The sequence below is a fragment of the Pelophylax lessonae genome, assembly GCF_965119305.1.
Source record: "Pelophylax lessonae genome assembly, chromosome: 7".
NCBI classification, from domain to species: Eukaryota; Metazoa; Chordata; class Amphibia; order Anura; family Ranidae; genus Pelophylax; species Pelophylax lessonae.
Window position 1 is genome coordinate 93,792,040 of NC_138774.1, and position 72,089 is coordinate 93,864,128.

Here is a 72,089-nt window from a genome sequence, read left to right on the forward strand (position 1 = left end):
TGGTTATGTTTAGCCTTGTTGTGAATTATATCTCTTGCTGGGTTTTTCCCACCCCTCATATTGCACTGCTTTTTGGGAAATTCCAATGGTCTAACCACTCCATTTTGGCTGTATGTTTAGGGTCGTTGTCCTGCTGGAAGGTAGGCAGACTCTTAACAGATTTTCTTCTAAGATTGCTCTGTATTTGGCTCCATCCATTTTCCCATCAACTCTGACCAGCTTTCCCGTCCCTGCTGAAGAAAAGCATCTCCCAACATGATGCTACTGAGAAGAGGAGGATCCAGACTGCCCTGTGCAAAACCAACTGCGCAGAGGAGGTAAGTATAACATGTGTTTTTTTTTTTAAATAACAAAGAATTTTTGTAAAATCTTACTGTAAAATTCCTTTCTCTGAGTCCTCCGACAGTCGCCGCCCACTCATACAGTCTTCACCAATGGGTATTGACTTCATCTCCACAGGAGTAACTAGGCATAAGACTTGTTAAACAAAGCATTTACATAGACACCTATGGGGGCTGTCCCACTGGTCCAATAGCCCCCTGCAATCAGCCATCCCAACTCAGTTTGGTAGCAAGCAGTTAAGTCTATAAGAACCCCAATAGAGGGGCAGGGGCGGGGACTGTCGGAGGACTCAGAGAAAGGAATTTTACGGTAAGATTTTACAAAAATTCAGTTTTCTCTTGTATCCTTCGACAGTCGCCGCCCACTCATACAGTCTTCACCAATGGGATGTCCCAAAGCAGTGTAGACATGAGGGGTGGGAAATGCAACCGTCAGAAAGGCAACGCAGTACCCACAGCAGAGAAAGGAACCTTACATGAACAGCAAGGTAACCCTCTGGGTAACAAAAAAAGGCTCAACAGGAGCAACAACCCAGGAAAGCAAATAACCAAGGGGATAAACAACCCCAACAGCCAGGGACCCGCAATAAAACCAGGGTCCCCTTACGGTACTGCCGCACAGAGAACTTTGCGGTCAAAGGAGGCATCAGCTGATGCCAGAACATCAATATTGTAGAATTTAGAAAAGCTGTGCACTGACGACTAAGTCGCAGCCTTACACACCTGGGCCATCGAAGCCTGATGCCGGAAAGCCCATGACTCACTTACCGCTCTGGTATAGTGTGCCTAGACAGGGAAGGGTGGTACCCGTTCCTTCATAGAAACGGCCTGTACTATCGTCTGTCTGATCCATTTTTAAATGGTTGCCGCAGACGCAGCCATACCCTTCCGCGGTCCCTCAGGAAGGACAAAGAGAGAATCTGATTTCCGAAAGGATTCAGTCGACGACGGGTAAACCCTGATCGCCCTGACAACATCCAAGGAATGCAAAGCAACCTCCTTAGGATTCGCACAGAGCGAAGGCAGAACAATGTCCTCATTAAGGTGAAAATCAGAAACCACCTTTGGAAGAAAGGACGGGTTAGGTTGCAAGACCACCTTATCCCTTTGAACCACCAGGTAAGGGGAGTGGCAAGACAAAGCCGCCAACTCTGACACTCTGCGAGCAGAAGTGATCGCCACAAGAAAGGCAACCTTTTTAGACAGCAGAGTCAACGAGATTTCCCTGATGTTTTCAAACGAGGAACGTTGTAACACGGACAGAACCAAGTTCAAGTCCCATGGAGGTAAGGGCTCCCTTCGAGGAGGGGCCAAATGACGCACACCTTGAATGAAGGTGCGAATCAAAGGATCAGACGACACGGGGCACTGAAAATGGACAGCCAGTGCAGATACCTGGCCCTTAATTGTGGCCAACGCAAGGCGCTGGTCCACACCAGACTGAAGGAAAGCCAACACTCTCGCCACCGAGTATGAACGACGAGAGAAGCCCCTGGACTCACACCAGGCAAAATAAGCTTTCCATGTACGGTAATAAATCTTACCAGACGAGGCTCTTCTAGCCTTGAGCAAGGTAGGAATGACCTCTGAGGAGAGACCCGTCTCTCAGGACCTGGTTTTCAACAGCCATGCCGTTCAAGCCAGCGACTGTAAAGCAGGATGGAAGATCGGTCCCTGGGACAGTAGATCTTCCCGCATTGGTAGCCGCCAAGGAGGCTCGACGGCCAGGTGAACGATGTTCGTGTACCAGGACCGGCGTTTCCAGTCCAGCGCCACCAGAATCGCCAATGTTGGTTCTGAGGCCAACCTGTGAAGGAACCTGGACAACAACTGAATCGGAGGAAAGGCATATATCAGATGATACTGATGCCAAGGCACCACCAGCTCATCCGAGGCGTCTGGCAGAGGATCACGCATTCTTGCCACAAACCTTTCCACCTTGTGGTTTAGCCAAGACGCGAACAGATCCACATCCGGGGATCCCCATTTCGCACACAGCATTTGAAATACCTCCGGGTGCAGGGACCATTCCCCCTGGTCCAGGGTCTGGCGGCTCAGATAATCGGCTTGCCAATTCTCTACACCCGGAGTGTGAACTGCCGATATTGCCGGGACAGGAGTCTCAGCCCAAAGACAGAATGCTGGTCCCTTCCTGGGCCGCCCGGGCACTCCTGGTGCACCCTTGGTGATTGATGTAAGCCACCGCAGTGGTATTGTCCGTCTGCACCCGTACAGGGCGGCCCTGAAGACTATCCGACCAATGGAGCAGGCACAGCCTGATCGCTCTCAATTCCAATATGTTTATGGGGAGGGAAGATTCCTCCCAGGCTGGCATCTGTGGTAAGTACTGTCCACAGTAACGGCCGGAAGGATTTTCCGTCCGCCACAGCCGGGGACTGAAGCCACGACAGAAGATCCATTCTGGTTTGGTGACTCAGAGACACTCTCAGATCCAAAGACTGAGGGAGCCTGCCCCATCTGGTCAGAATCTCCGCTTGGAGAGACCTTGTGTGAAACTGTGCAAACGGTATGGCCTCGAAGGCCGACACCATCAACCCCAGGGACCGCATACAGGTCCTGAGTGACGAGGATTTGTTTTCCCTGAGGGCCCTGACCTCGTTATGTAGGGTCCGGAGCTTGTCCTCCGGCAGGAACACCTTCGCTTAAGCAGAGTCCAGAACCATTCCCAAATATGGGAGACGAACCGAAGGAGACAAGGTCGACTTCTGCATGTTGATGGTCCATCCGAACTCCTGAAGCGTCTGAACTGTAGTGGACAGATCGCGCAGCAGGCTCTGGCTGGCACTCGATCTTAACAGGAGATCGTCCAGATACCCCAAGACCGCAATGCCCTGTGCCCGTAATAGGCCCAGAACGGGAGCCAGCACTTTGGTAAACACCCTTGGAGCCGAAGCGAGACCGAAGGGTAACGCCACAAACTGATAATGTTCCTCCGCGATAGCGAATCGGAGGTACCTCTGATGACCCTCGAAAATGGGGATGTGTAGATACGCATCCTTCAGGTCGATAGAGGCCAGGAATTTGCCTGGACTCAGGGAGGCTACCACCGAGCGAATCGATTCCATGCGGAACTTCCGAACGCGTACAAAGCGGTTCAGAATCTTGCCCTCCTTTCTGGGCACAGTGAACAGATTTGAGTAAAACCCCCGAAACCTGTCCCGATGAGGCACCGGGACGATCACCCCCTGGGCGAGGAGATCTTATACCGCCTGATGCAGGTCCTGTAACCGCCCTGGGGTCAAATGAAGATTTGAGGGAAATAATCTGTCCGCCAGCCCCGAAAGGAATTCGATTTTGTAACCTGATCGAATGATTTCCTGAACCCACCTGTCCGGAATTTGGAGCAGCCAAGGTTGGAGGAAACCACGCAAACGTCCCCCCACCCCTGAAACGGGGGAGGGCGCCCCTTCAGGCAGAGGCGGACTGGGCCACCGCACCAGCTTGGCCAGATTTAGGTTTGCCCGTCCAGGGCTTTTTCTGGCCACCCTGGCCCTTGAAGGGCTTCCCCTTGTACTGTGCCTTGAAGGCACGAAAGGACCCCTGGTTTGATTTTAAAGGAGGGGGTCCGCTTACCGCAGAAAAACTTGCCTTTAGGATTCTGGGGCAGCAGAGTGCTCTTGCCCCCAGTGACCCATTTAACCAATTCATCCAGGGATTCCCCAAACAGGCGAGACCCCGCATAGGGGATGTCAGCCACCATTTTTCTTGAAGTCTGGCCAGCCGACCAGCTTTTCAACCATATCAGGCGACGGTTAATCACCGCGACACTGGACAGGCGCGCAGCTAATGGGGCCTCATTCAAGGCCGCATCGCACAAATACATGACTCCTTGATAGATCTGGTCCACCATCGCCACGGTAGTAGGGGGAGCAGAATCAGCCACGAGGGTGCATCTTAGCACCTTGGTCCAATCCGCCACAGCCTGAGCCGCCGTGACAGAGGCGAAAATAGGCTTTAGCAGTGAACCTGCCACCATGTAGGCAAGGCGGGCAAGGGATTCCATCCTCCTATCCGTAGGATCCCTAAACACCGGAGAATCTTCGGTGGGTACCAGAGTGGCCTTGTTTAATCTGGCTACGGTGTGATCCACCTGAGGGGCCACACACCAGCGCGAATCCGTAAGAGATGCAAAGGGATAAAGGAGTTGAAACCTCTTAGGCACCACAAAGGTGCGTTTTACATGACGCCATTGATCATTCACAGTAGCGTGAAACTCAGCGGGGCAAGGGAACACCTGCGCCGCCTTGCGGGTCCTGTGTGTACCAAAAGAGGACACAATGCCCTGAGGATTGGGCTCATCCTCTAAATATAGTGTTTCCTTAATGGCAAGAATTAGCACATCCATAGCTGCACGGTCCTCGGCTGTCCCAGGGGGGGGGGGGGGAATCCTCCACCCCTGCAACCTCCGCCTCCCCCTCAGACAGAGAAGAGTGAGACCCTTCAAGGGGCACGCCACCTACGGCAACCATATCAGATTCAGAATCAGAAGACAAGGAAAAACTAGGCCTTTTTCTGTCAGCACGTTCAGTCATCAGAATATCCACTTTGGACACTAAAGGCGCCACTGCAGCAGAAAAAGTAGACAGAGCAGAAGATTCAGAGGAACCTGAATCCCCCACTAAGGCTGTGGGAAATTTGCTGCCCTGAGATTCCATATTAAAAAGTTTTTTTTTTTTTTTTTGGAAGGTACTGGCCTTTTAAGCGCGCCGCAGCCCACCGCTACAAGACTGTGATAAACAGACCCCTGAGCAGGATAAACTGATAGCCAGAAGTATTTGCACACAAAAAAAGGACAGCAGACAGAGCCCCACAAGTGTTACCACCGCAGCCGATCTCTTCTGAACAGAAGGAGGAAGTGATGTCACCGCAGGAGACTGAACAGAGACTGCAGGCCAAGGAAAAATGGTTGCCTATAGAAAGTATGGGAGGCTTCGGGAAAATGGCAGCCGACATGTGCTCGGAACGAACGTTTTGCCACACACAAGATGGCGCCGCAAGGCGCCAAAACACACCACATACAATGCTGTATAAGCGCCCACAGTGAAGCCAGACATGCTGCCCACACCTAAAATGAAGGACCGGCGGTTTTTAACCCCGCAGCGGTCGCCACACGTGTCTGTACCTCCAAATAGCACCCTAAAGTGACACAGGAGAGGGACCCCCACAAACCCACACAGCGCACAGGCTGTGAGAAAAAACCCCCGCAGGGACCGGGATCAGGGAGCCCAAAAACGCACAGACATGAGGGGATAACAGACACACAGCACTGCCAGCCCCAGACAGAGGCCCCACACAGAATGTACTTACCTGTACTCGATGGTGTGGGGTGCCTCACATCGACTGGAAACCGCCCACCCTCAGATGGCAGGGGTGCCTTCAGCCAAAAAACGCAGGACGCTAGCAGAGCACGGAGAACCGTGGATGAGATGTCCAGGCGAGGTAACCACCTCACAGGCTGCATCCCTGAGGACAGGGATGGGTCGTTTGTGAGGCCAGGGCGAACACATAGCCCTCTAAACGCTCGATGGCAGGCTGGGATTCCATCAGGCCCTCTGTCCTGGAAAACCAGGACGACCAGTCCGACTCCCAGCTTCATCCGAAGATCCGATTAACTAACGCTGACAAAATAAACAGCTAGTAGTGCAAAGAAAAAACACATTTGCAGCAAATAAAATTCATAAAAAAGAAGGGCTGAGACTGTAGCCCCAGCACAGGGAAGCCTATCTTACTCCTTAACTAGGCAGAAGACAAACTGAGTTGGGATGGCTGATTGCAGGGGGGTATTGGACCAGTGGGACAGCCCCCATAGGTGTGTCTACGTAAATGCTTTGTTTTTTTAACAAGTCTTATGCCTAGTTACTCCTGTGGAGATGAAGTCAATACCCATTGGTGAAGACTGTATGAGTGGGCGGCGACTGTCGGAGGATGTACGAGAAAAAAGGCTTTTCGGACAAAAAAAGTCCTTAGGTCAGACATTCTTCTTGCTGAGACTACACTTGTCAAAAAAAACATCTGTTGCAGGTGCAACATTGCTATCACAAAAAGTAAGATCTTGGGTATGAAGTGAAAAAAAAAAAAAAAAAAGCATGTGAACTAGAGATGTCTAACTCAGCAATAGTCTTTAAAACCTCAAATGAGAGGCCATCACTGGAACATTGAAATACGCATCTGAAAGGTCTTTGGGGACTGTCCACTCCCCTTTCCTGTAGATGGAAATGATTCACCCTTTGAAGTTAGTTTAGACATTTCTTTTTTTCAAATATGAAATTTATTCAGGATTTTCAAACAATACATACATTTATCATTTTAGCATAATGGCTATCTCTATTACAATAATTATCGTTACACCTTTTCTTTTATATCTTATTTATCCTATAATCCTGTACTTTTTCCCACTTTTTTCCATTTCCCTCCCCTACCCACCCTAAAACAAAAAAAAAAAAAAAAAAAAAAATTATTTTAATCTAAACCCCTTTGATCCACGGCTGTCGATTAGGAGAACTCGTCTTCACCTCAAATCTATTCCTCCTCCCTTACCTTATAACATATTGTTTCCCTCCTCAGAAACCATAAAATGATTCCATGGATCCCAAATTTTCTTGTATTTCTCCTGTCTATTTTGTGCAGAAGCAATTAACTCTTCCATTCTTCTAATTTCTTCTACTCTATTTATCCATTCTGCTAGTGAGGGTGGTTGTATTTTTTTCCAGTTACCTGGGATGCATGCTTTAGCCGCATTAACCAGGTAGGGAATAACAGAGCTTTCATATCTCCTTACCGGTATGTCTGATAAGTGTAACAAAAAAAATGCCGGGTTTTCTTCTATTTTATATTCCGTAAATTTCTGTATAATATTCCTAACCCCTCTCCAGAATGGTCTTATATCAGAACAGGTCCAGAAGATATGATAAACAGTGCCTATTTCTTTTCTGCATCTCCAACAATTATTTGTTTCACTCGGAAACCAAGCATGCATTTTCTTGGGTGTAATGTACCATCTTGTTATAACCTTATAATTCAGCTCCTGAATCTTCGTACATCTAGCTGTCTTAAAGGCAAGTTTCACTATCCTCTGGACCTGCTCCTCCGACAAATCCCTCTCCAGATCTCTTGCCCACTTTTCCACCCATGGGAGCTGCGGTTGTTCCTCTGGGTTTATTAACATGTCATAGCTAATCGATAGTGTACGCAACATATTTCCTGATTTTACGCAATAATTTTCAAATCTTGTTAATATTCTACCAAAGCTACTCGGGTTTGATATTGAGGCCAGATAATGATGTAATTGGACCGCTTGCCAGAAGGGTATATCAAATGGTCCATTTCTATCAGCCAGTTGATTAACTGTGGGCCATTTGTTTTGTATTAGAAAAGACGAGGCTTGTTCCTGCTTCCTTTCCCTCAATGTTGAAAACTGTCTAGTATCTAGGCCCGGGATGAACTGAGGGTTCCCCAGAATCGGGAACAAAGGTGATTCTTTCCCTGTCAACTTATTATATGTGTTTGATTGTGTACATACTCGAAGTGTGTTTCCAATTATTGGGTGTTGTTTCAGACCTTTAGGCAGTGATTCGTAGCACCACATAGCTCTTTTCAGGTCTACTTCCGTTTGGGCCTGTTCGATTTGTACCCATACTTTGTTTTCCGATTGATGCCACCAATCTAATATTCTGCTCACCTGTGCTGCCTGATAATATATGTAAACGTCAGGAAATGCCAACCCACCCCTCTTCTTTGGTAAGGTTAAAGTTCTACGTGCTATTCTGGGTTTTTTACGGGACCATATATATTTCAGAAATAGGGAATGTGTTGCCTTAAAAAAGGCCCTTGGAATTTTCACCGGTAATGCTCTTATCAGGTAAAGGAATTTTGGTAAGATCGTCATCTTCACCAGATTACATTTACCGAACCAGGAATGGAGACCTCCCTGCCACTGTTCCAATAGCTTCCTAGTCATTTTCAACAAAGGTGGGAAATTTAAGTCATAGGCTTGTGATATTTTTGCCGGTATATATGTCCCTAAATACTTTACTGCTTCCTCTTTCCATTTAAAGCCGAAGTTGCTTTTCAATAGGTTAATTTGGGATACAGGCATCCCCACCCCCATCGCTTCTGATTTCCCATAATTAATTTTTAAATAAGACATGGTCCTAAATTTTTTGAATTCCTGTATCAGGTTCGGCAGCGAAATACCCGGGCTAGACAAAGAAAATAATAGGTCATCTGCGTAAGCCGCTATCTTATATTGTCTCCCCTTTAACTCTACACCTTTAATATCTTGATTTAGTCTGACCCTACACAAGAAAGGCTCTACTGTCAAAGCAAATAACAGGGGCGACAGTGGACACCCCTGTCTTGTACCATTCCTTATTGGGAAAGCATCTGACAGAAGCCCGTTGACTTTCACCCTTGCCGTTGGTTCTGTGTATACTCTAGCTATTCTATCCAACATGACCTCTCCTAATCCGATGTATCCGAGCACCGAAAACAAAAAAGGCCATCCCACCCGATCAAATGCCTTCTCAGCGTCCGTGCTCAGGACTACACAGGGTATTTCTTTTTCCTTCACTACTTGTATTAAGTTCAATATTCTTGTAGTATTGTCTCTTGCTTCCCTCGATCTTATGAAGCCTACCTGGTCAAGCTGAACTATACTTGGGAGGATTCTTGCTAGTCTATTTGCTAAAATTTTAGTATACAGCTTTAGGTCTACATTTAATAAGGATATAGGCCTATAGCTGCTACATTGTGCAGGGTCCTTACCTTCTTTTAATATTAGTGAAATGTGAGCTGTAAGAGTATCCCTGGGCAGGTTACCCTCTACATCTACTGCGTTATACAATTTTTCCATATAGGGACCTAAGATGTGAATCAAAGTCTGGAAATAGCATGTTGTCAGGCCATCAGGTCCGGGTGCCTTCCCTTGTTTCATTGTTTTTAGTGTTTGCTGTATCTCCTCTATAGTGATCCTCGTCTCTAAATACTCTCGATCTTCCTCCTTTAATTTAGGTAATTGCGATTGTGCTAAGTAACTTTCCATATCTTCTTGCCTAGGCGACGTTTCTTTTAAATTGTATAACGCAGAATAGTTGTTTTCAAATTCCTCTAATATTTGTGCTGGCAGTGATTTCTTAATGCCTTTAGCTGTAGTAATGTGGGGTATATATGACCTTGATTTCTGCCTTTGAATGGATCTAGCCAGCGCTTTTCCACATTTGTTACCGGATTCATAGTTTAGCTTATGCCCTTTTTGTATTGCGGCCTTCGCTTTATACTGCAAAAGGTCTGTTATTTGCCTTCTGACTAACTTTAATTCTGCTATTGTTTTATCTGCAATGCTTTGTTTATGCTCTATCTCTAAAATTCTGAGTTTTTCCAAAAGTTGTGACAGCTGTTTATTCCTTTCCCTCTTAATGCGTGACCCATGTTTAATAAAAATGCCTCTAACTACTGTCTTGTGCGTCTCCCATAACGTTCCTATACTACAGCTAGGCCGATCGTTTATCTCGAAAAAGACTTTCATCTCTTCCTCTACTTCTTTTAATATCTCCTCTCTCTGTAGCAAGCTCTCATTTAGCCTCCACACATTCCCCCTCTGAGTAGGGTTTGTTCCTAGGCTATATATTAACGTTATAGGTGCATGATCAGACCACGTAATGCTTTCTATTCCGGTTTCTTTCACCGCCTGAAGCTGGCCATGAGGTATAAAGAAAAAGTCTATTCTGGAATAATTCCTGTGTGGTGTCGAGTAAAATGTGTAATCCTTTTCAGCTGGATGTTGTAGGCGCCAGACCTCAATCAGTTGGGCATCATATAAAGCCTTTAAAATCCTTTTATTCATTCCCCCTGTAAGTGTTGAGGACCCTGATGAAGTATCTATTTTTGGTGACATAGGTACATTAAAGTCCCCACCTATAATTAATTGGCCCTCTGTAAAACTTACCAATTCACCTAAAGTTCTGGATATAAACCTGTCTTGTCGGTTATTCGGAGCATACACCGTTGCCATTGTTACTTGTATATCGCCAATTCGTCCTTTAACAAATAGGAACCTCCCCTCAGGGTCCTGAACACTATCTTGCAGGGTCCATGGGATCTCGTTTGCTATTAGTATAGACACCCCCCGTGACTTCGATTTTGAATACGTGGAATGATATACATATGGGAAGTGTTTATTTTTTAGAAAGGGTAGTTTATCTGTCCTAAAATGTGTCTCCTGTATAAATGCAACACTGGTGCGTAGACGTCTTAACTCTGCTACTAGTATATGTCTTTTCTCTGGTACATTTAGCCCTTTGACGTTATATGAGACAATTTTTAAATCCTCCATCGACAGCCGTGGATAAAAAAAAAAAAAAAAAAAAAACCCCCCTCCCTCTCCCTCAGATGACGTGTAAGAGAGACCGGTCTTACACTAAAGGCCGCTTCTCTCTCCCGTCACCTTGGATAAATATTTTATCCCTATTTCACACGGCACTTTATAGGTGCCACCTGTGTGACTTTCTCCGTGGGTCTATATGCCCCGGAGTGTTTCTCTGCGGGCTCTCTCGCGCCCCCTCCCGCTCAATCTATCTTCAACCTTTCAATTTATGAAGCCCAAGCCGGTTTCCCTTCTCTCTAAGTATAACAACCCCTAACTTCAACATAATGATGCAAAAAAATAGTTACAACGTGGGAGGGGGGGGGGGGGGGAAGAAGAGAAGAGAGGAGAAAGCCAAAAAAAAAAAAAAAAAAATTTCTCTTTGCTCTCTCCTCTTCCTCCCTCTCCCCCCTCCCGGCTATGGTAGGCAGCGGGCGAGGACACTTAAATATATCTTCCCTCACCCCCCGCTCCCACATACTTCCTCCTCCCCCCTTTCTAGGCCCCAACTCCAGAGAGGCAGCAATTCCCTTTCCTCTCTTCCTCCAATTATCTTGTGGATAGGAGATTCTCCTGAACCTCTTCACATTTCCCCCACCCACCTCTCCCCTTCATTAGGGGAGAACAGAGGGTAAAAGGCGGCAGCCGGGGGAGGAGGGGGAGGGACCCCCGAGCAACTGGAGCTCAGCCTAAACCAGCTTTATAGCATCGGTAGACACCATCCCATATTTGAACTTGCTTCTGATTTCCCTCCTCCTCCTCCCCACCTATGCCCCCGCTCAGCCTCTCCCCCAATCCCCTCAAAAAAAAAAAAAAAACCCCACAAGGTAAATATATAGCTATACAGCAATATCTATCAGCGCTCTTGCTCAAGTTGTTTAGAACAGTTGTACTGCAGTTATTTAGAATATATTAATCAAAACAAAACCGAATGTGCTGGATCAAAAAGGGGGAAATAAGAGAAATTTTTATCTTATGTGATCAAGATATAGGGGGAGGTCTAACAAAAGTACCATCCTTAAAGTGCAAAAAAAAAAAAAAAAAAAAAAAAAAAAAGGGGGGGGAAACAATAAAACCAAAAAAACGCAGTTCAAAGGGTATATTATTCCTCAAAACTTTCGGGCGAAAATGAGGGATAAGCGACAGTACTTAGATCACTCAGGGGAATTCCACAGCTTTTACGGTTATTCGGGGTCTACTCCTCTCTCTTCTTGCTGTTGTAGGTACTCCATGCCTCTTTCCCACGGAATTCGGCCTAACCAGTTTATCACCTCTATCGGATCCGTCTCTATGAATCGGAAAAAAGCCCCTCTATCTTGATAGGTTTTAAGGTTAAAATAGCGGCCATTTCTACGGAATGTCACAGAGAAGGGGAACCCCCATCTATATGTACACCCCGCCTTCTTCGCCAGATCCAGCAGGGGTCTTATAATAGCTCTTCTCCGTAGCGTTCCTTTGGATAAATCTGAATATATTTTCACTGGCATTCCTTCCATTAATATATCCCCAATTTCCCACGCTGCTCTCAGTATGGATTCCTTATGCGTATAGCGGTGTATCCTACAAATCACATCTCTTGGTCTCATTAATTCCATTCTTCTAGTGCCGGGGACTCTGTGTATCCTCTCAATTTCAAAGTTTTCAGGGTATTTTTCTTTTAACACTTGTTTAAAAATCCCTGTCGCTATCCCCTCCAATTTTTCACTGCTTACGGTCTCCGGTATCCCCCGTAATCGCAGGTTACTACGGCGACTCCTGTTCTCTATGTCTTCTAATTGCAGTTGTATTTTATCTTCCATTTCTCTCTGGGTGTCATTTTTTGCCTCTAATGCTACTAATCTTTCTTTTATTTGGCTGGTGGTGGCTTCCTGTTCTGCTAAATGAGTTTTCATGTTTTGTAAGTCCTTTTTAACTCCTTGTAGTTCCTGACGCTGTTTTTCCTCCAGCCTGTTTATCATTTTTTCAATGTCTACCTTTGTTGGTAATACTTGTAGCATTTTTTTAAGTTCAGAGATCTGTGTGAAAGACTGTGTAGGGGTACTTGGAGCTGACGACTCTCCTTGTCTAGAACCTGGGCTATTTGCACTATTCTCTGAAGTAGGGGAAGTGAGCAAGGAGTTGGGCTGGTCACCAGCATCTAAGCTTACTGATGCCATTTTTGCCCCTTTAACCGAATTCTGGCTGTTGGTAAAAAATCGACCTATTTCACCTTCCAACTTGCTTGTATTTGTCTTTTCTGTATTTTTCTTTCCTTTCCTCCTCTTAGTGAGGGTCATCCTTTCCTGCCCTTCTCCTGTATCCACCGTATGAGGACCTTTTATTCTCCCGGTATACTATTCACGTAATTCTAGAGAGACAAATTTCTAGCAACTGATACCAGACTCTTTCCGAACTTAGCCTATTTTAGCTCATTCCCCCACTCTTTTAAAGTGTATAGCCCTCGACAACAGGAACACACAGTATATTACTTTCACTTTAGTTCCACATTACACAGACCCCAGTACTCACGAGACCAGATCTCTCCCGAGGATCCACTTTTGTCAGCCGTATTGCTCCTGTCCTCTGTGATCTTACTCCTTTTTACAGTTCTTTACCTAAGGGGCTATTGCTCCCCCTATCCTCTTAATTGTGTAGCTTTTCAGGCGGGGTTACCAGGGTTTTCAGGGGATTCGTGGCTACCAGGCTGTATCTGGGGACCTTGGCCCCGCGGTTCCACTTCCCTCCTCTCAGCCGATAGTATAGTGCCTGGCTGCTCCGGCCGACGAGACCTTCCCGGATCTAATGCCTACCGCTTTGCACTTCGGCTTTCCTTTGCTACCAGGGCAGAGCTGGTGGATGCCGCGAGGCAGGTGGCGGTGCCGTTCCGCGTCTACCGTACTCGCGGGAAGACCCGCCGATCCGTTCTTCCTGTCCCCCGTCCCGCCGCTACTTCCTTTCTCCACCCGCTCCGTGGGACCTCCTTGCGAGGGCGGTTTGTCCGAGGGTTGGTAGTCTGCTATCCCTCCTTAACTGGCTGACTTGGCTTCAGCGTCTCTGGAAGCTCGAGCGGGGAGAGGTGCGCGCCACAGCTGAGAGCCTCGCAGAGCACACTCACATGGCTACTTCCGGGCACGCCCCTAGTTTAGACATTTCAACTCAAGAACTGGCTGGAATTTACCTACACTTTAAGAACCAAGAAGATTGTAAAAATTCTTCCCTTGATCTTCCACTGGAACCAAAATCGTAACCTGCACAGCTTTTAACTCTTAGGCATCATGCTTTTTTTTTTTTCTCCTGAACCTTCTGCCAGACATTTTTGAATAGAAATGTTCCTCAAAGATGACTTGAGAAATTCTATTACTCTCTTCTGATCACAACCATGAGAAGAGGGCTAACCTGCTCCCATTGAACGGGCAAACGTTCTACATTTTCTCGAACTTCATTTCTTATCCTTGTACTCATTTTTGGGGTAATATTTATTTATTTGCCCTCGGAAACAAGTGATATTACCTCATCCAATGGCTTGTCAAACAAACTTCCTCTAAATGTAATCAAGCACAGGGTCTGTTTAGAAACTGCATCTGCTGCCCAATGCCTGAACCAAAGGGCCCTCTTTGCTGGTAGTGATTGAGCAAAAAAGAAAAGAAAGATGTAACATATTCACAGCTGTCACCATAAAATCTTGTAATGCCAATATAATTGAAAACCTGATTATGTTGCCAGTCTAGGTACATAAAGCTCTTGCCACAAAAGAAAGTGTCACAGCTAGCCTACATGCCTAGCCTGCTGTTACGTACAGTATATCTTCTTTAAATCCTGCTTTACCTCCTTTTTACATCAAGTTTTTAAAGGAAATGAAATTATCCAGTCACATGTGAGCCTCAGCAGCGAAGTGTCCACCCCCAGTGGAAAATCCACGTTGCAGAATTCTCCAACTTGGATAGACAACTTTTAACATTTATTCAGCAAGCTTGCCTTCTGATCAACAGATTGCCACCATCCTTTAAAAAATTTCCTGATCGCCCGAATTAATGGGGACAAGGGGAAAAACCTATTTCAGATCAAGGTAGCCATTATGAAACTTCCCTTGCTGTGGTTAAACTTTAACGCAACCACGAAGGTAGATACAATTGAAAAATCAAAGGTCAATAGCTCTGACATCTTCTGGTGATTGCTGATCATCTTTGCCTGATCTGTGTTCCTGGTCAGTAGATAAGGCTGGATCTGCTTGTGCTGGGTCTGATACTACCAATGTTTTAGTGAAAGGAGGATTTGTAGCCATAAATTGCTGCATAATTTCTTCTTCCAATAGGGGAATGTACGAGCATACCTCCTGCCAATATAATTCGTTATTTTGAGAGTGTTCGTAGGGTCTTTGATTTTTCAGGGACAGAAGTTGCACCACCTGCCAAGCATACTACCCTTTTGAGAATGGCAAAGAGGATGGTGATGTGAGCAGAAATGGGAATAGTGATGGTGCTACCTTTTATATCAAGCATCTGTAAGATTAAAACTGTACTGATGTATCTCTGGACTAATGGCTGCAATGTGAGAAGGAAGAGATTTTTCTAGGTGAAAAATCAGAATGTATAGATGCTGAGCTTCTCCCTTTAAACACAAATTGCAAAGAGTCTCTAATGGGCCATGCACACTATACAATTGTATGTTGGAGATGTTCTACAGATAGGGGCACAATGCTACATATATTGTGGCACTGTCCCCAAATCCTGAAGTTATGGGAAAATGTTTTTGTTTTGTACTGCAGGTTGACAGAGACCACAATGACTCCTTCCCCTGAGATAGCTCTGTTATCCTTAAAACCGGGACCTCTCAGGTTGGTTAAATTAGATATCCTACGCTATTTTTTGGATGCTATGAGAAATGTGATCCCTAGATACTGGAGACAATCAGAAGTGCCCTCTCTGATGGAGTGGGCGATAGAGGTGGATAAAATTTAAAGCATTGGAACATTTACTTGCGCAAGAACTTGATGATTTGGAACGTTTTGCGACTACTTGGTCCATGTGGGCTGAGTTTCAGGATTCAGCTGAGTTTGTTAAGTGGGTCACTGATATATCATCATAGCGGAGTGCGTAATGTCTGTGGGTATCTTTTGTGTTTTTTTTTTTTTTCTTTTTGTACTTTTTGTGTTTTTTTTTTATTTATTTATATATTTTTATTTTTTTTTCCCCCTGTTTGGCTGAGAGTGTTTTCATCATGTCATTAAGCCAACTAAGATATTTTGACGTATTTGTAAATCAGGATTAAGTGATATATTCAGAGGAGCATTAAGTTATGGGATTATAATTGAGTTGGTCTTACTATAATATATTAAGGTTTTGTAAGATACAGTACTCTGTGTAGCTATAATGTTTGATAGATATTAAATGTTTGATATCTATATTTCTAACATTAACATGAAATACTTGGTATCATGTTAAGTGGTATTAGGTAAGATGGTTCTGGAGAGAATTTTTGTCTTCCATTTTTCTTGTGTCTACTTGTATTTTCTAATAAAATAAGATTGAAAAGAAAAGAAGAATGTACGAGCATACCTCCTGCCAATATAATTCATTATTTTGAGAGTGTTCGTAGGGTCTTTCATTTTTCAGGGACAGAAGTTGCACCACCTGCCAAGCATACTACCCTTTTGAGAATGGCAAAGAGGATGGTGATGTGAGCAGAAATGGGAATAGTAATGGTGCTACCTTTTTATATCAAGCATCTGTAAGATTAAAACTGTACTGATGTAACTCTGGACTAATGGCTGCAATGTGAGAAGAAAGAGATTTTTCTAGGTGAGAAATCAGAATGTATAGATGCTAAGCTTCTCCCTCTAAACACAAATTGCAAAGAGTCTCTAATGGGCCATACACAATATACAAATTGTCTTTAGATGTTTTTCCTTTAGATTTACCAAAACCATATAATACAAGGTCAAATCGAAACACTTTTAATTTGTATGCAATCAGGCAGGCCCTTGCACTACATAGTTGAAGGTAAATCTAAAGCAAATCTAACCACAATAGTTGTATAGTGTTCATCCAGCTTTAGTATAACACTTTTTTTTTTTTTTGGAAGATAACATGCATTCTTGAATTCAAGAATCTATGAATTCTACATCTCACACCAACATCTTTGGTGCCCAGGCTCACTGGTCTGGCTCATAGCTAAAATACAACAATATAGTCACAATAAGACTTGCCCTGGGGAAAGACCATAGATAAACTTCATACATTTTAAAAAGTAAAATAAGTTTCTATAAAAAGGGATACCTTCAGGCAAAAATTGAGTCTCTAGCTGCAGGCACATGTGCCATGTATCTGCCCAGTTTAAATAGCTGCTAGAAGAGTGCTCAACAATTTTGTTTTTAGGCAAAAGGGCTGCCCCCCAAATACAAGGTGCATGTGCCAGTAAAGCTCAATAGCAAGGAAGAAGTGTCTGCCATTACTTGTTAAGAAATGGGCTTGCTCCTGTTTATCCCCCTTCTGTGCCTGTATAGAACACACCAATTCAACGCCTCTGCCGCCATTGCAAAATTGGGCCAGCAGCATGCGCAGCTTACCTGCCAGCCACTGAATCATATCTCCACACCATTAAACAAGGAGGCACAAGAACAGGTCATTTAGACTCCAAGGTCTTGTTTAGAGAGACGGCAGTCTCTACTGCCCCTCTGAGCAATCCTGGATAGATCGCTTCTCTGAAGGTAGTAGTGCAGCGTAAAGGAGGCTCTCCTGCCTGTTTTTCCCATCTAAAGCTAGATTTTGTATTGGGGTACCGTGCCCAAATGAGAGCCAAGCGTCTGGTTTGCAGTAGGGGGGTGGTCCCATTCATTGAGCTTTTTGAGAGGCGGTACCTTAATTTTGACAGGACAGGCTAAATTTGCATTAGTCATGAAGCAAAGAATTGGGGCTGCAGCAAGTGTGAAATCCCTTCCGGCTACAATTTAGGTGGGGGAGGAACAACTGCATCTTTTTGCTGCCCCCTTGGCTTATGAGTAATTGAGGTCTAGTAAACAAATGCCAGCACTATACGATGCCACTGAATAAAGAGGGTTTACCTCTCACATTGGAACCTTGCACTCCACGAGAGGTTGAACCTGGTGGGGTTTAGCCTACCTGAGATAGATGGAGAGCAGCAATCTTCAGTGATCTGGAGCAAGGACAAAAGAAGAACACAGGTGCGCTCTACCTTCTCTTTTATTATTGATTAGTGATCCCATGGAGGTCAGAAGTGAAGGAGATGATCTGTAGTATGCTCACATGAAGTGGCCATGAAATATATAAATATGTATAAATTCATGCATCTTAATAAATAAATATATTTTGTTGAGTGTGTTTTGGTTATCTTTATTGGTAAAGAATTTACTCAAAGAACCCAGCATGATAGTCATCTTATGTCTTCATTGGTATACAGGTCTGATTATCTGTGGGGGAAAAAAGTTGACTTGTTACTGCACAGTATATCACTACATAGATATTCATAACTTAGCCAAATTATGTATTTATTAAATATATATTTGCATATAGTTCACATAAGTACCTGTCTTGATGTCTTCTAACCCCCTGTACAGCAGCACACAGACTGGAAGAGGTGGGTGGGGAGGGGCAGCAATGGGAGCCAATCATGGCCTATTGATTTGCATAGAGGTGTCACTGTAACTGAGGGAACGTATTTATAGGCAGGTAGAGTCCAGGGGCAACCTCATGTGTGAGATATCGCTGCTTCTTTATTATCCAGTCATGTGGTGTTGAGTATCCTGGATAGGGATGCATTGCTAAACTACTGTATAGTGTAGCCTCCTTGGTGATCTAGGGCCTGCTTTTGCTATCTGGCAGGCATGCCTGGATCCCAAGAATGAACAAAATGTAAACTCATAGGCAGGTAAAACCGCTCACAAATACTGTATGTATTTCAACTTTGTGTTTGGTGCTTGATTTGAATTTAACTTTTGAGCTAAGCAGAAACGTTATCCCAGTTGCTGTTCTGTGATCACGCAAGTTACAAATTGGCCATGATGTAGGATTCACATATTTTCCATCTTAAGACCAGAAATAATTCCCCATAACTGCCAGCTGCAAACTTACATTCCGCCCCTAAAAATCATAAGGCAACTGGAGTCTGCGTTAACCCACAAAGTTCTCTCTGCTTAATGCAGCAGAGAGAGTGTTGTGATTGGATGACCTTTAAAGTCACATGATCTGGCTCCCCTCCTGGGCTTTTTTTTTTTCCATTCTACTTTGAAATTCATTTCTGGCTTCTGACTCCCAGAATCGGTGGAGTGCAGTGGACACACACATTGTTGTGTTTTATAAATGTAAATGTTTTTTTTTTTGTTTTAAGTAGTTTTATGGTTGTGTACACCTTTATTTTCTCAAAAAATGCACAACTATTCTAATGATAAGAGAAGCAAATACATATAGAGCTTTATTTTGGTGGTATTTGATCACCACTGGGTTTTCTTATTACATAAACGAAAAAGACTGAAAAAAAGAATTTTCTACTTTGTGCTATAAAACATCCAAAAAAATTTTTTTTTCCCATAAATTTAGGCCAAAATGTATTCATGTCTTTGGGAAAAACACAACTGCGTTTTTGAAGACACTAGTATAGTTCTGATCATGATCAAGATACAGACAGACACTATACTAGTAACAGCGGTGATCAGCAATTTATAGTATGACTGTGATAGTATGGTGGGTCATCTGGAGCTGACACTGGCTGGGAGGGATGCTAACTGACACTGACATTGCTAGTGACACTAATACAGTACACTGTATTAATGATACTGGCTAAGAAGGAGTTATTTGTGTGCCTAATGAGTGGAATGTATGCTGCTTTTACTCACAGATCTGGCTGATTTTCCTCCCTGAGCCATATCGCTGTCTGTGTACACAGTTCTGTGTGATTGTAAACACAGAATTATGTGCTGTGATTGGCTGCAGCTAATCAGCAGGTATAGAGTCAAAATTATTGGCTGAAACCTGCTGTCAAACTCTTGCTTTGTCCAAGCACAGGTCAGCAGAAGGCGCACACATGCATACCCGGAAACAGGTGGTGACATACAGGTACGTTGCTTAGCCTGTAGCTTTCTCCCACCCACAGTAAATGTACTGTGGGTGGATGGCAAGTGGTTAATAGAGAGCTTAGGTTAATGTTTCTGTCATATAGTGTCTCAAAGCAAGGAGCTCTGCTGTGTTACCACCTTAGATAACCCATAGTGCTCTGAGAATCTTTTGTCGTGTATGAACATTTTTATTTGTAAAACAAAGATTGCATGTAGACTGTAAAAAACAAGAGTTTACATGTGTGAACTTAAAATAATATGAACATTACATTGATCATTATAGGTACTTTTAAAGGGATCCTTTCACAAAGCAAAATGCCTGAACTTCTGGGTTAACTGCTTGTTTAGTTTAGGGCAGTTTTCAAGTACGGAAATACTTATTCCTTGCAGCTTCCCAGTGCACCATATGCAAGTTGGGCTGGGCTTTGTGAATGGTCCCAGAAGACTGGGTAAAAGGGAGGGGGAACTTTGACTCTGAGCAGAAGGGGGGAGTGGGTACCTATCAAAACTAGGTACTCGCTCCCCACTTATGAAGTGAGTGGGGGGGGAGAGGACATAAAGCAGAACCTTCCTTGTGGGGTGAAGGTTTGTTTTACATCTCCATCAAAGCAATTGTTCTTTGCCTCACGTGGTCAATAAGCCTTAGCCGAGGGAAGACAGGGCATAAAGAAATGTCGTCATGCTTTACTAAAAACCACAATACAATGATTTACTGAAAACCTGACTGATTCTCTTTAGGGCATGTTCCAGACACTCACCTCTCTGCAGAATGTTGTCAGTCCCAAAGCTTAATGTTCTGATTTTGTTTGCAAGTTGCTGTTTGAACTGTAATAAATGAGATGGAGATGTAATTATCTGTGTGCCATCCATTTGAAAGAGAGAGAGGTTCTCATTGTGTGGGAGGAGGTGACTCACCTTCGTTATCACAACCTCTGCTGAAAGGTTTGATCCAGCATTAGACACACTCTTGATCTTGAGGCCAAGTTGACGATCTGTTTATGAAATTAGTAAAAAAATGAATATTTATTTACATGTACAGAGCATAGCGCTAGACCATGCAAAGAGAACATTACAAATTTCAATGTGGTTATTCACAACATGTATCCCTTGTCGAAGGGTGGCCATACACACTGAAATCTAATTCTACAATCCCTGTACAATTTTAAGTAAATTTGTCAAACCTTTGTTACATGAGGAGAAACCTATACAATTCAATTAATTTTTATTCAATTCCACAGGCTTTTTTTCCCCTACATAGTTGTTAGTAGATATAGCTATAGCAGTGGTCTCCAACTGTGGTCCAAGGACCAGATGTGGCTCTTTGCTTGCCTTTATCTGGCCCTTGGGGTACTATTCTACCAACTGACACTAATGATTATTTATTTTATTATTATACAGGATTTATATAGCGCCAACAGTTTGCGCAGCGCTTAACAAAATCAGGGCAGACATTACAGTTACACTACAATTTGGAACAAAAGGAATCAGAGGGCCCTGCTCGTTAGAGCTTACAATCTAAAAGGGAGGGTCAATTGATACAAAAGGCAATAGCTGTGGGGGATGAGCTGATGGAGCAAGTGAAACAGCGTTATTAGTTAGTAGCCGGGTAGGCTTCTTTAAAGAGAAGGGTTTTCAGGGATCGTCTAAAGATGGATAGATTAGAGGACAGTCGGACAGATTGGGGTAGAGAGTTCCAAAGAATGGGAGAAGCTCTGGAGAAATCCTGGAAGCGAGCATGGGAAGAGGTGACAAGGGAGCTAGAGAGCAGGAGGTCTTGGGAGGACTGAAGAGAGCGGCTTGGTTGATATTTTGAGATCAGGTTAGTGATGTAGCTGGGGGCAGAGTTGTGGATGGCTTTGTAAACTATTGTTAGCACTTTGAATCTTATTCGTTGGGTGAGTGGAAGCCAATGAAGGGATTGGCAGAGAGGGTTGGAGGACACTGAACGGTTGGTAAGGTTGATAAGTCTTGCAGCAGCATTCATTATGGATTGAAGGGGGGATAATCTATGTAAGGGTAATCCAATGAGGAGGGAGTTGCAATAGTCGAGGCGAGAGATAACCAGGGCGTGAATGAAAAGCTTGGTGGTGTCATTGGCTAAAAGGGGCCATATTCTAGCGATGTTGCGGAGGTTAAGGCGGCATGATTTGGACAGGGATTGGATGTGAGCCTGAAAGGACAGTGCAGAGTCCAGGGTTACCCCTAGCACCCTGGCATGTGTGGAAGGACTAATAGTTGTTCCATTGATCTTGACAGAGAATTCCGGGGAGGGGGGCACGTAGAGGAGGAAATATTATGAGCTCGGTTTTAGATAGATTCAGTTTGAGGAAGTGGTGAGACATCCAGGCTGATATGTCTGTTAGTAGATCAGTGATGCGGGAGGAGACTGATGGGGTGAGCTGAGGGGTAGAGAGGTAGATTTGGGTGTCATCAGCATAGAAATGGTAGTGGAAGCCATGAGAGGCTATTACCTGACCCAGGGAGGAGGTACAGTCAGGTCCATAAATATTGGGACATCAACACAATTATAATCTTTTTGGCTCTATACACCACCACAATGGATTTGAAATGAAACAAACAAGATGTGCTTTAACTGCAGACTTTCAGCTTTAATTTGAGGGTATTTACATCCAAATCAGGTGAAAGGTGTAGGAATTACAACAGTTTGTATATGTGCCTCCCAATTTTTAAGGGACCAAAAGTAATGGGACAATTGGCTGCTCAGCTGTCCCATGACCAGGTGTGATTTATTCCCTCATTTACCATTTACAAGGAGCAGATAAAAGGTCCAGAGTTCATTTCAAGTGTGCTATTTGCATTTGGAATCTGTTGCTGTCAACTTTCAATATGAGATCCAAAGAGTTGTCACTATCAGTGAAGCAAGCCATCATTAGGCTGAAAAAAACAAAACAAACCCATCAGAGAGATAGCAAAAACATTGGGTGTGGCTAAATCAACTGTTTGTAACATCCTTAAAAAGAAAGAATTCACCGGTGAGCTCAGCAACACTAAAAGACCCAGAAGACCATGGAAAACAACTGTGGCGGATGACTGAAGAATTATTTCCCTGGTGAAGAAAACACCCTTCACAACAGTTGGCCAGATCAAGAACACTCTCCAGGAGGTAGGTGTATGTGTGTCAAAGTCAACAATAAAGAGAAGACTTCACCAGAGTGAATACCGAGGGTTCACCTCAATAGGTAAACCATTGGTGAGCCTCAAAAACAGGAAGGGCAGATTAGACTTTGCCAAACAACATCTAAAAAGGCCTTCACAGTTCTGGAACAACATCCTATGGACAAATGAGACCAAGATCAACTTGTACCAGAGTGTTGGGAAGAGAAGAGTATGGAGAAGGAAAGGAACTGCTCTTTATCCAAAGCATACCACCTCATCAGTGAAGCATGGTGGTGGTAGTGTCATGGCGTGGGCATATATGGCTGCCAATGGAACTGGTTCTCTTGTATTTATTGATGATGTGACTGCTGACAAAAGCAGCAGGATGAATTCTGAAGTGTTTCGGGCAATATTATCTGCTCATATTCAGCCAAATGCTTCAGAACTCATTGGACGGCGCTTCACAGTGCAGATGGACAATGACCCGAAGCATACTGCGAAAGCAAGCAAAGAGTTTTTAAAGGGAAAGAAGTGGAATGTTATGCAATGGCCAAGTCAATCACCTGACCTGAATCTGACTGAGCATGCATTTCACTTGCTGAAGACAGAACTGAAGGGAAAATGCCCCAAGAACAAGCAGGAACCAAAGACAGTTGCAGTAGAGGCCTGGCAGAGCATCACCAGGGATGAAACCCAGTATCTGGTGATGTCTATGCGTTCCAGACTTCAGGCTGTAATTGACTGCAAAGGATTTACAACCAAGTATTAAAAAGTGAAAGTTTGATTTATGATTGTTAATTTGTCCCATTACTTTTGGTCCCTTAAAAAGTGGGAGGCACATATACAAACTGTTGTAATTCCTACATCTTTCACCTGATTTGGATATAAATACTCTCAAATTAAAGCTGAAAGTCTGCAGTTAAATCACATCATGTTTGTTTCCTATCAATTCCATTGTGGTGGTGTATAGAGCCAAAAAGATTAGAATTGTGTCGATGTCCCAATATTTATGGACCTGACTGTATAGATTGAGAATAGTAGCGGTCCAAGGACAGAACCTTGGGGGACCCCAACAGTAAGAGGAGTTGCAGAGGAGTAAGTGGAATTGTAAGTGACACTGAAGGTGCGGTGAGATAGGTAAGATTCGAACCAGTGGAGAGCACAGTCACGGAGACCGAGCAAACTAAGTTTTTTGAGAAGGAGGGGGTGGTCAACAGTATCAAAGGCAGCAGAGAGGTCCAAGAGTAAGAGTATTGAGTAGTGACCATTGGTTTTTGCTGTAAGTAAGTCATTTGTAAGTTTTAGGAGAGAAGTTTCTGTGGAGTGTTGCCGGCAAAATCCAGACTGAAGGGGATCAAGAAGGTTATTCTCAATGAGGTGCTTGCTCAGGCGGTTGTAGACTAAACGTTCAAGGAGTTTGGATGGGGTACCATTCCCTCTATTTACACAGTCAATGGGGCACTATTACACCTATGAAAACCAATGCAGGGGCACTGATGCTGGAACATTTTCTATACCTACTAGCCACAGTCCAGCCCCCCAAAAGCCAGAAAGGACAGTAAATTGGCCCTTTGCTTAGAAAGTTTGGAGACCCCTGATTTATATTGAATGCATCAAGTTAAGGATAGTGAGAAGAGACTATAACAAATATATACAATTTTAAATATATACAGTGTATATATATATATATATATATATATATATATATATATATATATACATACACTGATCAGCCTTAACATTATGAACAGTGACAGGTAAAGTGAATAACATTGGCAACTGAAAGTGGGTGGGATATATATTGGGCAGCAAGTTAACATGTTGCCATGAAGTTGATGTGTTCAACGCAGAAAATTTTTCGTAAGGATTTGAGTGACTTTGACAAGGGCCAAATTGCAATGGCTAGGTAACTGGGTCAGAGGAACTCCAAAATTGCAACTCTTGAGGGATGTTCAGAGGTCTTGCGGTGGTCAGGACCTACCAAGAGTGATGCAAGGAAGGAAACCGGGTCATGGGTGACAAAGGCTCATTGATGCACGTGGGAAGTGAAGGCTGGCCTGTATACTCGGATTCAATAGAAGAGCTACCGTAGCCTAAATTGCTGAAAAAAGGTAGTGCTGATTCTGAAAGAAAGGTACACAGAACACAGTGTATCACAGTTTGTTGTGTATGGGGCTGTGTAGCCGCAGGCTGGTCAGGGTGTACTGTACATTCTGACCTGTGTCCACAGCAAAAAGTGCCTACAACGGGCAGCATCAGAACTGGGCTATGGAGCAATGGAAGAAGAAAAACAAATGACACTCAAAATGTTGTACAATAGTGATAGATCTACTTCTGTAACAACTATTTTCAAAAATGCAATATATAGGTGCCAGAAAACGAAAAGGTGCAAAAATAAAAAAAAGTGACAAGTGCTTTTGGTTGGTGAATCCGTTGTTGGTTTAAGACAAAGTGACAAGTGCTGTGATTGAAAAAAAAAAAAATCCAGAGAAAAATATAGCAAAAAAGTATTTTAGACTTCACTCCACTCGTGCTCCCCCCTTTCTTGCTGCACTCACTGGATAACTCTCCCCACCAGGGGAGGTAACAAACATTCACCGTACCAGTGACCTACCAGTGTGTATCCTCGATTTCCAGCCTTTAGAGATGCTGGTCCTTACTACTTGCGGTTAGCGAGTGTGACCCGGAAGTGATGTTTCTAAGGCAACCATTCACGAGGGAGAGGTACAGTACTGCAAACCTATATCACACCACAAAGCTAACATACGCAGTGCCACTACTAGGGGTCACTGTTTCTCTGTTCACTGGGAAGATATCTAAATTAGGTTCTTTCCTCTTCTTTGGATTGGGTTTGAGGTGTTGACTTCAAATTTCAAACTAATCGAACATCTGTGGAATGTGCCGGAAAAACAAGTCCAATCCATGGAGGCCCCACCTCGCAACTTTCAGGACTTAAAGGATCTGCTGCTGACTGCTTAGTTTTAGATACCACAGCATACCTTCAGAGATCTGGTGGCGTCCATGCCTTGACTGGGTGTGGTGGTCATAATTTTATGACTGATTAGGGTATATATATTCTATCTTTAAAGACATATAAGCATAGATCTATGGAAGATCAATCAGTTTATCTGTGTCGTAATACCTGGTATGTTTAGAACCGCCACCTGAACTTCGCACAGTGTTAGCATGTCAGTACGGTTTGGTATGACCAATGTGATGTAACGTCCATAGATTCCCCCACATGGAAATGACCTAGTCTCTCCCGAAGACATTGAAGGTATGACAGCACAGCTGTAAGGCAAGAAAGAAGGACTGATTGCTGCAAAATACAAGCTAAAAAAACGATATTAGAAGTGGAGCAGTCAATGGAATACATGTTATATTTTGCCCCTGCAATCTGATTGGTCGCAACAAGCAGATTTGCTCTTTTAAAACCAGCCATATAAATCACTCCCAGAGGGGACTTCATACAGTATAAATGTCTAAGAAGATTTTATGTTGCCCATTCAGTTGGTTTCCATTTTTCCCATACTGCACTGGAAGTACAAAAAGGGAGGATGTGATTAGTTGTTTGTTTTGCTTTTGTTAATAAAGAAGCATTTTTTTTTATTATAATGTGTAGTATCAGCATTTATTTACTGTATAGTGGCCTCATAAACCTTAAAGTATATCCGCCACAAACTAGTCACAATCTCTGTGCCTTACTTACATTGGGTTATATATTCCATATCCTTGTATGTCTTCCCCAACATGGATCTCGGCCCCCAGCAGCAAGCTTTGTTGCTTGCTTATCTGATTTGTAATCTTAACATTATCGATGAGGTATCCACGTCTCAAGTCCACTGTCCACCATGGCTGGAGCTCATAGGTAGTCTGGCTGCAGGACCCGAACAAAAGGCTAGGATTGGTATTATTATCTATTGCCAGGTAAGCTTCCCCCCAGCCTTGATTGGAGCTGGACTGAAAGGCAAGACCCTGGAGTGCCACATTTGCAACTGGAAAAGAGCATCAATATGAATTCAGCCATTGCTGTCTTTTCATTAAAATCAATTCAGTACATACATACAGTAATTAAATAAATAGTTGTGCATTCTGTTGTGCTTATCCAACATGGTTTCATTACATTTTTGTTCTCTACAAATATGGGCCCTTTGTATGTAATGTTCAGCATCCCCCGGGGCCTACTAAATGCTTCTAGGCTTAAAGAGAATCTGTTCACCAGCGAAGTCGATTGTAATGATTCTTAACCACTTCTGGACCAGAAGATTTTCCCCCTTAACCATTTGCCGACCACCGCACGACTATTTACTGCGGCGTTCAGCCCCTCACAGGCAGAGCGATGTAGTACTACGTCGCTAGCCTGAGAGGGTCTAGGGAGCGATGTCCGCCGGTCACTCGACGATCGTTGGTGCAGAGGGAGAAAAGGCAGGCGGCTAATGTAAACAAGCCGCCTGTCATTCTCCCCTGTGTATGAATGGTGATCATACGGTTCTACTATGTAGGACCGTTTATCACTGTTCATACAGCTCAAGCCACAGCCAATCACAGTTAGAATCACGCCCCTAGGGACACACATAACCCCTCCCTCTCAAAAAAAGTTAAACCCTTCACTGCCAGTGTAATTTTACAGTAACAGTGCATATGTATAGCACTGATTACTGTAGAAATGTCACTGGTAACCCCAAAAGTGTCAAAAATGTCAGTCAAGGGTCCGATCTGTCCGCCGCAATGTCGCAGTACCGCAAAAAAAAAAAAATCGCAGATCACTGCCATTACGCGTTAAAAAAAAAAACAACAAAAATGACAAAAATCTTTCCCTTTGTTAGTAAACGCGATAACTTTTGCGCAAACCAATCAAAATACGCTTTTTGCGATTATTTTTACCAAACATATGTAGCATAAAACAAATTGGCCGAAAATGTTAAAAAATTTTGATTTTTAATTTTTTTTGGGGAATTTCATATAAAAAATGTGAAAAATATTGTTATTTTTGCAAAATTGTCGCACTTTTTTTGTTTATAGCGCATGATCAAAAAATCGTACAGGTGATCAAATACCACCAAAAGAAAGCTCTGTTTGTGGGAAAAAAAGGACGTCAAATTCCTTTGGGTACAGCGTCGCACGACCGCGCAATTGTCCGTTAAAGTCACGCAGTGCCGAATCGCAAAATAGGCCCTGGTCAGGAAGGGGGTAAAATCTTCCGGGGCTTAAGTGGTTAATGACCAGGCCATATTTTGTGATTCAGCACTGCGTTATTTTAGCGGACAATTGCACGGTCGTGCAGTGCTTTACCCAAATTGATGTCCTTTTTTCCCACAAATAGAGCTTTCTTTTGGTGGTATTTGATCACCTGTGCAATTTTTATTTTTTTAAACAAAAAAAAAAAGCGACAATTCTGAAAAAAAATATATATATTTTTGACTTTCTGCTATTTAACATTCTCAAAAAAAATTTAAAAAATCTAAATTTTTTAACATTGTAGGCCAATTTGTGTTCTGCTACATATTTTTGGTAAAAAAAAAATAGCAATAAGCGTATTTTGATTGGTTTGTGCAAAAGTTATCACGTCTACTAACTACGGGAAAGATTTATGTCATTTTTATTGTTTTTTTTTTTTTTTTTTTACTAGTAATGGCGGCGATCTGTGTTTTTTAGCGGGACTGCGACATTGCAGATCGGACCTCTAACGGACACTTTTGGGGGGACCAGTGACATTACTACAGTAATCAGTGCTAAAAATATGCACTGTTACTGTAATAATGACTCTGGCAGGGAAGGGGTTAACCCAGGGGTGATCAAAAGGTTAAATGTGAGCCTAGGGGGTGTTTTCTAACTGTGAGGGGGATGGTCTTGTGACATCAACAACAGAGACCTGTGTTCCTAAATAGGAGGAACACATGAGCTCTGTGTTGATGGCAGAGAGAACAACGGTCTGCTGTGTTTACAACACGAGCAGCAATCGTGGCCACCGGCCTCGTGAATTAGCTTCCTCGCTGGCAAATGGGGGCGTGCGCGCACCCCCAGGATCGCTCCAGGTACGGTTATTTCGTGCTGCCGAGCCAGCCTGCCGCTGTATATCGGCAAGCGGTTAAAGGAATTTTCACTGAGCAGGAAAATGACAGTTGGTGGAACATAGCCATGTCAGGAAATGTCAGATTTATTTTTTTTCACAAAGTAAAAATCATAGAAGGGAACGGAAATGGCTTTTCTGACTAATAAATATTATTAGGTATTTTTTATGTCTGTTGTTAGGCAGGGTCTTTATTTTCAAAAGCTTAAAATTGAGAACAGGTACACTTTGAGAGAACTCTTGTCTGTACTTTTTGTGACTTCAATGGTCCAACATCCTCGCCGGCACCAGCATCTTCTAGACAGCTTCTTCTAGGTGCCAGGCTGCAGCCGTCTTCATTGGCTGGTGTGGGATGACATCACTATTGCACATGAACTGGTATGGAATGACATCGCTATTACACATGCGCTGGTGTGGGATGACATCACTCTTATACATGCGCAAGAGTACAGTCATCCTGGCATACAGGCTCCAGAAGGTACAGTGGGGATCGAAAATTTGGGCACCCCAGGTAAAGATTTGTATTAATGTGCATAAAGAAGCCAAGGAAAGATGGAAAAATCTCCAAAAGGCATCAAATTACAGATTAGACATTCTTATAATATGTCAACAAAAGTTAGATTTTATTTAATCATTGACACTTTCAAAATTACAGAAAACAAAAAAATAGCGTCTGCAAAAGTTTGGGCACCCTGCAGAATTTATAGCATGCACTTTTAAATGCCCAGACTCATCTGACCTTGCCCCAACAATCAGCACCATGGGATCTTCTAAGCATTTGTCTAGAAAACTAAAACTGAAAATAGTTGACGCTCACAAAGCTGGAGAAGGCTATAAGAAGATAGCAAAGCGTTTTCAAATGTCAATATCCTCAGTTTGAAATGTAATTAAGAAATGGCAGTCATCAGGAACAGTGGAAGTTAAAGCAAGATCTGGAAGACCAAGAAAAATACCAGACAGAACAGCTTGCAGGATTGTGAGAAAAACAATTCAAAACCCACGTTTGACTGCACGATCCCTCCAGAAAGATCTGGCAGACACTGGAGTTGTGGTACACTATTCCACTATAAAGAGATACTTGTACAAATATGGTCTTCATGGAAGAGTCATCAGAAGAAAACCTCTTCTACGTCCTCACCACAAAAATCAGCGTTTGAACTTTGCAAACGAACATATAGACAAGCCTGATGCATTCTGGAAACAAGTTCTGTGGACCGATGAGGTTAAAATTGAACTTTTTGGCCAGAATGAGCAAAGGTACGTTTGGAGAAGAAGGGGCACAGAATTTAATGAAAAGAACCTCTGTCCAACTGTTAAGCATGGGGGTGGATCAATCATGCTTTGCGGTTGTATTGCAGCCAGTGGCACAGGGAACATCTCACGAGTAGAAGGAAAAATGGATTCAATAAAATTTCAGCAAATTTTGGATGGTAACTTGATGCCATCTGTGAAAAAGCTGAAGTTAAAGAGAGGATGGCTTCTACAAATGGATAATGATCCTAAACACACCTCGAAATCCACGGGGGATTACATCAAGAGGCGTAAACTGAAGGTTTTGCCATGGCCTTCACAATCTGCTGACCTCAACATAATTTAAAATCTATGGATAGACCTTAAAAGAGCAGTGCTTCACAGATAGCCCAGAAATCTCAAAGAACTGGAAGACTTTTGTAAGGAAGAATGGGCAAAGGTACCTCAAACAAGAATTGAAAGACTCTTGGCTGGCTCCAAAAAGCGTTTACAAGCTGTGATACTTGCCAAAGGGGGCAGTACAAGATATTAACTCTGCAGGGTGCCCAAACTTTTGCAGACACCATTTTTTGTTTTCTGTTATTTTGAAAGTGTAAATGATGGAAATAAAATCTAACTTTTGTTGACATATTATAAGAATGTCTAATCTGTATTTTGATGCCTTTTGTGGATTTTTCCATCTTTCCATGGCTTCTTTATGGGCATTAACACAAATTTTTACCCGGGGTGCCCAAACTTTCGATCCCCACTGTAAAGTGCAGCTCAGTGTAAAAGACACTGCGATCAGACAAAGATGTTCCTTTTATAACAGAAGAGATATTGCATGTCTCTTCTGCAATAAAGAGCCTGCTTGCTTGCAGTTTTTAGGTTCAGGAGTTCCACTTTAATGGCAAAGCTTTTTAGATTTAAGACAGTTTATTTAGGATACAAAATGCTACTATAAGCCTTCTTTATCAAAGATTCTGAAAGAACCAATGTCTTTAGCTGGCCACGCACTATGCACTCTGGTTGTACAATCTCCTTTATATCTACCATCAAGTATGTAACACAAAGGGGTCTGCCTGATTAACCACTTAAGCCCCGGAGGATTTTGCTGCTTAATGACCAGGTCACTTTTTTCAACTTTGCACTGCGCGACTTTAACTGACAATCGCGCGGTCATGCAATGCTGTTCCAAAACAAAATTTACGTCCCTTTTTTCCCCACAAACAGAGCTTTCTTTTGGTGGTATTTGATCATCTCTGCGCTTTTTATTTTTTGTGATATCAATAAAAAAAGAGCGAAAATTTTGCCAAAAATTTACATTTTCTTCTTTGACAGTTAAAAAATATCCAATATATTCAATTTTTGTCATATCTGTAGGCCAAAATGTATTTAGCTACATGTCTTTGACAAAAAATTCTTAATGAGCGTAGTTTTAACCACTAAGACCGGAAGATTTTACCCCGGAAGATTTTACCCCGTTCCTGACCGGGCCATATTTTACGATTCGGCACTGCGTTACTTTAACGGTCAATTGCGTGGTCGTGCGACACTGTACTCAAATGAAATTTACATAATTTTTCCCCCCACAAATAGAGCTTTCTTTTGGTGGTATTTGATCACCTTTGCGATTTTTAATTTTTGAAAAAAATAGCGACAATTTTGAAAAAAAATCAATATTTATTTTTACATTCTGATATATTCTGATATATAACATTCCCCCCAAAAACTTTACAAATCAACATTTTTTTACATTTTAGGCCAATTTGTTTTCTGCTACATATTTTTGGTAAAAAAAAATCGCAATAAGTGTATTTTGATTGGTTTGCGCAAAAGTTATCGCGTCTACTAAGTACTAAGTTTGTCATTTTTATTGTTTTTTTTTTTTTTTTCTTTACTAGTAATGGTGGCGATCTGCGATTTTTAGCGGGACTGCAACATTGCGGCAGACAGATCAGACCCCTAACTGACATTTTTGACACTTTTGGGGGCACCAGTGACATTACTACAGTAATCAGTGCTAAAAATATGCACTGTTACTGTAATAATGACACTGGCAGGGAAGGGGTTAACACTGTTGGTGATCAAGGGGTTAAACGTGTGCCTCATGCTTACTGACGTGTGTGGGGGGAGGGGGTTCTGTGACACAGACATAGATCGCAGGTTCAGTTATGCTGAATCCTGTGATCTGTCCCTGCCTGTCACAGAGAAGATCCGCCTGCTTTACACAAGCGGGCGGATTTTCTCACTCTTTCCCCGATGTTTGGGGAAGAGAGACGGTGATCAACGCCTCTCTTCCCCTGGCCTGACTCCCGCTGTATAAACACAGGGGGAGCGAGCCTCCGAGACAAGCAGGAATCCAGCGACGTAGGTCTACGTCGCTGGACCCAGGGCTGCCACCTTGCTGTAGTAGCAGCAACGTGAACAGTCCTAAAGTGGTTAATACACACCAAAAATAGTTTATAGGCCTGTCCTCATAATACCTAATTTTGGTGGATCTAAATGAGATTGTACAATCTAATTGTATAGAGTATGGCCAGCATTTGTTGTCTATTACAACAAAATCCTTTATTTGCTCGGCCTGCTCTGAGCAATGGTGATTGAAATATGGTTACTATGGCAACACAGAAAGCTCTTCATGTCGGTTTTCTTTCTATAGAAGAGATGTGTTTTGGGTTTGGGTTTTGGGAATATTCATGCAGATAAACACACACTGCTTTACTTACCTGCAGCCACCACACTTGTTTCATAGTTTACAGCTGTGAATTACAGAATAACACATCCTATTACTGATATGTAACATACTGCTATTAATATTATTACTCTTTCTATAGTGACAGCAGATTCATTGGCACTTTACACTCTTGAGAAATCACAAACATTAAAAGAGAAATGTGGGAATAGAAAAAAAAATATCTATACTCACCTCCATGCTGCAAGCATCGGTCTGATGTTGTTGCTGGCTCTAAGCCTGAGAACTGAGTAATCACAAGACTGCAGATCGCTCAGCTCTCGGTCAGATCGGAGCTGAGAGTGGTGACTGTCACCGTCTGTGAACTCTGCTCCTCCAGCGCTCATTAGGGCACCAGGCTGGGGAGGGATCAGGAGCAGCCAGCTTAGGCTCTAAGCTGCACACCTGCTGGTCAGGTATCTGGGTGGATCTCGACATTTCTAGAGACTAGAGTGGCTCTGCGATGTCAGCTGACAGCGGGCTTCGGCCAATCAGTTGGCTGATTCTGGGTCACAGGAGAGCACAGGTAATTGCACTTCCGTGACCTAGAAGAGAAATATGCCCAAAAAAGTAGTTTACCTATTGGACCATATTTGGCCTGCATTTGATCTGCTTCTGGCTGTTTTTTGTATTCCAATAAATTTGAATTGGGAAAGAAGCAGTTTTGACATAAAAAAGCTCACTGGACCTTATGCTAGTTCTAATGCCTACAATCTTTACATAATAAACCCTCCTTGTTTTTTAGTGTAACACATTGAGCACAATAAAGTAAACATACATTTAAACTATTCATTAATATGCATTTGCAGTGTACAACTTTTTTTTATTTATTTTTTTAATAATTTTCAATGCAATGTATAAATGCAAAAATCTATTTAAAAAAGAAAAAAAGTTTTAATAATACATTGAAATTTATTCCCCCCCACGTACACTCCCTCATTCCCTTCCCCTCGTCTATTACTCATCTATTTCACTGTTGTGCATCTTCCTATTCTTCTCCTTTTGCCTACTTCCCCTCTTCCTCCCCTACTCTACCCAAATTTCTAAGTATTTGCTAAACCAGTCTCTAAGTGTGGGACTTTTTTGTTCTTGCCCCTTTTTTTTTTTAATTGCTCCCTTTTCTGCGTTTATTAGGTTTGGCACTATTGTACTTTTATAATACTTTTTTGTTTTATGGAATAAGCAGACCCATGGATCATCAATTATTTCTACCTGTAATTTTCCCAATACTTTGTTGTACCTTCTGCCAGTAGTCACGAATCTTAGGGCAGTCCCACCAAATATGGAACATCGAGCCCTGCATGCCGCAACCCCTCCAACAAAGTGGGGATTTCTCTGGTTGTCATTTTTGTAGTTTTACCGGCGTTCTATACCATCTCGATAAACATTTAGAGTCAATTTCGATGGTATTTACGTCGGCCGCAAAGTTGTGTACAGCTCTCAGTATTATATTTGTTTATTGCTCTTTTATTCGTGATCCTATCTCTTTTTCCCCTGCTTCTATTAATGAAGGCTTTTTCAGACCTGTCCTCCCAGTAAGCATTTTATATATCTGAGATATACTATGTTTTATTTTTGTTTGTGGGTTACATAGTTTTTACACCAGGTTCAAGTCCTTCTCGGACCTGATGGGTTGTGGCAAGGATCCCACAAAATGTTTTAGCTGAAAATATCTCCATTCATTCAGTGACATGGTTTCCCCCCTCCTTTTAAGTTCATGGTATGGCCTTATCTTTCCTCCATGTATGATGTCTTTTAACTGTGTATTTTTATTCCAATTACAGACGGTCCCTGGGTTACAAACATCCAACTTACAAACAGAGGGGGACAACAGGAAGGGAGGAGAAATCTACCCCTACAAAGGGAAATTCACTCCTGTAAGAGTTCTCATGGGGAAAAAGTGGCTCCACTGAAGCTTTATCACCAATCCTTGTTTCCACAACAACCCAAATTTTTCAAAATCCAGTTGTCATAGGGACAGAATGTGAGGTGAAATCTTCTGAACAGGGGTAGAGACAGCAAACAAAATGGTACAGGAGTGTTAACCCTTCCCTATGCTATCCAAACAATGTAAAAATTATTATTTTGGGTGGGGCTACACTTAAAAAATGTACCTGTTCCGACTTACAAACAAAGACTTAAGAACAAACCTACAGTCCCTATTTTGTTTATAACCCGAGGACCACCTGTACCATATTGTGTCTCGTTCCCCCGTACAAAGTATTTTGTGTCTTCTAGTGGTAGTAGTGGTGAATTATATTCCCATTTGGCCAGTCTGTGAATTGTGTCCCATGTCTTGAAAACGACTCGTCATCATTTCATGTGTATCTACAGATGTTTCCCTATATTTTGATGGGATCCAAATATTCTTATTTGGCTGTGTTCTACTTAATGTGGTTTTAATCTTAACCCATCTCTTATCTGAATTTATTTTTGTCCATAATATCATTCATGAGATTATAACTGCTTTGTAGTATCTTTTCATATCTGGTACGACTAATCCCCCCTGTGATTTGTCTTTACTAAGTGCCATGTACTGTAATCTAGGCTTCTTCCCCTGCCAAATTGAGTTCCACCCAGGGGATACTTTTTTTAATAAAAATACCGCCGGGACAGTCAGGGCTAGTACATTCCATAATGGCTAGCCTCTGATCTGTCCCGGGTTGCACTTACCTTTTAGGAGAAATACTTACCTTGAAAAAGTATTCTCCAGCGCTGCCATCTCAAGTGTGGGCAGCTTGAAGCCAGTGCGATCCTCTTCGGCGTCCTCTTCCTTCTTCTTCGGTCCCACGATGCACTGCACCGGCCCAGCCGTCACTTCCGGTGCGCGCGCGTCATCCCTCCACAGCTTCTGGGCATATATCTGGGGTTTTATTACTCATGAAATATTGTTTTTGTTCTTTTCCTATCTTTTTCTATATCTTGTATCAGTTCTTCATTAATCCTCCAAGTGTTTAAATCTCTCTGAGGTCATGAAAGTGTAATTTTCATAGTTACTGGGGCATGGTCTGATAATGTCTCTATTCCTATTGATATTTTAACCACTGCTTCTATCAGTCTATGTTCTATTATATTATAGTCCAGTCTTGAATACATCCTGCATCCATGCACAGGGAAATGGAAAGAGTAATCCCTCTCCCTGCGGTGTTGGATTCTTCACGCGTCCACCAGTTGGCAGTGAAAAAGCTTTTTTCTCACCGTATTAAGCTGGTGACTTTCTGTTGCCTGTGCACGTGATGTACAATCCAAGAGCGGATCCATACAGAAGTTCAAACCTCCTGCCAGCATCAAATTACCTTTTCTAAACTGCATCAGCTTCTCTAATATTTTTTTCAAATCATTTTTGGATTTTTCGTTTGGGCAGTATACATTTACCACTGTACATTCCAACCCCTGTAGTTGTCCCTTCAAAAAAATGTACCACCCTTCTGGGTCAACCAACCTTTCCTCCAAGGAGAACCATCCTTTGCTCTCTTAGTTGGCGAGTCCCCATAGTACCAAACTGGATAGTATTTTGAATATAATTTTACATTTGTTTCTTCTACAATATGTCTCCCCTGGAGAAAAATTCTGCTAGCAGAATATCGTCTGAGTTCTGGTACCTTATGTCTTTTTATTGCCTTATTTAATCCTCTTACATTATATGTCAAGAAGTATAGGGTAATTATGTCTTTTTTTCTTCTCCTCTCTCCTCCTGTATTTCACTTCCTCTCTCCCTCACCCTCAGTCTAAACTGTATATGGGTGTAGGGGTTATTTCTAAGGGTCGTCCAAGGGGACGTATCCCAAAGATCAAAAGGGAAAACAACATCAACAGATTCCTCACAACATTTTCTTCTTCATTCCCTCCACTCCCCACCCTTCCCTCTCCTTCCCCCATCCCATACTCTTCCCACCCTTCCAATCCTCCCCATCCCCCCCCCCCCCGTTTCCCCTGGCTGGTCCTGCCAAGTTGTAAAACTGACCTTTCCAAGATCCTAGAGTAGTTTATGATGATCTCCTTGGGCACTCCTTGCCCGTCTTCTCTTTTTTCCTTTGGTGTGGTGCTCTAATGCGCTCATTGGTCCCAATTCCCCATACTTGGGGAAGTGAGACTTGGGGCCTGCTAGTTAGCTTGGTTCGCCATCCATAGCTCCTTTCTTTTCCTCCTCCCCGGCCACCCACTCCTCCCCCAGAGTCCCCTAAAGTCTTCCCCCCTATAGTTCTCTTTACTCTGGCTTTTATTCAGCTTCACCGTTCAGTTTCTTTTCTTTGAGGCCAATTGCCAGTGTACTTCATCCTGAGTTTTATCTTCTGTCATATCTTCGGGCCAACCTGATATATTTAGTATGGGAATTTCCAATATTTCACAGAAGCTTTGCAGTTCTTCTGGGAATCTCAGTCTTGATATGCATTGCATTGACTTTGCATTGACTCCAAGAGTTGTTTGAGCATTCTCCTTCTTCTTAGTGTTTCCTGTGCCAGGTCTGAAAAGATATGGAGGTTGACACTTTCAAATTTTAATGGTGTTTTCCTTTTCAGGCTTTCCCAGATTTGGGCATTCTCTTCATAATACTGAAATCTTATGATTACATCTCTTGGAGCCACCGATGGTGAGCCTTTTGGTCTTCTGATCCGGTGCGATCCGGTGAACTCTTTCTATTTTAATCTGTTCAGCTTCTCCTGCGTCTTATAGTGGGTTAAAGAATTTCCTTATTTTTTTTCTATCAAGTCCTCTCCATTTGTAGGTTCTGGTAGGCCTCATATTCTCAAGTTCTTCATTCTGTTCCGGTTTTCTTGGTCCGTTCCATTTTTAGGTTTTTCATTTCTCTTTTTAGCTCGTTTATTGTTTGAGTGTAATTTTCTTGTCTCTTTTCCACCTCCTTACCATAAGACAGTAGATGGCCCAAATTGTTGTGTATTGTTGCCATTTCTGTTTTTATGGACTTTTCTAATGTTGCAAACATGGCCGCCATTTCCGCTTTTGTGGGTAAATTGGCATTAGTACTTTGTTCTGGCATGTGGTCCGTCTCTAATCACTCTCTAGGTCTTGTTCCACTCTTGAATGTCCTAGTGTACCATTGCCCAATGATCGTCTTTTTTGTCCACTTTTTTCTTTTACTCTGTCTGTCTTGCATGGGTTCCCTGTTGTTTATCTGGGATCTGCCTGTCTATACCATCTTCTTGTGTCATATACTTTTTAATTGTTCCAGGGCTTGAGCTTATCTTGGCTGATTTTGTGGCTGCTCCTTCTCCTACTGTTTTACCTCTTATGCTTCTGTGTTTTGTTATTTTATTGTCCGGCCCCCCTTAATTTGCAGACCCCCTATGATGCTTCAATGTCCTATTGTGCGATTAAGTAATCAATACTGTATGATATATAAGGTCAGCATCCTCATTATTTAGAAATGGGAGTTATATCGTGCTCCATGACTTTGCATTGACTCCAAGAGTGGTTTGAGTAGTCTCCTTCTTCTTAGTGTTTCCTGTGCCAGGTCTGAAAAGATCTTGAGGTTGGCACTTTCGTATTTTGTGGTGTTTTCCTTTTCAGGCTTTCCCAGATTTGGGCATTTTCTTCATACTACTGAAATCTTATGATTACATCTACTTAATTTGTGGTCACGCCTCCTCTTACTGTTTTACCTCTCATATTTCTGTGTTTTGTTATTGTGCGGCCCCCTTAAGTTGCAGACCCCTATGATGCCTTAATGGCCCTCGTGCAATTAAGTCGTTCGCCAGCCAATCAATACTGTATGATATTATAAAAAGTCAGCATCCGTATTATGTAGAAATGGGAAATGATGGCATCAGCCCTCACCCCTCTGCTAGGAGGGTCTGCAGGATATAGTTAAACTGCGCAGAAGGGATAGGTTTCCTGTGGAAAAATTGTTTGAAACCAAGGGACTTTGGAAATGTTCCATTTTACCAACTTTAATTCCTTTCTGTGTCCCCATGCGACTAATATACTCACTAGACAGTTTCCTGTGGAGGGGGTGATTGAGTCCAGTCCAGGAAGCTTTGGGAGAGAACTTTGAGGCCTTTACTGCCGTGAAGGTCCTCTAGCCACTGGTCCCGTTCTGCTGCGGCTCCTCTGCACAGTACAGGACTCCCTCAGGCGCCTCTGAGCGCTGGTGGCTTGGTCTCTTTTGGCTGACTCTGAGACTCACTCGTTAATCTCAGCGGGCTCCGGACTTTCTGGGCTCCCAAAGCCCTCCAGACAGGCACTTTCGCCACCTCCGTTGCCTCAGCTTATTGCCTTGAAAGATCCTTTCCCTCTCAGAGTGGAAAGGAGAACTGAAGGAGAAAGGGGGCTGTACCAGGCTAGGTGTGGGGTGCAGGCAGGCTGGCTACATGGCATCAGAGGTTCTCCATAGATAGATAGATGGCGGTCTGGAACTCTTAGCACATGCTCCCTGTGTGCACCATTCGTAGGGTCCTCCTCCCCCTGCACTTTACAACATTTAATGCTGTTGGCTCCTGCTGTCTCAGTGCTGCTTCCTTGAACTTCCGGTATTCACAGGAAAGCATTAACACTGGACAGTGCAGTCTGTTGGCTCGGAGAAAGGGGGGGGGGGGAAGGTAGAGCTGGGTTGTGCTTTGCTATCCTAGGTTATTGGGATGTATGTTTCTATTGATGCACATAGCGTAGGGAGACATAACTCTAGTTCTGACATGCAATGTCTCCCTAGAATTCTGCAAAAGGAAGAAGCCACTCTGAAACAGGTAATGTAGCACAGCAGTCATGGCACCAGCTTAAACTGGAGCATAGGCAAGGATTAAAAGAGAAAAATAAACTTTAATCAAGCCAGTATTGATTCCCTGTCCACCTCTGCTCTGGGTTATGTAAAAGGCACTGCTGCACATAACATCAGTATACATGAAGACAATAGAGGGCTGTAAAGTGGGTACAAAAGGGAGAAGAGCTAGCTGTAAAATCTGCTGCTTTGCTGGTTCTTTGCTACGATGTTGGGTCTGAGTTCTGCCACACCCTTCCCAAGCCTCTCTGACCAACAGGGATGGAAATAAAGTGGGGGGAGCCACAGCTATGACTTTCTGAGTTTAAAAAAGTCATTATTTGCATACAAAGAGCCCAGATTCAGGGGATCTAAAAGGGGTCTGTAAGTAACAGCTTTTAGATGATGTGTACTTGTACCCTCGCTACCCTAAGCCTGGTACACAATAAAGTTATTTTTTTTTTTCAACCCAGCGACCTGAACAAAAAAATCTAACGGATCTCTGTACTAAAGCCAGCCACAGATGTAGATAATTTGTTTCCTGCAACCATGGGTAGGGGAGGGGAAGCTATCCCCACTTGGAGAAGACTGTGATTATTGCTAGCAGCTAAATCCAGCAGGCTGGTTGTACCCAAGTTGATCGATCAATCAACTTGGGTACATTCAGCCTGCCCATACATTGGCCAGCTGGCTTAACACAAGTGATGTTAGTAAAATGATCTCTCTTGCTGTGCTATTGTGTTCTGACAGGTTTGTGGGACTAGCTTCTGCCAGACAGGGAGCTGTACACACTTGCAGAAAGTCAGCCAGTTCCTGGCAAACCGACTGTTTTTGGACAATTTTCCGCCTGTGTATACCAGGCACCAGTTACAAAGCTAGACATTCTTTCACGCGGGGCAAAGACTTAGTTTGAAACCCCCCACCCCGAAGAGGACGGTGTCAGTAGGGCAGTGAATGGTGTTAATAGTTTTTTTCCTATCTTTATTATTCTTTAAATAATTTTTTTAAATGTTTGAGGAGCCCTGTAGGGGGGCTTTGGTGACATATTGGAGACATTAAAGATGTCAGGTCCTAGTGCTCAGTCAGGGGAGATGGGGGGTACTGGTGTTGAGTTGAAGGAGATGGGGGTCATGGTGCTCATTCAGGGGAGATGGGGAGTCTTGGTGCTCAGTCGGGGGAGATGGGGAGTCTTGGTGCTCAGTTGGGGGAAGTGGGGGATACTGGTACTCAGTGAGGGGAGATGGGGGTCCTGGAGTTCAGTAGGGGAAGATGGGGAAGTACAAAATAAAACCTATGCTGTGAAGAAGCGCGCGCGAGCACACGAAACGCGTCAACGTCAGACACCAGCACTCCACGGGTACAGCAGGAAGTCAGCTGTATCGGAGCCGACCAATGAGACACGGGTAGACGGGAAGATCGTGGAAGCTGCGGAGGCCGTTCCGACACCCTACACTGGGAGACACTGCCTACCGGAAAAGGACACACAATGGGTGAAGAGAGGACGGAGCATTAGAGAGGAGGATAGGCACACCACCATACGGGGAAATCCCACACACCACCTGCCGTGAGTATCATTGGACAAAAAGCACAGGACCTCACCAGACCGTACGGGGAAATCTAGAGGAGAAGCTTCCGGTAAGGTCCGCCCCCCATACTTCTTTATGGACAAACATTCTGCTTAGGCTGTAAGGTGGATTACCGATGTTTAGCTCCCTCTCACCCCACCAGGTCGCTACTAACCTCACGAAGCAGGACAGGTGGCATACGCATCCCCTACAAGTGAGGAACCCCTCCCCCTAATGGGGACCATCTGCTCCCCTTCCTATCACTACCTCTCTTCTGTGACCCCAGCCTATCTCCATCATCCCTACACACTACAGACTAACAGCTCCGCCACTACCGTGCACAAACCCGGTCTATGGTCTCAAATTACCTCCACTAGAAAGAAGGAATAATTGACCTCACCGTTTAGGTGACAACAGGTCTATTATAGACTACAACAAGGCACCAGTGAGCCTTCTCTGGGTGGCCACCCGATACACTCATCATCTCCTCTATTTGACTATTATCATCATGATTACCACTATGATTTTTTGGAAATAATGTGATATCTAGTGTATTTGCCACTCTTAGAGTATACTCTAGAGTATATAGAGTATATAGTCTCTGTTGACCCACCCCTCACACACTGCTCTTACTCGGCAGACGTTAGGAGACATGATAGCATATTGGGATTGCAGTACCCACTCACAGCCGTGAATCCATCCACTACTCCTTCACCACTGGGCTCTCCTTGACAGAGTCCCTGCACCTAGGTGGAGTGCTGGCCCTGGGTGGTGTCCCTACATTGTACTCACCACCCACACTGACCCCAGGGGTCGGCTTCACACTACCCGCATTGCATGCTACCAAGTAGTTTTTATGTCTTTGAAAGTCTATTTTTTGTATTGCACCGTTACATTAATAAAAATTTGACTATTTTGCCCAGATTACCCTGTGAGCCCTGTCATTGCAACCTTTCCAGGAGGTCCTTTCCCTCCACACCACCCCCCAACCTTTTTGAAGATGGGGCAGTCCTGGATTCTCAGTAGAGGAAGATGGGGGGACCTGGCGCTCAGTAGGGGTGGGGGGTGGGGTCCTGGTACTTTGGGGGGGGGGTCCTGGTGCTTCATAGGGAGATGGAGTCCTGGTGCTTAGTAAGGGGACATGGGGGCACTGGTGCTTAGTGGAGGGAGATCAGGGTCCTGGTACTCAGTGGACAATCCCAAGGCTAGCGTGGGCTAAGATGGAGCCAATCTACCAATAAAATAAGTGCAATTTGTTCTCGGTCTGTGTGTGTATCTGGGCTGGGAGTGACACACCAAGGTTTTCCCTTTACGGTTTTGTAGGTGCCACCAGCTGATCCCCCACCCCCCGCAAGGATTCCTGAAGAGCTAAACTCCATGGGCAGCTTGGATCCCTTCAAGATTGACTCTCTCGTGGGTACTACTGGATTCCTATTTCAAGTCTGATTCAGACTCACTCCCACAAAGTCCTGGCTTGATCTCTTCAAGGCAGCACAGCAATCTGAATCCCTGTCCGTTGTCTGGATCCAGACTCCCTCTTTCGATCAGCAGCATTGGAGGCTCACACTGAGCAGCTGTGCTAGGTCGAATCCCTGTCCATGGTCCCGATCCTGGCTCTCTCCCGCAGTCAGTGGCAGTGCAGACTCACACCAAGCAGCCGTGCTAAGCTGAATCCCTGTCCAGGATCCACATCTGGCACCTCCGTGTGATCAGCAGCAGTGGAACGGTGGTACAGGCTCACACTGAACAGCTAGTGGTGAGTGACAGTGTGAGCTTGGCTCCATATGATTGAATACAGTTGAGGTCAATGAGTTACTGTCCAGCCCAATGCAACTTTCCACCCCACCTCTCAGGACCGTTGGCGCCCAGGGCACATGTCGCCCTGCGCCCCCCCCCCCCTAGTTTCGGCCCTGCCAGCACTACCTTCTTCATCTGTTCCTTTTCAAACACTCCATTATATCTTATACAGAGGAATTGCAGGGACATCCTTTCCACAGTACACAGACCCACAAAGAGGAACTATAATCTACATCACATGAAGACAGATAAGGTTGAATAATCTACAATACCTCTCTTATCCCAAACTTATTTTTCCATTGATGCTGATAAACCACAAGCCAAGGTGCCGTACACAGTGCATAAAACATCCATTGGCCTGTGGTTCTATCTGCATTTACAAAACAATATAAAAATTGTGAGTGCTGTAATGATTTCAACACTCATGTGAAGTAATACCCTTTGTGTACAGTATTTTTTGTGGTTTACCTACCTAGCAACAGAAGGCAGGATAGGATTGATGTGTAAGTCAGCAGCATGCTTCCCAGTTGTGGTATATAATGTAGAGTTCTTTTCGCCTGTCTCATCCCAATACTCTAGGCTGATTTGCATTACAAATCTAAGCTGACCTAAAATACACAGCATTTCCTTATACCTTACAGCTGAACTCAGGGCATGGAGACTTTCATTTAAATATACTGGATTCCCCAATAGCCACAAAGGATGTTCAATCACTTTATGTGCACCAAATACATTTACAAACCCATATAATACTTTAAATGTGAAATGCAGGGACTACTAATGTTAATTAAATGTGATCATACAAAATTAAATAAATATTTTAAAAAATAATAATTAATGCACCAATGACTGTGTATGATCAAAGATAAACACCTGCCATAATCTTAATATATAAAATAAACCAATTATATACTGTTATTAAAATGTGAAACAACTGAAAAGTATATATCTCTATAAGCAGTCACAGTCTCTATAAGCTTGTGAACATAGGTCCATCAATACAGCCAACTGTCACAGGGTGCTCCTGCCCAAATGTTTAGGACTTTTTTAAAGAAGATTTGTTTGATGTGTGTTTTTTACTTATAGGAAGGGGGTGAATTGAGAGATACATCTCTACCTCAGTTTGTCATTAAACTCTATCTCCTCTTAGTGGCGCTGTCTATACTGCAATAAACAACTAAAGGAAGTACTAAAAGGAAGCATAGGGGTTCTAATCAACCTACTCTATGCTCCTAAATTCAATCTATTACTTCCATTCTTCATGGACTTACAAAGCTTCTTGACTGCAATAAAACACTGACTCTACTGACTGTTTCAAGAACAACTTGGAAAGAAAACCCTCCCCACCAAAAAAATACCTAAATGTGATTCGTACATATATGAAATACATGAAAAATATAGAAATTGGATGGAAAAGTGCATGGTGCAAAATAATTAGTGACTTAAATATACAAAACAGCTTCTATGCATGTGATCATACCAGATGGCGATCAAACATGCATTTCTAAATTGTGCAAAATGTGCCTAACTATAAGATACGCTGATCTGTGCAGAAGCCGCACAGACTAAATATTAAGTGCTAATTTGTGCAATACCGCTAAATAAATTATCAACAATTCATAACAAGATCAATACTAAAATCATCCAAAAAGTTTTTTCATATAAATATAAGATAAATTATTAGTGATAAATAGAAGTCCCAAGACAAAGTCCAATAGAGTGCAACAAAGAAAAAATGTGCAAAAAGTGCCAAATGTGCTGACTCTTCAGAGGTAAGGTGCAAATTTTGCTGACTCTTTAGAGGTAAGGTGCAAATTGTGCTGACTCTTCAGAGGTAAGGTGCAAATTGTGCTGACTCTTTACAGGTAAGGGGCAAATTGTGCTGACTCTTCAGAGGTAAGGTGCAAATTGTGCTGACTCTTTACAGGTAAGGGGCAAATTGTGCTGACTCTTTAGAGGTAATGTGCGCAGTAAGGCGCCCTTTGTGCTGCTTCCACCAGTCACCCCTATAATGACTCACCGGATGGAATAGCTGGTAAAATTATAAACCAGCAGTAGCGCTGTTTTTGAATGTGTAGGTTTGATCTCCCACTTCACTTAGTCCTCCTCAGACAGACAGCCATATACATTCAGGCAGGGATGTGTCATATATATAGGAGAAAGGATAAGCTGACATAGTGTGATTCCGTATAATAAAAAACACTTTTATTTAATATAAATTCCACTCACATTTCATAAGTGTCATCCCGACACTAAGGATTATAGCAGAGATGCAGTGTTCAAACTCAGTGAAGACGTCACAAGACGAAACTAGTTGGGCGGGACTAGGATGTTGGAACACACTGAGCAGGTCAGTTTCGGTCTCATGGCAGGATACATTGTAGCTGGAGACGGACGGTTTAGAAACACAGGATTTGTCTAAATGATTGTTTGAACACTGCATCTCTGCTATAATCCTTAGTGTCGGGATGATGCTTATGAAATGTGAGTGGAAGTTATATTAAATAGAAGTGTTTTTTTTTTTTTTTTTTTTAATACAAAAATTTTATTGAATATCAGAACAAAATACACCCCTATGCGGATATATTGCATGTATATTTGGCAGGGGGGGGGGGGGGGTAAGAGTGGAGAGTGTGGAAAAAGAAAAAACTGGTGAAAGCAGCTCGAGGAAGAGCGCCTCACTGCGCACATTACCTCTGAAGAGTCATCACAATTTGCATCTTACCTCTGAAGAGTCAGCACAGTTTGTACTTTTTGCTAATTTTCTCTTTGTTGCACTCTATTGGACCTTATCTTGGGACTTCGATTTATCACTAATAATTTATCTTATATTTATATGAAACATTTTTTTGGATGATTTTAGTATTGATCTTGTTATGAATTGTTGATAATTTATTAGCACTTAATATTTAGTCTGTGCGGCTTCTGCACAGATCAGCATATCAATTTATAGTTAAGCACATTTTGCACAATTTATTTAAAAATGCATGTTTGGTCACCATATGCATAGAAGCTTTTTTGTATATTTAAGTCACTAATTATTTTGCACCGTGCACTTTTGCATCCAATATCTATATTTTTCATGGGCTTCATATATGTACAAATGGTTATGCACATGTCACTTTAGGATATATATTTTCTAGTACAGTTGCACCGATTCTCATATTTTTTGTTCATTGTATTGCTACATTCTCTTGCTGTCAATTGTCAGCAATTGTAAGTTTACTTGCTCTCTGGATAGATTTCCCTGGCGCTTGATCCTAACTATTTTCAATACCCTACGTTTCACTCTAAAAAAAAGAACTTCATCTGGGGTGTATAAAATAAAATAAGTGTTAAATGAAAAGTACTTTAACCACCACATGGCAAATAGCGACTCTGCTTATCTACAGCTTCTATTTGTAGATACTTCTCAACAGCACCATCTAGTGGATTTTAAATATAATGATTTTGCCTTTAGATTGATGGGGAAAAGAAATCCCTCACTCTCACCATTTTCAGTCTTACTCATGCTATATTTGTACCCCTTATATCACCTTCTAAATGTCTCTATTGTAGAAATAATTTCTATGAGTCACCATCAAAGGTTTACACATATCTATGACCAAATCACTATATAGATAATTTGCAGATGCTAACAAGAACTATTCTCCCACAAAAGGTAGGTAAAACCTTAATTTATTCCCTGTGGGACACATTGATCCTAACTGAAAGATCCATTTGGCTTCTGTTTTTAGTCGTTTCTTATCTAGATCTCCAAGATGAGGTAAGGGGAAGGTACAGATGGTGTGGGCTGTGATCTTTTGGCGTGTATATATTTTACAGCATATAGGAAGCGCACTTTGGAGTCAATCTCCTGGAAACATGTATGGATACACCGTGTCCCAGGGTAGAAGGACACAGTCTTCTGGGTGACATCATGGAGCTCAGTATCACATACAAGGAGGAACAACTGACTACCAAAATGGAAAGCTACAGTAATGGTAAAAAAAAGTAGCAATGTTTAAAGGAAGCACAAAAGTGGGGGACTGGGTCGCTGTAAAAAAAAAAAAATCTGAGCATGCATCGTTCTACTGGTCCACAAAAAAATAAAATAAAAAGAGAATGGAAATAAAACGAGAATGCAATATGGTAGTTCTGTAATTGTACAATCAAAATAATAAAATCTGTATCTGTACAATAAAATACATAAAATCAGAATACAGTATCTCAAAAAAGTAAGTACACCCCTCAAATGTTTGAAAATATTTGATGTCCCCTCAAAATAACTCAACACACAGCCATTAATGTCTAAACCGCTGGCAATAAAAGTGAGTACACCCCTAAGTGAAAATGACCAAAATGGGCCCAATTAGCCATTTTCCATCCCCGGTGTCATGTGACCCGTTAGTGTTACAAGTTCTCAGGTGTGTATGGGGAGCAGGTGTGTTAAATTTGGTGTTATCACTCTCTCATATTGGTAACTGGAAGTTCAACATGGCACCTCATGGCAAAGAACTCTCTGAGGATCTTAAAAGAAGAATTGTTGCTCTACATAAAGATGTCCTAGGCTATAAGAAGATTAGCAAGACCCTGAAACTGAGCTGCAGCACGGTGGCCAAGACCATACAGCGGTTTAACAGGACAGGTTCCACTCAGAACAGGACTCGCCATGGTTGACCAAAGAAGTTGAGTGCACGTGCTCAGCGTCATATCCAGAGGTTGTCTTTGGGAAATAGATGTATGAGTGCTGCAAGCATTGCTGCAGGGGTTGAAGGGGTGGGGGGGTCAGCCTGTCAGTGCTTAGACCATATGCCGCACACTACATCACTACATGGTCTGCATGGCTGTCATCCCATAAGGAAGCCTCTTCTAAAGATGATGGACAAGAAAGCCTGCAAACAGTTTGCTGAAGACAAGAAGACTAAGGACATGGATTACTGGAACCATGTCCTGTGGTCTGATGAGACCAAGATAAACTTATTTGGTTCAGATGGTGTCAAGCGTGTGTGGCGGCATCCAGGTGAGGAGTACAAAGACAAGTGTGTCTTGCTTACTGTCAAGCATGTTGGTGGGGGTGTCATGGTCTGGGGCTGCATGAGTGCTGCCGGCACTGGGGAGCTACAGTTCATTGAGGGAACCATGAATGCCAACATGTACTGTGACATACTGAAGCAGAGCATGATGCCCTCCCTTCGGAGACTGGGTTGCAGGGCAGAATTCCAACATGATAACAACCCCAAACACACCTCCAAGACGACCACTGCCTTGCTAAAGAAGCTGAGGGTAAAGTTAATGGACTGGCCAAGCATGTCTCCAGACCTAAACCCTATTGAGCATCTATGGGGCATCCTCAAACAGAAGGTGGAGGAGTGCAAAGTCTTTAACATCCACCAGCTCTGTGATGTTGTCATGGAGGAGTGGAAGAGGACTCCAGTGGCAACCTGTGAAGCTCTGGTGAACTCCATACCCAAGAGGGTTAAGGCAGTGCTGGAAAATAATGGTGACCACACAAAATATTGACACTTTGGGCCCAATTTGGACATTTTCACTTAGGGGTGTACTCACTTTTGTTGCCAGTGGTTAAGACAATAATGGCTGTCTGTTGAGTTATTTTGAGGGGACAGCAAATGTACACAGTTATACAAGCTGAACACTCACTACTTTACATTGTAGCAAAGTGTCATTTCTTCAGTGTTGTCACATGAAAAGCTATAATAAAATATTTTCAAAAATGTGAGGGGTGTACTCACTTTTGTAAGATACTGTGTGCCATTCTGATATGTCAGAATTTGCATCCTCTCCGTGATACAAGTTTGTACTGAGTGTGTAAATATGATGTGTGTACATAAGAATAAGCACTGGGCTTGTAGGAAAATGTCTATCCAAAGCACCCTCCTGCATGATGGGGCTGGCCAGAGAGGGTTTATACTGGAACTAAAGCTGGTCATACACTAGTGGAATTCTGTTCAAAAATTGTAATTTTAAGAATATTAGTTTGTTTTTCGAATGTCAGGATTCCATTTTCTCGTCAAACGAACAAATTTCTAATAGTGTATGTGGTTTTTGTTTGGGAAATGACATTCATTCCAACTTCAAGTGTTAAAAGCAAACAAAATTTTGAAATACTTTTGAATGACATTTGTCAACACATCAAACGTGCTGAGAATTTTTGTACAAAGGTTTGTTAAAACAATCTACTGAAAACCCAGTAAGACCACTGTGGTACCACATTCATAATGTTTACCAAACTCATGGAAAAATAAAGTTGGACTTTACTGGCACCGAGAGGAACACGCAATACAATGTATAAAATCATCATCTAATTTTATTCCATATAGTTGATAAAAGCATACACAATATGTTACGTAGTCTGAAAAAGAATTGCCTTTAGATGGTTTTCTCCTGCTCTGTACCACTGCTACTTATCAACCACAAAATTAGGCTTATTAAACTTGCTTCTTGTTTTTTACAAAATCTGCAGCCTTGCAGAGACAAGTTCTCTTAGGGTAAAGCGTTTCTTAACCACTTGCCTTCTGTGCACTTAAACACCCTTCCCATCCAGGCCAATTTTCAGCTTTCAGCGCTGTCACACTTTGAATGACAATTGCGCGGTCATGCTACACTGTACCCATTTGAAATTTTTATCATTTTTTTCACACAAATAGAGCTTTCTTTTGGTGGTATTTAATCATCTCTGGGTTTTTTATTTTTTACAAAAAAAAAGAATAAAGACAAAAAATTTTGAAAAAAAAAAAAAGTTTTTCTTATTTTCTGTGAGTAAATTTTGAAAATAAATTTTTCTCCTTCACTGATGTGCGGTGATGAGGCGGCACTGATGGGCACTGATAGGCTGCACTGATGGGCACTGATGAGGTGGCACTTATGGGCACTGATGAGGTGGCACTTATGGGCACTGATGAGGAGGTACTAATATGCCGCACTGATAGGCGGCACTGATAGGCGGCACTGATTAGCACTGATAGGCGGCACTGCTGGGCACTGATAGGCGGCACTGCTGGGCACTGAGAGGTGGCACTGCTGGGCACTGACAGGTGGCACTGCTGGGCACTGAGAGGCGGCACTGAGAGGCGGCACTGATGGGCACTGATAGGCGGCACTGATGGGCACTGGCGGATGGCACTGGACACTGACGGGTGGCACTGATGAGCGGCACTGATGGGCAGCACCATCAGTGCCCACACTCAGTGCCCATAGTGCTGCCAGTCAGTGCTCATCAGTGCCTAGATGAGCAGGCACTGATGGGCACTGACTAGCAGCACTATGGGCACTGATTGTGGGCATTGTTGGGGGGCACTGATGGCGGGCACTGTGGGCACTGATGGGGGGCACTGTGTGTGTGTTTTTACCTTGTGTAATCAGGGCACTGGTGATCGGTGCCCTGATTACATTCTCCTGTGTCCCCGGCGCTGTGAGGCTCCCCCTCCTTCCTCACACTGCAGGCTCCGTGTGAGGAAGGAGCGCCGGCGATGAGAGATGTTCTCATATGTTTACATATGAGATCATCGCTCATTGGACGGCCAGATCACGTGGTGAATGGCCGCTGTGATTGGCCATTCACCACGATCTGTGATCGGCCGTGTCCAAGGGACACGGCCGACACAGATTTTCCCCGCAGCGCGCTCGCGGGAGCGCGCTGGGGGCGTGTCACTGGGAGGCCGTTTAAAAACGGCCTCCCGAAAATTCGAGTCCGCGCTGCAGCCGTATATAGGCTGTAGCGCGGATGGGGGGTGGTTAATTAGCTTCTCCGGGACATATTGAGATTAATGGAAGAGGTAACTGAATTTACACTATATTGTCAAAAATAATAGGACACCTTCCTTTACACGTATGTGGCACCCCAGTCTTAGTCCGTAGGGTTCAATATTAAGTTGCCCCCACCATTTGCAGCTATAACAGCTTCAACTCTTCTGGGAAGGCTGTCCACAAGGTTTAGAAGCGTGTCTATGGGAATGTATGACCATTCTTCCTGAAGCGCATTTGTGAGGTCAGGCACTGATGTTGGAGAGAAGGCCTGGCTTGCAGTCTCCACTCTAATTCATCCCAAAGGTGTTCTGTCAGGTTGAGGTCAGGACTCTGTGCAGGCCAGTCAAGTTCCTCCACCCCAACTCGCTCATCCATGTCTTTATGGACCTTGCTTTGTGCACTGGTGTGCAGTCATGTTGGGACAGGAAGGGGCCATTCCCAAACTGTTCCCACAAAGTTGGAAGAATTAAATTGTCCAAAATGTCTTGGTATGCTGACGCCTTAAAGCGGAGTTCCACCTAAAACAAAAAAAAATACATAAAAATACCCCCGGGACAGTCAGGGCTAGTACATTCCACAATGGATAGCCTCTGAACTGTCCCGGGTTGCACTTACCTGCAAGAAGAAATACTTACTTTGAAAATGTCTTCTCCAGCGCTGCCATCTCAGGTGTGGGCAGCTTGAAGCCAGCGCGATCCTCTTCTGCATCCTCTTCGGTCCCACGATGCACTGCGCCGGCCCCGCCGTCACTTCCGGGGCTGCAGCGGCATCCCTGCACAGCTTCTGGGCATGCCCAGAAGCTGTTTAGCAAAGTATGACGGCGCCTGCACCGGAACTGACGTCGGGGCCTGTGCAGGCGCATTGATTCCTGGGAGCGATGACGTTCAGCTCCCAGGAATCTTTGCAAGCCAGGAAGTGACGAATCGCCGTGGCCGCCGAGGGGAGGAAGAGAAAGTAAGGTGAGTATATTTTCTTCTAAACGAGGTAAGTAGAAAAAAAAAAAATTGCGATTATCCATTTTTTCAGGTGACCCAGAGCAAGAAGATGGACGGAACTTTCATTTTAGGGTGGAACTCCACTTTAAGAGTTCCCTTCACTGGAACTAAGGGGCCACACCCAACTTCTGAAAAGCAACCCCACACCCTCATCCCCCTTCCACCAAATGATTAAAACCAGTGCAAAAAGTAAGGTCCATAAAGACATGGATGACTGAGTTTGGTGTGGAGGAACTTGACTGGTCTGCACTTAACCCAATAGAACAGCTTTGGGATGAATTTGAGTGGAGACTGCGAGCCAGGCCTTCTCGTCCCACATCAGTGCCTGACCTCACAAATGTGCTTCTGGAAGAATGGTCAAACGTTCCCATAGATATGCTCCTAAACCTTGTAGATAGCCTTCCCTGAAGAGTTGAAGCTGTTATAGCTGCAAGGGTGGGCCAACTCCATATTGAACCCTAAGGACCAATGGTGGCCATACACTATATGAAAAATCGTATTTTAGTGTATGGCCAGCATAAGACTGGGATGCCATTAAAGTTCATGTGTGTGTAAGGCCCAATAATTTTGACAATATACTGTAGTGTAAAAAGGAAACCATTAGAACCCATGTACTGTATTTCATAATACGCTATATACACGTTATATTGATTAAGTAATTCACATCTCTAGCCTCTACTCATGGCAATCGTGGAGGAATTTAAATGGGAAGTTTTGGGCTCTACATGATATTTATGCAACTCATTAATAATATTGCCATCTAGTGGATGTGTACTCTTATTACAGGTTGATACTGTCAAAAATTCATTGTTAAGAATATGCAAATTATTTAAACCTGAGGTTTAGCTAAAAAACAAATTCTACAGCTTTAGTCACATCATATATATCTGTAATGAAGTACAGTGCCTTGCGAAAGTATTCAGCCCCCTTGAACTTTGCAACCTTTTGCCACATTTCAGGCTTCAAACATAAAGATATAAAACTGTAATTTTTTGTGAAGAATCAACAACAAGTGGGACACAATCATGAAGTGGAACGAAATTTATTGGATATTTCAAACTTAACAAATAAAAACAGAAAAATTGGGCATGCAAAATTATTCAGCCCCCTTAAGTTAATACTTTGTAGTGCTACCTTTTGCTGCGATTACAGCGATTACAGCTGTAAGTCGCTTGGGGTATGTCTCTATCAGTTTTGCACATCGAGAGACTGAAATTTTTGCCTATTCCTCCTTGCAAAACAGCTCGAGCTCAGTGAGGTTGGATGGAGAGCGTTTGTGAACAGCAGTTTTCAGTTCTTTCCACAGATTCTCGATTGGATTCAGGTCTGGACTTTGACTTGGCCATTCTAACACCTGGATATGTTTATTTGTGAACCATTCCATTTTAGATTTTTCTTTATGTTTTGGATCATTGTTTTGTTGGAAGACAAATCTCCGTCCCAGTCTCAGGTCTTTTGCAGACTCCATCAGGTTTTCTTCCAGAATGGTCCTGTATTTGGCTCCATCCATCTTCCCATCAATTTTAACCATCTTCCCTGTCCCTGCTGAAGAAAAGCAGGCCCAAACCATGATGCTGCCACCACCATGTTTGACAGTGGGGATGGTGTGTTCAGGGTGATGAGCTGTGTTGCTTTTACGCCAAACATAACGTTTTGCATTGTTGCCAAAAAGTTTGATTTTGGTTTCATCTGACCAGAGCACCTTCTTCCACATGTTTGGTGTGTCTCCCAGGTGGCTTGTGGCAAACTTTAAACGACACTTTTTATGGATATCTTTAAGAAATGGCTTTCTTCTTGCCAATCTTCCATAAAGGCCAGATTTGTGCAGTATACGACTGATTGTTGTCCTATGGACAGAGTCTCCCACCTCAGCTGTAGATCTCTGCAGTTCATCCAGAGTGATCATGGGCCTCTTGGCTGCATCTCTGATCAGTCTTCTCCTTGTATGAGCTGAAAGTTTAGAGGGACGGCCAGGTCTTCGTAGATTTGCAGTGGTCTGATACTCCTTCCATTTCAATATTATCGCTTGCACAGTGCTCCTTGGGATGTTTAAAGCTTGGGAAATCTTTTTGTATCCAAATCCGGCTTTAAACTTCTCCACAGCAGTATCTCGGACCTGCCTGGTGTGTTCCTTGTTCTTCATGATGCTCTCTGCGCTTTAAACGGACCTCTGAGACTATCACAGTGCAGGTGCATTTATACGGAGACTTGATTACACACAGGTGGATTCTATTTATAATCATTAGTCATTTAGGTCAACATTGGATCATTCAGAGATCCTCACTGAACTTCTGGAGAGAGTTTGCTGCACTGAAAGTAAAGGGGCTGAATAATTTTGCACGCCCAATTTTTCAGTTTTTTATTTGTTTGAAATATCCAATAAATTTCGTTCCACTTCATGATTGTGTCCCACTTGTTGATTCTTCACAAAAAAATTAGTTTTATATCTTTATGTTTGAAGCCTGAAATGTGGCAAAAGGAGGTCGCAAAGTTCAAGGGGGCCGAATACTTTCGCAAGGCACTGTATGTCCCATGTAGTGTAGGCAGTATACTTACACTATATTTTCAGTCCTGCGCAGGGATCCTTGTCCACGTTCTGTCTCCAAACTACCAGTGCTGCAATGATTAAACCAATTAACTAAGTTTAGTTAATTTTTCTAAATCAGGAAAGTGATATGTGTCCCTTCTACTGGTGGCTTCTGACTTTGGCCCTTTCCGACACCTGATAGACTGCTAAACAGACTCCTGAGGTCACGCATTTGACACAAAGAAAAGGTCTAGAACATAGATCCATAAGTCCTTTTCTCTGTAGCCTCAGTTGCACTGGACAGAGAATGAATAGAATGCGCTTTGAGGCTTCTTGTTCATTTAAAAACACAGCTTACTATGCTTCAGTGATGAATGGACACAGGAGTAATCGGTATGGATCGCTCACTGTGTTCATTCAGGAAATGGCTAGTAAATAGGATATGTTTACTGACCTCCGCTCCCCATCCTGAAACATCCCCATGTGTGTCTGCAGCAGCTGCCGTGGGAGAAGATAAGAGCGATGCCGGCAGCGCTGCAGGTGAGGGGGGGCAAACAGGGGGACCTGGACAGCGGGAGCTGGGGGCACAGATACTGATCTCCCTATAGAGCAGCCGAAGGGAGGAAAAGCTGGCAGAACTGCAGGGGGAGCCGCAATGAATTGTCAGTAAGGCAGTACAGCCGCCCCTTCTGTCAGCAGGTTCCTGGGCCCCCCTTTTGAACTGATGAGGCCAGAACCCGTTACAGGACGGCCAGCTGTATTGCCTTATCAGCCCTGGGATTCTCTCCCCCTATCCAGAGTGTTACAAGCTGTGTAGGAACTTTTGAAAGTTTAGAGACAGGAAGAGGACAGGCATTCCTGCAGTGAAGATTCCCTAGAATCCTGCTGCCTGCACAAGGTGGGGCATACTTCATTACAGGTGATGTGAATTTTTTTTTCTTTAAGCTAAACATGGAGTTTCAACCACAGTATAATGTTCAGATAAGAGGAACAGCGGAGAACACATTCCACCTGGAAAACAGATTGTAACAACATGTCCTTTAACCACTTCAGCCCCAGAAGATTTTACCCCCTTCCTGACCAGGCCCTATTTTGCGATTTGGCACTGGGCACTTTTGGGGGTACCAGTGACATTGCTACAGTAATCAGTGCTAAAAATATGCACTGTTACTGTAATAATGCCATTGGAAGGGAAGGGGTTAATACTGTTGGTGATCAAGGGGTTAAATGTAAGCCTAGGGGAGTGATTCTAACTGTGGGGGGGTTGGGCTTGTGAAATGATCACAGAGACATGCGATCCTATATAGAAGGATACATGGTCTCTGTGATCATCCCAGGGAGAAGGACGGACGGCTGTGTTTACATCAGCCGACCGCCCTTCTCTGTCGTCGGGGAGAAATCGAGGATGTCAGGCGGCAATCTGAGCCGCCTGACACACGTGCACTGGCTCAGGGCCATCTTACCGAATGGGAACGCTGGGCACCAGTGACCCAGCCCCAGCCCCAGCTAAGCAATAGTCCAGATTCCCGTGTGCATCCTGCCGCTGAACTCAGCAGGTGGCACTGCTGTCAGGCCCCTTGGGCCGTGGAGGGGGAGCCCACAACTGCAGGAATGCCTGTCCACCTCCACAGGAACAGGCACACACAGGACAGTCGAGTCTGACTCCCGTCCCTGTGTGTTCACCGGACCCAGTTGCCGAACTTGGAAGCTGCCATTATCCTGGCACTGCTGTACCCATAAATATAGCCTTATCGATAATTTGCCTTTTTATTCTTGTGGGTGATTGTGTAGGTAGGGCCCCAGTACATTGCATTGCCCGGGGCCCTTTAATGCTCTTAAGATGGCACTGCACTGGCTTCCCGGCTGATGAGCGGGGACGGGAGCGTGCCGCCGGGGGTGCTCGCTCGCCCCCTATTTTCCCCAGAGCGAGCACCGTACGTGTACGGCAATTTGCCTGTAGGAGCCAGCCTGCTGCAGTACATCTGCGGCGGCTGATCGGAAAGCGGTTAAAGTACTGTAAAAGTAAATTCACATCAAGAAAACATGACCACATATCAAGTTTAAATTCTGGACATATGTCTATAGAATAATAGGGATTGCCATAAACAACCCAATAGTCACAAACCATGTTCTTGGAGTTTTTGATGACAGTCAGCCAGCCAATAATTAGTGCCTTGCACAGCTGATCCTTCAAAGTCCTGCATTTGTAATGCCTTGATTGGCTGAAGATGGCAACAGATCCTGGCACTCCAGATTAGAGGATGGATAAGTGTCTTTCCAACCGTCATTCTGGGAGGGGGGATGAATATCTGATTCCAGGCAGGCTAATTTTGCATACAGGAATTTTTACTAGTTATTTTGAGGTCACAAGGAAGAGGAAGATGACAGTGATGATGACTGTGCTTGTGTAACATGGTTAGTGAGTGACTCCTTCCTATAATCTGCACTTGGTGACTTAGTTTTTCCTTGTCATTGTAAAAATATCTAGTAAAATTATTAATATTCCCACTAAATAAAAGATCTAAGGAGAAGAGTGGGATGATTGGAGTGTCCTAAAAAGAAGAAATGAAAGTATTTCTAACTGTGCCTAATTGCAGATACATTGGCAATAATTAAAGTGGTAAAAAACCCCAAACCAAAATCGTAATATATTGCAGCTTGCCAATTTATTAGATGTTGTTGCTGCGTTTGTTTTTCTTTTTTCCCCTATGTTTTCACCTGCTGATCAGGCCAGTAACACATCTCCTGTATTAGACTGCCTCCACTCTGGATGGAGGAGCAACAGAGACACCGTTGGACATCAGCCTTGTCAGTCTGGGGAGGGAGTAATGTTGTGGCACTTTTCCACTGCAAGTACCGGCTCGGCTCCACTCGGCCCTGCTTGGCTTTTCCACTGCATGGGACCGCATGGTACGGTGTTGGAACGGTTCGGTACGGTTTGCTTTTCCACTAAAGTAGTAAGTGGGTGGGATAACAACGATTCTCTGACCAATCAGTGGCTAGTAGTGACAAACAGTCAAGGCTGCATGCAAAGAATTGTGGGATATGGTATCGGTACGGCCCTCTTGGAACCACAACCGAGGTGGTACTGTTTAAGCGAGCCGTACCGTTCGGTACCATATAGTGGAAAAGCGCTGCCGTACCGTACCGCACCGTTCCAACACCGAACCGTGCAGTACCATGCAGTGGAAAACCGCCATTAGGGCTCTTTCACACGGTCCGCTCCGTAGGCGGATCCGTGTTGCTCAGCAGGGATCGATCCGCGATCCCTGCTGAGCCGGGCGGATGACAGCTCCGTCTCCGCTTGCAGAGCGGAGAGGGAGGTGTCTCAGCCCCCGCTGCCCTCTATGGGGGATCGGATGAGAGTGGACCGCTTGTCCGCTCTCATCAGATCCGCTCCGCTTCGATTACTGAACGGATGGAAAAATAGGGTTTCCATCCGTCCAGATTTCACGCACAGGATCGGATGCGGATGGCAGCGGGTGTCAGCGGAGGTGTTCCGCCTAGGGAAAAAAAAAGAAAAGTCAGCAGCTACAAATAGGAAGGATGACCGCAGGTCAGTCTGAATTTGTGGGAGGAGTCTTGCTCCATAAATACCTGCAATCAACCCTCTCTTCTCGTCGACGTTACCTTTCACATTACTGGTTCCGCATGTCAGGACACTGACACTGCCACAAGGTTTCCTACACTGCGATAGTCCGCACGACTCTTCTATGAAAAATTTGAATTTTCCCTGAATTGGGCACTGGTTTTGCCACGATTGTTCGCAGGTTACTACTATCGGATTGCTTCATTCATGGTACACTTGTTTTCACTGGTTTTGTTTCAGCATCGGTAGGTTTACGAAAATATTGTGGTTTTTGCAAAAGAATTTCTTCCCGCCTTTTCATGCTATCCATTCATACGATTCATATGTTCTACACACAGTATAGTTTAGCCTAACACAATCACCGTTACTTCCTTTACTTTCTAGCTTCAACCTCCCTGAACTCTTTACTAAACGTTTATCAAATTATGAATAAGCCTATATTTTCGTACTATTCATTTTTTGTTACTTATGATATTCATACATCATATTTACGCATCTGCATCTCACTTATCTCTTACTTTGGTTATATCTTTAGCCACCGCGCTATCCGTTCCATTTGATATGTTCCTCAGTATCTACGGTTTACACCTTGTGACGTGTGTCATGTTATAACATATGTAAGGTACTGTTTGTTAAATATCCAGCGGCAGTTACAATACTCTCTTTTAAACTGTACAGTATATTGGTCACACTTCACATATATTGTCTGGTTGATTAGACACTTGCACTGGGGGTAGATCTTGTTACTTAACCTAGGGCCCAGGTAACATATTAACAGGGCGGTGGTTTTCTTTTGTTTCTTATTTCCCATAGTTCCTGTTTCTACATAACCACAAGTCCGAGTTTCGGTTCAGTCAATACTTGTGGGTATTTCCTCAACCCTTATACTGTAATATATTCAAAAACTTTGCTTCTTATCATATACACGTCAATTTTGTTGTACATACTCCACTACAGTTGTCACCCATTATGCTTACAGGTACCTACAGATTGAGATGTTCGTTCTTTTATTGACTTGTTTCGTGGCAAGTCTCCTCATCCGTTAACACATACGTCATACGTTTATGACATATCACAACACTCATACCTCTTACTTGACATGTTTTCAGGTAACTAAGGCCTGAGTTTACGTTGTTAATTTGCCTGGTATGCCTCAGGTAACTCGGCCTTTATCACACTCAAGGACTGACACACTTTTATTCCTGTGCAACTCGAGTTTTCGTTTGCTAACTGACCCACTATCACCATAGTGAGTCCTCTCGTTGCATCACATAACTCACACCTGTACACTTTGGAAAAAAAAAAGAGTTTTTAAATATATATATATATATATATATATATATATATATATATATACATACACACAGTATATATATATATATATATATATATATATTCACAATAGATTTGGTCTTAGTTACATGGGTTATGTCACAGGCATTAGACATCGAAGAATCTGCCTCTATCCCATCCCACCATCTCCTGCCAGGGGATCAGAATATGGTAGCACCTCTGGGATCCTGGACCATCTCTAAGCTCATGACCGAATTGCTGTGCAGGGGTATCTCGTACTCAGCTTTGGCTCGAAAAGCTGAACTTTTCAGAATATTCATCCCCAGTGTACCAGGCACCAACGCTGAGCAAGTTACCTTTTACACGCTTGCCACATTCCTCTCACAAATTCACACTACCCTTAGCTCATTGGCGACCTCCTAGCTTGAGTTACGAGCCAGGCTAGATGCATTGGAAAGCCGCCCAACCCCGACCCCGGAGGCACTCTCCATTTCCGGGACACCAGCAGTTCCCAAGACACCCACTGTCTCAGCCACCGTGCCATTAACCTCAGGTAGGGGCGCTCGTACCCTTTCTGTCACCCCAGCTCATTTCATACCAGTAAATATAAAGAAAGCTATTCTAGATGGTAAAGATGTCAATTTGGCCTCCCTTTTAATAGCTTCCCACAATATAGCCGACAACAAGTGGTTAGCCCTCCATCCCAGACTTTGTCCTTGCATTTAGTGTTTTCAGGGATGTAATCTGCTCCGTAAACCCACATAGGAAGGAGGAGCTTGACCTCTACCTTTACAGAATAGTTGAGTTGGGTCAGAAATACAGCGGGTCGGCCTTTTATGACTATCATCGCTCCTTTTCCGCCAAGGCTGCCGCTATTCTGGCCCTGCACCAGGTAGTTACAGACTGAAGCAATGTAGACATGAAGTTATTTTGCCGGCATTTTGCTGGACTTAAGTCTCCAGTTTGTGCGATTTGCCAGTCATCTACACACACTAACTACTGGTGTCCCAATGTGGAACACCCCATCCTACCAGGTACATCCAGAGAATCCACAGGTTTACTCCTGGTCCCAGCTCATACAGCACAACTAGATAAGATAGGGCGCCCAATTCAGTTTTTAGGTAAAGCACAGATTTGCAACAATTTCAATCAACCCACATGCAATTATAGTCAGTGCCACCACCTGCATGTCTGTGCTATTAGTTATAGGATTCACCCCAAGTCTGCCTACATCCTGAGACAAGCCAAGACCACATGACTAAGCTGCATCAACATTCCATACTTGCATGCCTGTTTGGTGACTCGCCCTTCCCCCACTTTAAGTCAGTTTTTGGTAGATGGGTTCATTTCATTACCACAATCCACAATTGAGTGTAAAAATCTACTGTCGTCAGCCACGGACATGGAGGCAGTGGATTGTTCACTCCAAGCTGAACTAGAGAAGGATTTTATCATAGGGCCTTTTATGACACAGCCATTCCACAACTGGAGAGTTAACCCGGTTGTTCTGGTTAGGGGTAAATTCTCCAATAAATTGCATTTCATGTATGATTTGTCAGTGCCTCATTCTGCTCACGTGCCTAGTCCTAATTCCTTGATCCCATCTGAGGAAATTTCACTTAAATATATGTCAGTTTATCAGGCTATCCAGTACATTATCAGTATGGGTAAATACACATGGCTGTCTAAAGCCGACATTTCTGATGCCTTCAAGCTTCTCCCAATATTGCCTTCCCTCTGGCACTGGCATGGTATCAAGTGGAGAGGTCTGTATTATTTTTAGTACAAAAGTAGCCCCTGGCTGTTTAATACCTTTGTGCAGACACTAAATTGGATTCTCGTGCATGAAGCACACTGTCAGAGGGTTATTCACTATCTAGACGATTACCTTCTTATTGAAAGTCCTCAACAAACCCCTACTGATCTACAGAAGCTTATGACACTTTTTTCTGCACTTATCGTCCCAGTGGCAGCTAAGAAAATTGAGGGCCCGGCTACTGCACTCACCTTTCTGGAGATTACATTAGACACCCAGTCCATGCAGGCTAGTCGGCCTGCAGACAAATTGGCCAGAATAAGAGACTATATCCATGCGTTTACCAAGCCTGTACCAGGAAGGAACTGCAATCACTGCTGGGTATACTAAATTTTGCTATGAGAAGATTTCCCCAAGGTAGGTCCTTCATTTCTAGGTTGCTGGCATTGTTACCCATGGCCCCCGACTGATTCTCGGATCAAACTAGATCCCGCTGCCTTATCTGATTTACACATAAGACGCGTTCCTTCAACTTTGGAACAGCAGTGCCATGTTCATTCCTGCAGTGTAAGTGCCATCTCCCCGAGTTATTACCGATGATGCAGCTACTCAAGGCTATGCAGCAATTTTTGGAACTCACTGGTTAGCAGGACCGTGGCCAGACATCAGGCAATTCCCAGGTTTGCATAAATGTTATAACTTTTTCAAATTTTTTTTCAAATTTTCCCTAAAGTTTCCACAGCAGAGGTGTGGGGTCACCAATTGACAGGTAACACAGTAGTTTTCTCCACAGACAATCAGGCCACCTCCGAAATCATTAACAAAGGTAGGTCCAGTTCATTACTTATCATGTCCTTCGTATGCAGGTTCATTTGGCTGTCCCTCTAATACAAATTCAATTTTCACTGCAAATTCATCAACGGTGTAGATAATACACAATTGAAAAAGTGAAAAGTTGTTGGCTCACTGTACTCACATATGGCAGCCACATCCCTATTGACTAGAAATGTAAAACAGAGTGGATGGAAGCAATCCAAATCAAACCATGACTTGGACTGCAATCCAACTAAAATTGGGATTTTCAAGGGCTGTTATATGATTTTGAAATACACAAGTACATGGAACAACACCATAGATGAAAAGTTATGACAAGTTTATTTAAAAACAAATAATCAAACATTTAAAATAGTAGCAAAGATGCTGTTACAGAAATGGACAATAACAAAAAAAAAACAATGATATAGATCACAGGTCCTACATGTTTCGCCGAGGTATAGTTCCTCATAGAGCGGCTTCTTCAGGGACCAACTCTTTGTAATCCATCAATAGTTCTAGATAGAGGGGGACATAGGAAAATATATAATGATATGCACAATCAAAATAGGTGTAGATAATACAGCCACTGTTTAATTATCCACTGTTTTTCCAGCAGGTTCCAGAAGCAGATGCCGTCGCCACTCTAGCTCCGGACTACTTACTGTTAGCAATGGATTAGATACTTACTGGGCCTTTGGGGTTGCATCGATTGACAAGTCACTATCAGCCAACACAAGAAAAGGCGTACAATACGGCATGGAATACTTTCCAGTCATTCCAGTCTCAATATCCCAGTCTAAATTACTACGACATTAAATAACTGCTGGCTTTCGTAGCCTACTGCCACTCCCAGCTTAAACTTTCTCTCAACACCATTAAGACATATTTGGGAGGAATTCAGCACTTTGCGTCCTTACTACATTGAGGCCATATTAAAGGGGATTCAGAAGAGTAGTCCCTCGGCTTTGGCCAGCAGGCTCCCTATTACCAGGCATATATTCCCAAACATGTCCAATATGCTTTCCAGGTCTAGCTTCGGGCTACTACCTAGCCTGGTCCTCAAGGCAGCCATAGATCTGGCCTTCTATGGGTTCTTAAGACCAGGCGAATTTACATGTACCGGTACTAAGTCCTGTATTCTCCAGATTAAACAGTTAATCAGATACCCCAACCATTTCAGGTTGCAACTAGATGTCTGCAAGACACAGCAGACTGGAGCCGTCACCGATATTACGTTTTCTTGAGATCCATACTTGTTGCTCTACATAAAGATGGCCTAGGCTATAAGAAGATTGCCAAGACCCTGAAACTGAGCTGCAGCACGGTGGCCAAGACCATGCAGCAGTTTAACAGGACAAGTTCCACTCAGAACAGGTCTCGCCATGGTTGACCAAAGAAGTTGGGTGCACATGCTCAGCATCATATCCAGAGGTTGTCTTTGGGAAATAGAGGTATAAGTGCTGCCAGCATTGCTGCAGAGGTTGAAGGGGTGGGGGGGTCAGCCTGTCAGTGCTCAGACAATACGGCGCACACTGCATCAAATTGGTCTGCATGGCTGTCATCCCAGAAGGAAGCCTCTTCTAAAGATGATGCACAAGAAAGCCCACAAACAATTTGCTGAAGACAAGCAGACTAAGGACATGTATTACTGGAACCATGTCCTGTGCTCTGACGAGACCATAATAAACTTATTTGGTTTGAATGGTGTCAAGTGGGTGTGGCGGCAACCAGGTGAGTAGTACAAAGACAAGTGTGTGTTGCCTACAGTTAAGCATGGTGGTGGGAGTGTCATGGTCTGGGTCCTCATAAGCGGTGTCGGCACTGGGGAGCTAGAGTTCATTGAGGGAACCATGAATGCCAACAGGTTATGTGACATACTGAAGTAGAGCATGATCTCCTCCCTTGAGAGACTGGGCCCCAGGGCAGTATTCCAAAATGATAATGACCCCAAACACACCTCCAAGACGACCACTGCCTTGCTAAAGAAGCTGAGGGTAAAGGTGATGGACTGGCCAAGCATGTCTCCAGACCTAAACCCTGTTGAGCATCTGTGGGACATCCTCAAACGGAAGGTGGAGGAGCGCAAGATCTCTAACATCCACCAGCTCTGTGATATCGTCATGGAGGAGTGAAAGAGGATTCCAGTGGCAACCTGTGAAGCTCTGGTTAACTCCATGCCCAAGAGGGTTAAGGCAGTGCTGGAATATAATGGTGGCCACACAAAATATTGAAACCGCTGGCCCAATTTGGACATTTCCACTTAGGGGTGTACTCACTTTTGTTGCCAGTGGTTTAGACATTAATGGCTGTGTGTTGAGTTATTTTGTGGGGACAGCAAATTTACACTGTTATACAAGCTGTACACTCACTACTTTACATTGTAGCAAAGTGTCATTTTTTCAGTGTTGTCACATGAAAAGATATAATACAATATTCACAAAAATTTGAGCGATGTACTCACTTTTGTGAGATCCTGTATGTATACACAATATATATATATATATATATATATATATATATATATATATATATATATATATATATATATATATATATATATAAATAGATATATATATATATAGATAGATAGATAGATAGATAGATGTAGCACCCTCCTAGGTATGTGCTAGGAAAGAGCATATGGGTGGCCCTTTCTGCATATCAGGGGGGCCTGATCATTTAGTAGGCACCACATGTTTCCAGGTGTGACCTGTTGAGCTTGGGGAGTCTCCCCACTGATTCCAAGGAGGGCTCTTATTGGACAGTGGAGGAAACCTAGCCAATAGCACACCGGGGCTTATGGCTATCTCAGTGGGCGGAGTTGGCCGCAATGCACCCTAGGATCAGATACAAGTCTGAGGGGAGCATGTGACGGGGCGTCTTTGGCAGGAAGCAGAGTCCCAGGAGGAGGGTGATGGCTGTCTCTCCTCCTGTCAATGGTAGTTAAGGTGTCCTGGGCAGTCGGCCTAGAGGACGGAGGTTGAGCTGGGCTGCAGAGAGGGATCCAGAGTGCTGTGGACCGAGTGGAGCTGCTGGGCAGAAGTTTCGGGGAAAAACAGTGTCGTGAGTACTCGAAACCGCCCAGAGGTCTGCCTAGGAGAGGGGACCACTCCACAAGGTCAAAGGGATCTGGGAGCCAGCTAACCAGTAGAGAGGTCTAGAGGAAGGGGGTGCCAGTGTCTAGACCCTGAAGAGAAGTGAGAGAGAAAAATGGGCGCCGGTGTGGGCCTTGCAGTGTTCAGCAGTGCAGCAGTGTATACAGCTACCTCAGCAAGGAGTGCTTAAGGGAGCTTAAAGAGGACTTCTTTAGTGGAAAAAGCAGTCACAAGTCAGTTCAGTGTTAACAGGCATCAGGCCAGCGTTAACCGGTGTTGACCGGCATCCTGCCAGCGTCAAGTCAGCGTCAATCAGCATTTTTCAAGTGTCTCCACCAAGTTGTACATAGTTGAGTCAAAGGAGTATCCCACTCATTCCCTTCTCCTATCCAAGTTACTAAATAAATACTATTCCCAAAGACACTGGACATGTCATTGTCTCAGTGCTCACAGTGCCCACATGCACAAAAGTACTTTTGTTGCACCCGGTGACCCAGGGGGACCCACATCCAGCAAAACGGCTGGGAATCCTGCTACATACTGTATAATATATATATATATATATAACAGATATATATTTTAATGGTTTAAATAAACGGTATGATATCCTTTTAACACTTTTTCAGAAGCTGGGAAGGCATATAGTATATATAGAATTACCTTGTCGAAAGCCAGTGAGAGCCATGTTGTATCTTTGCCACCCACTGTCAACTATCATCTGAACAAAATCATCGGTTGAACAAAAAGGTGAAGGGGCAACATACACATCTTATTTTTTTAAACAATTTCAAAGATTCATGAGGACCCCATGACCATTAGCTGTTTTTCACATAGAGAAGGCAATTTTTCTGAAATTGTACTGATAATACTCTCAGTGGAGAACTAAACTTCAGTCAAAACTTTTTTTTCTGATTTTGGATAGGGTGTGAAATGGTTAGAACTTCTGTTGGATTTTTATTGCTGTCTGTGTCCCCATTGGTGGGATCTAACCTCACACCCTATGCCTTCCTGATTATTGTCACCTGGAGAGAAAGTGAAGCAGAATCCAAAATATTATACAGTAGTTGCTATCCAAACAAGAATAAAGAGTGGTGATAACTGTAAGAACAGAAAAACCTGACAAAGCAAGTATTAACTTCCCTGCTTTGCAAAAAAAGCAACTGACAGTCCAGTTAAATTGAAAATTTAAAACTCAATTAATCTTTCAGTTTAAATCAGCTAAATAAATTCTAGGCGAAAAAATTGCAAAAGGTGTAATAAGTATTTGGGCTTGTTTATACTGTTGTCCCTGTATAAAGAGTACTCATGGATGGATGGATCACTATTAAGAGGGTATTTGACAGGTGGCAAGGAGGTTGTACATCACCTGTTTTAACCCCTAAAAATCTGCACCAGAGGCATTGCATGTTGCATTCGGTGGGCAGTACTGCCCACTGAGCAATATGGGGGGGGGGTCATTTTTGCCACATCGCAATACAAAGCATTGCTGCTGGGGCAAAGGTACACTCCCATCTGCTGCCTTTTTTCAGTTTAAGGGGGAGCGGTTGGCTGGTGGTAAAAATGCAGCCATAAGTGCAAGTGTAAATGAGGCCTTTCAGTTTGTTTTTCTTTAGAAATCACCCACAGCCTGAGTAGAAAAGCCTGTCCACTGCCAGCATATTGTACAGAAGGACGCATGTTCTTTGTGTGGAAGTAGTGGTCTCTGCAGAGGTCTGGTGCACCCCATTCTGAGTCAGACCTAATGTTTTCTGCTGAATTGAGAGTTCTAGCAGGCAGCTGAGCTGTGATTGACCCCCGCCCCACCACCACCAACACCAGCTGCCAACCTTAGATGTAAAATACAGTCAGAGGAGGCTATTCACATGCTGTGGCTGCGATGCTTTGGGTCACTGCTGTGGAAATTTTAAAAGGACGTGCTGGGTTGACAGGCGGCATCACCTGTCAAGCTCAGCCATTCAAGTCAATGGAGCTGTGCTGCAACCATGAGCCACGTGTTTGTCTCACAGTTATGGTGCATTAGGCCCATTATAAATTGCCTAAAAGAAAGAAAAAAGGCATTCAGGAGGCAGCAAGATTGTTTCCTAAATGCCTGACTGCAACTGCTTAGCTGCACTCGGGAAAGCAATCTACTGCAGATTGATTTTCAGAGCAATGGCTACTCTGAGCCTAGCCTTACAGATATAGTACCCCTTGGCTCCATGTACATGGGCACCACACTCACAAGAAAGTCAAATGCAGTATGCGTGCCTTGCTTTTGTTCTACTTTGACTTGCTTCTGGGTTGTTTTTGCATGCGCATCGACTTGCATGAGAAGAAAGGCAGTTCAAATTCCCTTGTACCCAATCTCTTAAGCTTTTAACCCTTGTTGTCATCACAGATAGTCATACAAAGGTATGACATAGGCAGATATCGTGAGAAACATTACGTAATGTGCACTGGGTGGATCTGTATATACATTAGCAGCTTTATTACCATGGTGGAACATTTAATGAGATGTTTAATAAGGGAAGGAGGTGACAGATTTAAGGAAGGATCTGCACACATTTTCCTCTTTAGAAGAACTTATGTCTTCATGTGCTCATCATGAGAGAACTGCAGTATATACAGACGGCTCATCCACTTTAAATTGTTTCTGTTCTAAAAGCTTTTCATCAATTTTTTTTGTGACTGTCACCTTCAAACAGACTGGAGAATGAAGTATATTAAAACCTGGGAGAGGTATGTAAAGTAACTATTCACTAATATTTCACTAAGATGAATGCAGGTCAGATTCCTGGTGACTGGGGTCCTTTTCTGAACTTTGTTTAACATTCAAAGAACTAAAAAAAAAATGTTTTATGTAGGTGTATATGTACACTATAGTGTCAAAAGTATTGGGACGGCTGCCTTTACTCGCATATGAACTTTTTTTTTTTTTTAACTCTTTTTATTGACAGGGAAAAAAGACATCAATACAGTCAAAAAATTGCATGAAAAAGGTATAATACATACAGAATTGACATGAATCAAATCAAGGAACATTATGAATAACATTATGCGTAGAATCGCAATAAATAAATGGCTCAACATCTAGTAAACACCTGGGTACATCAATAAGTATTAAATACGGCTAGAGAATTCCATGGTCCTGATGTGCAGAGATACATTAAGATTCCCTGGGTTACAGAGCAAACACAACACTAGACAATTTGTAATTTATGATAATGGTAAGAGAGGAAGAGCACCATTTATCCCAGATCCTATTATACTTCATAGGGCAACCTCTATGTTCATAAATTATTTTTTCGTGTGGTAGTACGGTATTTGATTCACCACCTGTATCCAATTATGAATAGATGGGGGGGGGGGGGGGGGTTGAATCCATTTATTTGCTATAGCTTTTCGGTCTAAAAATAATTGTCTCTCCTAATATGGTTCTATCGTATCTTTGCCACTGGGGGCGGCTGCTACACACAGAAGTGCTCATCTGAGCAGTTACGTGATTAGAGCCTCTTACTGACCCTGGATGCAGACCGTCAGTTTCTGTGGAGTTCTGACCGCAGCTAATTGACCAGTTTGTATGCAGCCATAGCAGTGTGTTGCTGCTTTGAGAGGCGGCACTCAGCCAACTCTGAATGCCGCAAACTAAACTATCTACATACACATGTGTGAATGTAGCCTTACTGCATAGGCTGACAAAAGAGGATATACACTGCAGGGGGTCTTTCTGAGCATCTGCTGACCTACATGTCACTACTGAATCCTGTAATAAGTGGAGGTCTGCAGTGGCGGCTGGTGCTCCATGGGTCCGGGGGGGGCGTCAGACGGACCTGGCCATGGACCACACCAGCTCCAGCCCACACCGCACATCACCCCCCCCCCCCCCCGGGCGCCAGCTCAATCACCCTGTGCTGCCCCTGGACTGACATTTGGAGGAAGCGGCGGCAGCTTCCCCCTCAGTCTCCTCCGTGTCTCCCTTTGTTGGTCGGGCTTCCCCTGCATCTCCTCCCTCCTCCTCCTTCACCAAAAGGATGGCTTCTCCTTTCAGTTAATCGGGAAACGGGTCTCAGGACCCGCTTCCTGATTGGCCAGGAGGAGAATCCGTGTGACAATAGCGAATATTCATTCGCTATTGTCACACAACCGGGTGGGCGCAGTGCTCTGCGCCCCGAGTCCACCCTTTTTTGAAGCCTATTAGAGCCCCCGTTGGAATCCATGCATCCGGCGCCCTGCATGTAGATTAAGGGGCTGGACGCATGGATAGGGGAGGCAGCGCCCCTAATGGATGGGCCGCCACTGGAGGTCTGAGAGGAGAACCAGTGAGTACTTTGGAAGACCCGGGGAATTGACACTAGCCCACTTAGGGGAACATTTTCACTGCATCAGAGCGGGCAGTGGGAAAGATATTTACTGTCTGCTGCCTCGTTTCTCTCCCAGATATAAAAAAAAAGCCTTTGATTGACAACCTCAGCTCTGTTCCTGATCTGCAGAGTGTAACTTCAACAACCCGTGCCCTGGTTTCTGAAAGCTTAGACAAGCTGTGTCAATTCTGGACTTTGAACAGCTGTAGAAAAGAGAAGACTGCAGATAAACCTCTACACCTTATGTAAGAGGATTTGGTTCATCTCTGTGTATCACTTGAGGCTCATCGCTTTATTGGGTATACATACATACCCCCCAACTTTTTGAGATGGGAACGAAGGACACGGATGAGCAAAAGTAAGTAGGAATAGGACACACCCCCTGCCATGCCCAGTTAAAGGAGAATTGAACAAAAAAAAGATTAGTTAAAGTTTTATTTTACAACTGCTAATAGTTTATACTGGCTTTTGAAATGTAGAAATGCAGCAAATTAGTTATTACAGTGGGTTTGCTGGGAACTTAAGTATTAGTGGTGGGTGGAGGCTTAATATTAAGTGAACCGGTTACTTTGCACTGGGTAAAGACAGGTCCATTTGTAAGCACATCTAAATCCAAGAATAAAAATGTAATATAGTCTAGTGACTGCATTAGTTTTCTTTTTTCAGGGTTTTTATCCCCTTTTTTTTCACCTGGTCCTCCTGCCAGTAATGCACTTTCTGTTAGTCACCGTACTGTATCAATGGAGGAAGAGTGTTGTCATCCTAAAACAGGACATAGGTCAAGACTAAAAAATATTTCCTTTTCCCCTCAGATGCATAACATGGGGGGCTGTGAGGTGTTCTTTAGTTTACAGAAGCTACTTGGGCAGGGCTAATAAGAGTGCTTGATAACATTGTAGAAGGAAGTTATCAGCTCACTGGATTTCTGGAAGGATTAACAGGTTTTATTTTTGCAATTGTTAAAAGATATAACAAAATAATTTAAAAAGTATATTAAAGAGACCAATACTTTTTGTTAGGATTTATATACACATTAGGACCCCCTGTTATATTTTTTTTGCTAGCCATGCAGGACAAGAGTTTGACTGGCTAATTCAGCAAATTTTACCTACAACCCATAAGGGTCCTCCTTTAGCCAAGTGGATTGTTTAAGATTGGGCCTACATACATATTTTTGAACCAGAAAGGCAAAATCTGACTGTCCATAATGAGCTTTAAAATTTCAAATTTGTCAAACCAAAAGTTTATAAAATCCTTAATGTCAGTCATCTCATAAAAAATCTCATCAATTCATATGAGTGACAAATTTTGCATTTGCTTTGAAGTTTGCATGAAGATACATTCGGTTTTCAGGATAACGTTTATGTACGTAAAATGAAAATGTATTATTACATGTATATTTATGCAATGACTTGTTTATAGGCTCTTAGTAGCAGCTTCCCATAACAAGGGACATGTCAGCTTAACAATGCCAATAAATATAAGGGTGTATTTATAGGGGGTCTTTATGAAATATCTAACTAGATAATTATGACCTGTAAAGAGTGAATTATCATTGCACAGTACATTAAATAGGACCTTCTTAAGAGGTTGGAAGGAGTCATCCCTTCCTAATTTACAGATGACACACTCGTAACTTTGACTGGTCCGGCAGAACCAAAATGTTCCCACATGGCTGCTGCCAGGATGTTCCTGTGCATACATTTATGGCTCTACTTACGTAGAGATCATATACGGTATATTCTATGGGATAATTCTATTTTGAGGATTTTTCAAGAGCAGGCATTAAGAGCATAACTATACAATAACTCAGGGATTAATGTGTAGAAGAAGGCCCTGGTTAAGTGCTAGTTATCTACCACTAGTATATATGTGTGGGAATTAGTTATTAAAAAGTTACTGTCAGGTTAATATTAGTGTTGGGAGGAGATAAATCCAGATAATGGATTCACAACATTTACTATGTCTGAAGGGATTACATACATCTTTTCCTTTTAAAGTTAAAATATATGTAAAGCCAAACCTATTTTTTGGATAGAAGGGAAAGGATTAAAAACAATATCAGTTTATTTTTATTTTATTTTGTTGCCATCTGTATCCTGTAGGGGAGATTTAGCTTTACTTCCTGTGCAGGAGATGAAACAGGAAGTGAGAAGAAATGTTCCCAAAGCAAGGGAATTCTCCTCTTACACAGTTGTCTCTGGAACAGGTGTCCCCATTAGAAGACTTACAATTAGCAATTGGATTTATTACAGGTGGCAATGCAACTGTCTGCATTTGTCCCTGCTTCTGGGGAAAGTCTCAAATTAAGGCCCTGCTCCCAAAGGAGTGGCTTGTTTCATGGGTATCCTCTTCACTTCTTTCACCCTAAGCTTGCTCCGACCCAACTGACACTATTTGTTCGGTCATTCTGAATGATTGAGACCACAAGTATTGCAGTGAAGAATCAGTTTACTGCTTTTGACTTTTGAAATAAAACAAGAGTATACAAACAAAATCAAAGATAATGCAAATGTTGCCAAGGAGATACATCCTGAATTCCCAACCAAGGATTTAGGTTCAGTTCAGCACTCAGGATCTGGAACACAGGCCACACATACATATGCAAATAAATGCATATGTATGCCAGAGGATTGCGTTCCGCAACAGTAAAGACACATTGAATCGTATAGTGTGCTTGAAGAGTGACTACAGATTAGAATGACTACATTTAATGACTAATGTAGGATAAAAAATAAACAACACTAGGTTAACTATCAGAGTGCACTCTGTGTACTAACAGGGGCCCCCTTTATGCTGAATTGTAAGAGTCTCCTGGAAAGTGAGGCCTCACTAGTCTTCACCGGCAAGGAATTCCCATCAATCCAAGGAAAGTGATTCTAATCCAATAAAGGTAATGATGATGAACTGTGATTCCCAAAAGTAGTCAATATTTGTAA

General features: G+C 43.3%; 2 protein-coding genes across 2 annotated transcripts in view; one reads left to right on the forward strand and one right to left on the reverse strand.

Annotated features, from left to right (window-relative positions):
- Window positions 1–20,360: 20,360 nt before the first annotated feature.
- On the reverse strand, window positions 20,361–43,559 carry LOC309560510 (uncharacterized protein; the record flags this gene model as incomplete). Its single annotated transcript, XM_082264141.1, has 6 exons — window positions 20,361–20,455; window positions 20,527–20,760; window positions 26,028–26,176; window positions 26,595–26,880; window positions 32,915–32,947; window positions 43,466–43,559. The coding sequence occupies 6 exons, from the start codon at window positions 43,557–43,559 to the stop codon at window positions 20,361–20,363; spliced, it is 891 nt and encodes a 296-aa protein (XP_082120267.1).
- A 23,928-nt stretch (window positions 43,560–67,487) lies between these two features.
- Window positions 67,488–72,089, forward strand: part of VARS1 (valyl-tRNA synthetase 1) — a 78,913-nt gene continuing 74,311 nt past the window's right edge. Inside the window, 1 exon segment of the mRNA XM_082264142.1 lies at window positions 67,488–67,528. Within this exon segment, the coding sequence (XP_082120268.1) occupies window positions 67,503–67,528 (26 nt within the window). The 5' untranslated portion in view covers window positions 67,488–67,502.